This window comes from Nothoprocta perdicaria, unplaced genomic scaffold (assembly GCF_003342845.1).
Source record: "Nothoprocta perdicaria isolate Ctin4 unplaced genomic scaffold, notPer1 scaffold_46, whole genome shotgun sequence".
In the NCBI taxonomy this organism is placed as follows: Eukaryota; Metazoa; Chordata; class Aves; order Tinamiformes; family Tinamidae; genus Nothoprocta; species Nothoprocta perdicaria.
Window position 1 is genome coordinate 852,951 of NW_020455710.1, and position 71,692 is coordinate 924,642.

Consider the following 71,692-nt stretch of genomic DNA (forward strand, 5'->3'; position numbering starts at 1 on the left):
GAGCCATGCTCTAACATTAATTCAACCTACTTTTTCATGCTCTGCTTGGCCATACCACCATAAAAACTTCTTCAGGATAGGGCAAACCTACAGTCCCGAATACAGAACTATGCTACTTGAAGGGATGGTTTTCTAGTGGTTTATGCACTCAGGTGGTGGAAATCACAACTGCATTTGCAGCATCCTGCAAACGGGATCTCCAGCCTTCGAGTCTGTTAGTACTGTACCTGCTCAGAAGTCAGCAATAATGTTGGACCAGTCGGATGAGGGAATAAGGACCGTTTTGCAGGGGAAGCAGAAGATGGGGAGCTCTTTGTAGAAGACTGAGATGATCTTTGCTGAAAGAGAGGAGATCAGAGATTTGGTTTAATGGAAGAATTGAAACCAGCATCCAGATCAGAGCATCTTCATCAGACTAGACAACTGGGCATTAGTTTTTTCACAATCAACAGCTATTTTGTAATGCAATCAGACTTAGAATTCGGCTTTTAAATGAGTTTGTTTGCAAATGATTCCATCCTGAGATCAAGTGGGAATGGCTAAGACCACGCTGTCTCCTTGAGCTCTTAAGCTATCTAACAGAAAGAAGAGTCCCTCCTAAAGTACAGTTGTAACCTTAAAATAAAGGGTAATTTAGAATTGGATCATGTGTGTAAGCAGAGGCAGGGTCCGGATCTCTGTGGAAGAATACTAACAAGTTTTTTGGATCCAAAAGCTGGAAAACTTGGACTGCAAAAAGCTTCATTTGCATTCTGGGTTGAACAGCAGTACAAAAAAACTTGCCCAAGACTGTACATTTCTGATTTTTTGTTTTCTGACTCTGAGCCAAACATTGTATTCAGGTCTGCTGGTGCTGAAAACAACAGAATACCTCCCACTGACTTTGCTGAGCTAGATGTGGTAGGCAAAGTCATCTCTTCTGTACTTTAGCATAGAAAAATAAACGCCTAGTAAAAGTAATCTCTATAGAGCTTGTTCAAACATTCCCAAATGAGTTTTTGTCCACTTTACTATTCAGTCAACAACCAAACACAGGATAACTCCAAACCATTCCTCTGCGCACTGATTACAGATCTACTTCTGTAATTGCAAGGTTCCACCCAATGGTTTCACACCTCTCCAAGGTCTTGTGAAATCATTTCTAATAGAAAACAAATTCTGAAAAGATTTACTCTAGAGAGTATATTGCATTTTCAGCTGATATCCAATGCTCAAGCCATATTTATAACTTAATGTAACCTAGATACTATGCAATAATACCTATGACATACAGGTTTAAATAATGAAGGTAGAGATTACCTCATACAGGCTTTGCAAACATCTGGATAGATGTATAGATAATCTTTTGTTATAAGTTTCTACCTCTCTCAGTTTATAAGTAAACATACATATCACCTATGTTCTGAATGATAGGTGTTTTCATAAAGATCTTGCTCAGTTGAGACTTTCAAAACCTGCTAAGTTTGGAATACTCAACTCTCATTCATTTTGATGTAAAAAGCATGCCCAAACCCTTTAAATGCTCTGAAAATCTCAAGAGACAGATGCTTCCTTTTTGAGAATGCATTCACTCATCTGTGGTTTGAAATTAAATAAAGATACTATTATTTAGGCCAAGTTCTTTGTTGATCTTAGTAATTGAAACTGATTTCTGCTCACGTCCTTGAGGAAGTTGGTCATAGATTGCCCCGGAGCATTTCAAAACAAAACAAACACACCTTCTGTCTACAGAGCTCATACAATTAACACATCCTGTTTCTGACTTACAATGGGTAATGCAGGATCCTCATGCAGGATCCTTATGTATCCTCACCTTAGATACCCCTGTGCTGGAGTCAGAGGATGGAAACTCCACTCCTTTCTTCAGCAATTCTAGATAAACTTCTTTTACTTCACTCACATCCACCATTCCTTGGAACCCTCGGGCCCATGTCTAGTTTTGTAAAAGCAGAAACAGTTAACAGTCACAAAAAATGGAGAGTCAGTAGGTCCTAAAATTGCTTCTAAAACACATGTTAATAATGGGAGGGGGTTCCCTTTGCCGGAGCTACTTGTTTTCTCCCTTACCCTCCTCAAAACAACTGCATTCAAAGCAGCATGAATGAGCTGAAAGCTTCAAAGATTCCTCTCGTCCGGCGTGTTCAGAGCAACCACAGAGAAAGCTGCCCACACAAACTGGGAGGAGAATGCCAAAAGGCAGAGTTTGACGGTTTTCCAGAATTACTTCTGTTTTTTTTCCTCCTTGTATCTCACTCCATGTTGTTCCTGCATGAAGCAGGAGCAGCAAGAACAAGCAACAGGTCCTCTTTAATAAGAGGTTCCCATGAATACATTAAAGCACAGCAATGTGCTGCATCATTAAATATTTACCCTACAGCAGAGACACAAATACACACTATTTACTCAAGACTTACCATGATAAACGTCAAGATTTTCTCCTGCATGTCAATAGGCAAATTGTATCTCGGATTCAGCAGCTTCACTAGTTTGTCTTTACAGAACTCTTTCTTCACAACTAAAGACTGGAATCTTGGGCCGCAGTTCTCTATACACATGTCAAGCAACTGTATGCAGGAAAAAAAAAGCCTCCATTACACAAATGCTAGGAAAAATAATTCGCCTGCTTTTGTTTCCTCTCTAATTTATTTCAAGGTGTTATTGTGAAGAGCACAAATAGGCATCAACAGATAAATGTCTGCAATTTCACTAGAATATCTGAAAAGGTTGCTATGGATGGCAGTTCATTATGTGCATTGTTATTCCTAAGCAAATAAAAAATGGGTTAGCCAGTTACCCTATTTTAAAAAAGAACAGGAGGTATGATCACACCTATTCCGATGCCATGGCAGTTAGTGAACATACAGTATCTTAACTGCAGGAAATCTGTTTACAGCATGAAAAATGGCTTATATACATTAAGAGTAGTATTATTTCACTGCCTAGCACACAAGTATCTTGCCTGAAAGACGCTGAAGAGCTCTACAGGACAAGAAAATAAGATTAATAAACGCTTTATTCCTTCAAGTGGAGACTAACCAAGAAACAGGGATGAAACAACCAACCAACCAAAAAAAAAAAAAACCCCAAAAACCTAAATTCTGCTTTTAAAACTGTGCTTTCTCATCTAGTGAAAAGTGGGCAATCCTGTACTTTTTATTTCTCAACTGTATCTTTACCCTCCCTTCCAGTCTGAGGGGGAGACAGGAAGATGAAAGACGAGGGTAGGATTTGCAGGAGTTTGCAAGATGTCATGTTTTTATAAACATACAACTGCTGAATCACGCAATATACAGGAAATATTTCTCAAAAGGATACACAGATTTTAATGGACACTACCATGCTCATGACTGAGTAGATGAAATATGCTTTCCTAGAGCAGCAACTCACTTTCTAGCCTCAGGGCTTGGGGGTATCCTCCCAATGTGATCAGACCTTATGGAAGAAGAAGTGTAAGACCAGATGAGAATATATTGCTGAAATAAAGAAAAGGCAGAACAAAGAGACAGTGCCAGCTGTGCAAAAAAATCAACTTGAAAATAATTACCCAAAACTCTTGGCTCAAATCATTAGTTCTCATTTGAAAGACTACATGAAACATATGCTAATAGGCCAAGTCGTTTACCTATGCAGTACTTCAAAGATGGTTTTTGCAAAACATTTCCAACCTAGTATATGGGAAATTTGGCATGCTATTCCCTACTATTACCCCCCTACTTGAAGAACTGATTCTTTACTCTATAAATGAAAGTACTGGGCTAGATCCTCCACTTAGTCATGCCAGTGCAGTCCCCTTACAGTAAAACTAACCTGATTTCAGAAAAAGAACTTGGCTCCAGTATCTTTATCTGGATCATTAAGGAACAAGTCACTTTTAGGCTAATAACATCTTTTGTTCAGCTTCAATACGTTCATTTTATCATTTCATATAGGACCACATCTTCCCAAATAGTTCCAATGGATGCAATGGGTCCGACGCCAAGTCAAACGCACAGAATTACGGAAACTCTCTAGAAACATGTTTTAAGAACAGCAGTATCAAATATAGTCTTTTACTTTCTTTGAAATCTTTTGCAATAATACAACACAAAGATTCAAGTTCCTCCCACTGCTATTGTACACAAGTGTGTGTGTATTCTATGTGCACACGGGTGTGTGGACAACAGCATTAAGGGGGGCACATTTAATGCTCCATGTGCTATTTGTTCAGCTCTTAAGCACTTGCAGGCTTCACAACGGGGGGCACTGCAGTAAATGCCTGACGAAAACAAAACAAGGTCTAAGGAGAAAACTATCAGTAGTCTCAGTGTTCACTGCGCAAGCAGATTTTATGTGGTCTATTCAAAGTCTATTATTATTGAAGACTGAAGTAATAAATACTTTACTGGATTCCAGCCTGAAAGTCCTAATCCTCCTCATTCTGTGATTATGAAATCAGCACTACCAAGCCCGACCTCTTGGCTTTATCAAAGATAGTGAATGATGCAACGTTATGGCCTGACACACATACAGCTCAGTCCACGTGACTTAGGAAACGCCAGGTCCCTTCCCCAGATCAGAGCACACGAAGCTAAGGCAGAGCCAAGAGATCACACAGCTGGCACTCACCCTGCTTCCTGAGAGTAAATAAGCACACATGCAAAAGACACACAACGAGAATGACGTTGCTTAGATTTAACACATCTCAGTGACAGAATTAGGACTGACATATGCAACGCTGCCACTCCAGGCTGAGACTTTCACAACATTTCAGTCTGCAAACGTTCTCTGGGAAGGAGCTCCTTAAGAGAGCAGTTTCATTAGAAAGATTAAATTCCAGAATTTGAAGGTCAAGTAAATAAAACCGGATCAAAGTATGCGTCAAAGCAAAAGTCGCCTGCAAATCTGTAGTCTTCTTTGTTATATTTACTGTGCCAGTTTCTCAAAAGCTGGAAGACAGCATATGCTTCAGGAAAGGCACAGTTCACCAGAACACAAAGGTTCTTTTTTTTTTTTTTTTTTTTTTTTTTTTTTTTTTTTTTTTTTTTGGTAGGCATTTAGGAGAAAAGACGGGAATTCATAAAATATGGTAACTTGTATTTGATTTTTTTTTTAAGAAACTGAAAAATATTTCCCAGATTTTTATTTGCAATGTCTTCCTGTTTCTTTCTAGTATTTCAAAATGAGCAGTAGGAACAACTTTAGTATAACAATCAAGAACTCGCAAAACAAAATATCTGTAATCTGTAGCTCTTTATAGATCTTTACAATTACAGGTGATTTGCAAACAAAGGAGCTAAAAGTCAAACGCAGTCAGCATGGAGGTCAAAGGAAAGGTTTTATACCTGCAAGTGCTTATGTCACAACAGGGAGAAAAACTGAAATAGGAAAGGAGCCAGGACAGTTATGCAAAAACAAAAGGAGGAAATGGGAGAGTTGAAGGAAACGCTGGCATCTATATTAAAATAAATAAACAAATAAATGATTAAGGAACTAGAAAGTTGGGGAGAGAAAGCCTGCAGAAAAGAAGCTGGGCCAAAAGGATGAGATTGCTTGGCAGGCACAGTCACATGTGAGTGGGTGAGAAGAGAGAGGGAGAAGGGCCCTGAAAACTGGAAAAGATTGTGAGAAAAAGAATGAATTTGTTGTGTAGCTGCAAGCTGGTATCTAGTCCATCTCCAAGCATATACAATGAGCTTCCAGGTCAGGATGATAAAGTTATTCTTGAGTATAACACAAAAACATTCTTTTTCCATTTTAATGTTCCGTAAGAGCTGAACTAGAACGTCATTTTGTGTGTATCTACAGATAAAGACTCCTACATCTAAGGACAATTTTAATTCCAGCTGATTCTGTCTGACATACAGAGGACTAAGACACACACAATCTGTAGCATAAAGAAAGCAGATCTGATACAAGGATAGCAATTACAGAAACAGCGTGTTTCTGTTATGCAAACACAAAACACACAGAAAGGTGATTCATAAGACACTGCAAGAGGAAACTAGGAAAGACGTGAGGAAATGGAATGAGCTAAAGGTATATGTTGGTATATTTAACATATTTATCTCCATCTCTGACTCGTCAGGTGACACTTGGGCAATTACTAAGTGTCCTACAATTTGACACTATCAATTGCCTATCTTCGTAATCACTTCTCAGTATGTGTTGATACAGATAATGATTTTGCACAACAAATACCAAAACCATGAATAATGGTATTTAGAGTGTAATGCAGACAGACATCTACATCTTCCCAAAAAGAAAATGGTGAAGCTATTTCTAGACAAAGAATGAAATACAGAAATCCACAAGAGTTTAAAACATAAAGGTCTTCTCACAATTACTCTAGTTTATTGCGAATAACTCAGGAAACTCAACTGGGGAATCAGTAGATTTTTTGATAGTATTAGGAACTTCTTAATGTTTTCTACACTCTCTATATAGCAGACAATGGAGAACTATGTTTACATGCTCCTACATTGATCACAACTGTGGTCCAAACTTTGGTGAAGGTCAGAGACTGTGAAATTCTGAAGACTAGATATTTTCAAAGTGAGATATTCTCTTCAAATGAGGATATTCCCAGTCATTCAACTTTAATCATAATATTTGAATCCTATGGGGCTTATCCTGTACCTTGCTCCCTTGCTCAACTCACCATTGTTACCCATATTGAAATTTCTCACCAATATGCGACAACACTTGGTTCTAGAAAACAAATATCACACATTCCACAATGCTGCATAACATGCTTTAACTAAGATCAGTACAACAATGTGAGTAATAGAACAATCAAATACAGCTTTTATGTAATATCCCAGGCCCTGTATCTTTCACAAATAGGTGGGGCATTCAGGTACAGACACTCAGAGTCAGTAAGAACCATATTATTAGTACAGAGTTAGCTTAAAAAAATAGTTTAGGAAGAATGGGAATCGTCCAGTAGTTGTATGGAGCTATATATACACCACCTGATCAGTGCTGTGCCAGTGCTATAAACACAGAGAATGTCTCAGACAGCTGTGCCAACGATAACTTGCATGACATCTTAACCTTTCAAATATTTTTCTTTTTTTTGTGTCTGATTAATATAAATATAGTTGTACTTACAGAGAGGGTAAGTCTGATCTCCTTATGGTTACAATTTTTGGAAAGCTTTTTCTTTAATGCTTTAACTGCGTCTTTAGGCCTGTGACAAGATATGAAATAGAGAAAGGTACCAGAAATTTAGACTTATCAAGTTCATAACTTCATCCAAGATCGCAAAATAATGGCCTGAGATATGGGACCAAATTTATCCCTATACTTACACCTCCTATAAAACTAAAGTAATTGCCCCATTGATTTCAGCAAAATCACTTCAGCACCAAGCTAGAGTTACAGAGCAGTGAATCAAGTTTGTTACTGCCAACCATAGATTACTCCGGAAACTCATGCAAAGGAATGAATTTATTGCTCTCTATAGCTTCCTGCAAAATTATATTTTCCCTGTTGTACAAGAGATTTACTTACCTATCTTCTATTGCCACAAAAGAGAGCAAAATTTGCCAAATGTATCAGAGTAGACTAATACCCATTTTTCAAATATAATGCAATCAAAAAATATTCTTCTGGGAGTATACTGGCAAGAGTAGGGATGTCTCGGCTAGCTTCTGATCCTATAATGGCAGGGCAATTTTAATTAATCTGAGTAATTACCATGTTCAGATGGACAACTCATTCCATGCCAAAGATAGTGGCATTTCCATCCTAGTCATTTTGATTTCTATATATACAACCTGTATCTGTTTAGATATCTATGTAGGAGGAAAGAGGTGGAAAATTACATGTGGAAAACAGTTTTGCTTGTTTCATATGAGCTATGTATAGTGTAACCAGATATTACAACAATTAGGGTCACCTCAGCGCCCACGGTAAACCAAATCAAGATGTTCTGAAGTCTCTTTAGGCTCTCTCTAGAATCTAAGATGAAGCAATGCGTAAAGACAACTTTTGAACATGAAAAAATGTATTTTTTTAGAAAATATTTCATAGTCAATAAAATTAAATGTATTTTTGCCATTATTGCACTTTTCAATTTGAAAGACTTGATCATGAAAAGAAAAAAGGTCTCTCTACTTTTTTTTATGCTATGTCAGCAGAGCTGCCACACTTACTTGCACTAGCAGAGCATCAAGTCAAAACAGAAGTGACGGAAGGAGAGGGAAAGGGAAGAGGAAATTTTTGCCTGGCAGAAAGCTATTCCATTCTTCTTTCTTGCTCCTTCTCTGGAGCATCTGGAAGAATGCCAGTCAGAAGCTGCATATTGCATTAAAATAACCATTCATCTAATTAGATACAGCAGTTCTGCTGTTCCTAATATCCTGTTACTGACTATGACCACTGTGACCAGTTGCCTAGGAGGAAGTTATAAGAAGTTCCTCAGTGGGCACCAGCTACGCACAAGAGGAAGTTGTTTATTTAAAAGAGCTTTGCTGCAGAGCTGCTCCACATAAAAACTAACGCTGAGGCTTAAAGCATGAAGCTGCTGATGGCAGCAACTGGGAATATTACTGACCTTCCCAGCCCTATGTCAGGGCCGTGAGTGAGCGCATGGGATCAGGAAAAAAATGAAAGGAACGCAAAACCTGTATGAGACAAACTAACTGTGCTGACCCTACGGCTTACCTTGTTCTTCTGAAGAAAGCCCTCCAGTCAGGGCTAGGAACAGCTCCCGGTAGCAACTAGTTCTTGCAGCACAAAAAAGCAAAATCTTACGTGGAAATTAATTTCCACATTTCAGACACAGGAACGATAAAGTGTAAAGTATCAAAGCTCAACCATGCTGCTCTGCAGCCCTGGCCACACACACCAGGTATGACGGGTGACACTACAGCTCTTTCGTGAGCAGGAACTCAGTGTCACTCGACTCCTGTGCTGTCATGATGCAGGCAGGCTCAGAAAACACCTGAGGGGGAACCCTGATTGAGTCAAAAGCGCCAAGTTCACAGACCTTGCATGCTGTCTGCTCCCACAGGGGTTTTCTGCTCATGCAGAGGACACACTTGGGCACAAGCAGTTACTCGAGCACTGTAGGGTTCAGGGTGGCCACGGCTCTAGCCGACAGCAGCTCAGGCTGGACCGAACCTCAGCTGCCGACACCTGTGACACCTTTTGCTCGTCTAAGAAAGAGCCTCAAAGACCTGACCCCTGAACAAGGCCCCCACTGCTGCGGGCAAAGCTCTTCCCCAGCGGCCACAGCTACCGGCACCTGCACCTCGCTGGCTGCCGCTTCCCTTCAGCTCCGCGTGCGCATCGCACCCCGGCCGACTGCATGTCCTGATTCCCTGGACAGCCGTGTCCGGCTGCACATCCCCGCGCCCGCCGAGCCCGCGCTCACCCCTCCTCCGTGGCGTTGATCACGTCGCAGATGTGCAGGAACTGGCCCCACTCCTCGGTCTGCTGCGCTCCGAAAGTCGCCCGCTCTGAAACGACCAGGGCGGCCGCCTCGTATCGGGGGGGGGGGGGGGGGGGGTCGGCGCCAGGCGGGAAGCGGCGCCCCCGGCTCCCCCTCACGGCGCGGGCTGTGTCCTCCGCGCCGCCCGGCTACTCACCGATGAGGCGCCCTACGGCGGTGCCGAAAGGGTCCTTGGGGGCTTTCCCGAAAGCCATGGCCGCCGCCGCCGAGGGTCGCGCCGGCTCCGCGCCTCAGGAGCGGCGGCCCCGCGGCGGATCCGGCCGCCCCGCCGGCCGCTCCCTTCCTGCAGCGGGGAGGAGCCGCCTCCAGGTACCGCGGCGGCTCCCGCGCCCGATCACGTGCGGGCCGGGCCGCCCTGCCCCGTGCCCGCCGGGGCGGCGAGGAGCGAGGCCGAGGGAGAGCGCCCCGAGCCGCCGCTCGGAGCTGCCTCCAGCGGCCCCACCTGGGGCCCCCTCACCTGCGGCAGGAAGGGCCGGGAGCGGAATAGAGTAACAAAATAAAATGTCCCTCGCCACAGAGGGCTGCAGAAATACTGCAACTTTGTCTCTGTAGGCCTTCCTGAATACACGGTGTTAAGCAGATCCTTTTTAAAGGATCAGCTCCTCCAGTTAAGTGCGGAGAGCTTTGTTTTAGAGAAACGACCTGTGAGAATTAGGCTTTTCTAGGATTAACTTGCACTTTAAGGTTGGTATCTGCATGTGTGCTCAGTCTGTCTGCTTCTCGAGCATCCATAACACACTGGCGTTAGCAGGTTTGTCCTTCCGTGGATTAAAGTGTCCGCACATAACTGATTTATTTTTAAGGAATACAGTAGACACAGTGAGAATGACAACTTCTGCTACCCCGTACTGCACACAGCTGCCCCTGGGCAGCCCGTGGCTCCTGCGGCCTTCACCTGTCAGCCCCCTCAGGCCCATGCCTGTCCCAGGCGGGCGAGCGACGGGCGCAGACCTCCACGCACCGCAGAGGTGGTGCCACACACCAGGCGGGTGCCACACGCCAGGCGGGTGTCCCTCAGCCCCCGCATGCTCCCGCCTCGGGCCCTGTGTGCTGCAGGTACCGCTGGGGGCTTCCACCGCGCCGCTTCCTTGCAAGCGGCACATTTCTCAGCCGCAGGAATACTGCACTGCCCTGCGAGTGGAAACTGAAGCCTCGTAATTTTTGCTGATTGGAAGCCATAATTATTTCAATATCAAACATATAATCATATTAACCTTCACCTGAATACAGCTTAATCAGTTTTACAGTCAGAACACAATATCACCAATAAGTCATTTGACTGACATTAGCATTTCATGAGTTAACAGAACTCTGTTTGCACTGATTATGAGAGTTCTCCCTGGCCCCAACTCGTTCCACTCTTTTGCATTTTCTCTTAACTCTATGGCCCCATCTGCTGGATAGCTTCAACAAAAACCTGAAGCAGCACACACAGAATTTTCTATGTACTTGCAACTATCTCTACAAAAATAAGTTATTAAAAGAATTTTTTTTAAATGCCAAGTGATAATTTATAATGAATATAGAAGCTGAGTCTGCTTCTCTCCTACCACTTCCATAGGAAGCAGGTGGAGTTAATCCTACATCTAGTTGAGATTCCATTTGAAACTTTTATTAATTAATGAATCTCAGTTGTATATACTGACATTTTTCCTGTCATTTGGCCGCAAATCAGATAGTACCTTTCAAAATAAGAGTTGAATTATTCTCTGTTGATGAATTTTGCAAGACATCGACTAAACTTTGGTGGTTATTTCTGTATTCATATCATGAAAGCTCTTAATGCCTTAACTGAAAGGAGGACTTTTAAAAACAAGTCCTGGTTAAACCTGTGATGCCAGACCTAGTTTCAGAGATCATATATGATGAAGCTGCTTGGGAAAAATAAAATAATAGTAATAAAAACCCCTACAACCAACCCGCTGAAGCCTTTTTCCATGGACATTCACTGATTAAAGTTACTCACTGATATCTGCCAGTGGTCTAGCTCTGTAAACTTCCAATGGGATTCAGGAATGGTTCCAAGTGAAATGCAGTTAAGCCTCTGCTTAACTGGAGACCTTGCCATCTAGGAGTTGGTGATCGCAGAGTCCCACTGCACTCCTTGCAATTTTACTATCATTACAGATCTGGCATTACGCTTCATTAGTGTCATTAAGAGATATTTCAGTCCTTTGCAAGCACATATGGTGTATATAGTAGTGTAATAAAAAGAAACAAGGAAGAGCCTAAAGCAAGAACAGGAAAGAATCCCAAAGAGGCACTATTGAGTCTTATCAAGAATGTGCAGAAGAATAACTTTTTGCCTCTTTAAAGTCTCTATGAAGTTTAGGTTTCCTCAGGGTTTGGTGCTGCCTGAGGACATGTTTCAAACTTCTCAATATTAGAAATAGGAAATGAAGTGGGATTTCAGTGCTAAATTTCATGTCTTTTTAAAATCTCCTAAAAAATATGATAAGGCATTTAAGGTTGCCAAGGTCTGCCTCATGTTCGTTTAGAGCTATCGCGTATCTACATACTTTGGAAAACCCTACTAAAATGCTTGCAATAAAGTTACTTGAAATAATTAATCCTCACCCATGCGCTTCTACTTTTATTCAGCTTTCTTACTTTTTACTTAATGTTGCATTAACAGACTTGTTAATGTAATTTCACTTGCAGGACAGATTTGCTGATGTTGCTATATAGTTTACAAAAATATATAAATTGCTATATAAATTACAAAAATAAAATATTTGATTTTTATATAGGAATGCAGGCATTCTTAATCTAGATTCTTAATCCTAAAAGCTCAAAGTTACACATCATTAATTTAGTTTTAAAACATCTTATCTTTCCCTTATTTAATCTTCAGTTTTCAGGGATTCATGTACACACACAAAAATATTTTGCTTGAATAACTGTCTGTCATATTCATGAACTCATGCACGATATTGAGTTATACCTACTGTGATTTGGGGAATGAAAATTACAAGCCATGGTGATGATTAGCTGAGGAGTTACAAAATATTCCTTACCTCCATCTTCTAAGATGTGTATTTGCAGTCTTCACCTAAAATCTGGTTTGCTTCTTCCTCCTTATCCAGGAGGACAAAGATAATCAGCAGGATTCTTGTTGTAGCTCCTTAGACCAGATGCAGGTTATGGTCTATGCTGCTAGTTGAACTTGAACAAACAGCTAGAGGGCTAAATCAGATCCTTTCTGCATCATTTCCATTAGCTCATTGCCTAGTTAGCAAACCTAATCAGGAGCCATTTGGGCAAATTGAATTAATGCTTGTCTGTTTTGGGATGCAGTCTGATGGAGAATACAGAACTGTCCCCAAATATCTATTTAATTCATTATTGTTTTATAGTTAAAAGAAAAATTTGAGGCCGATTATAGTGCTAGCACGGCATTTGCCTGTCTAGAAAAGGGGAAAAAAAATATTACAGCAAAGTGGTGGGGCTGTTTACAGCCGGGAGAGGGCAACCTTGTATAACTAACGCCTAATTTTTCATGAGGTGACTACTCAAGCAAGGGTAGTTGGTTAAAAAGGGTAACAGCGCATAAGCTATATTGGGGTTTACCACAGATACAGTATAGTTCAGAGGCAGCTCATCAGAATTATAATGCTGTCTTGCCACTCCAAATAAAAAAAAAATCAGTATATGCAATGCAAACCTCTCTGAAAGGAAGGGACGGCTGGGGAATACAGTATTTTTTTAAGGCTGCAAAAATATAGATGGATGATGTAAAATAATTATGCCATAATTTTTCAAACTACATAATACACATATCCCAACCAACATCACAGCTCTACAGGTACAGGTACTATTCTAATATTAATAACAACCAGTCTTGTTGCCTGGAATAACAAATCAGGGGTTAGAAAGCAAAGCTGCGTGGCACATCCAAGATGCATTCCAGTGGACAGCAGCCAGGTTTTCTCACTGGGTGCTGTGCTCCGTGCCCTGGACTGCACAGCTTCAGCACGCAGGTGCCCCTTCACTTTGAGGTGAACTTGGACCAACCTAAAGCCTTCTCACATGGGGTTTGAGTATCACAGGTGAAACAAGTCCTTTTCTAGAACTCTTTACATGAGCTGCAGCTAATTTAAAACTAAAACCTTGCTTTGCATCAGGCTGAGTGAGTATAAATTCCTTCAGAAATATGTATTTTACATCTACTCATGTATTTTTTTCTAAAGCATTACACATTTTCTCCTGCTGGGATTCTACCCTCTCAATGTGGCATTAATCCCAAAGCTATCCTCCCCTCTCCTTTCCAAAAATGATCTTTCTAAAATTCCTCTTCCCCCAAATGAACGCTGAAGATAACTATTCTATTGCACACTTCGGGAGCTTACCAAAGCTTCTCTCAGGTTTGCCTTCTCCGAGATACAGACGCATCCAGTTCCCCCAGCTTTTCTCCAGAGGCATATTTTCGTTCCTGTTCATTGCAGTGGATTCTACATGTATATACAAAGAATGAAAACATTATAAAGCAGAATTTTGAGAGTCTCAAAAGTTAAGTCTTTTGAGAGGGCCTGACATCCCTGTATGGATTAATTATTAAATATACCTGATCCACTGGAGGGTAGAACTGTGTATTTAAATCTCACTTGAAAAGTTATAAACAAACAAAAACTCCCTGTGTCTTAAATTACAAGAGCTGTTGATAGTTTGTATAAGAACAAGCTCAAAATGAAAAATAAAGTATGTGCTTGCTACATCAGATTTACAGCAGAGCGGCAAGTGAGAAGCTAGGTATTCTAACATCTTGTCTACAAGGCAAAATGGGAAATAATTGGTTCACTCTTAAACTGTCAATAACAACATATGAATTGGCCAAGCATCTATTTACATGAGAGGCTATTAAAAAGGTGCATTGCATAGGAAATCTTTTGCGAGCAAAGTTGTCCTGCACAGCCTGAGTTCAGAAACTCACGTGGGTCCCAAGCTGCTTGGGCACGTTCCTGGGAGCTGTCACCTGAACCTGTCCTGCACAGCCACTTGCTTTCCAGAGATGGATATGCACGTGGAAAAGCACGTAACCACGTTTTGATGTGATATTAAAATGGTGTTTCTAGGTGCTTCGTGAAAACTGCAAAAGATGAAATGGAGAAAAACAATTTAGGGAAATGAGAGGTTGGAGGGGAGTGCAAAACAAGTCGGAACAGAAAAGAAGCTAGGTGGAAAATTTTCCTCCAAGCTGTAACTTGAATCTTATAATGAGCCTCTGGTCCTGAAATAGGGTAATCCAGGTCCGAGGAGAGATTCTCTAATAGGTGTTGGATTTAGCACTTGATCTGTGACTTGTAGAGTTGGAACCATTTCAGTGTCTTTAAGCGTTCAAATCCTCCTTTAGCTGAACAGAAAGTTGTTTGATTCCTTCTGACCAGTGTGACAGCTCAGCAGCCTGAGATGGAGTCGCAAGCTTGCCACAGAAAGCAGGTTCTTGTCTAAAGGTATCAAATTTATATATAACCTTGACAGTGTTATCAGCTCACAGGAGAAACCCAAATCTGAACTTGTGTGAGTGTTGGAGCTCCTTGCTGTGTTTTCTCTCAGGCAACCACATTAGGATGCATACTGGCAACTGTAATGATATAAATATTTAATTCTTGTAACTAGATTCTAAACAGTATAGAAATGTTGGCATAATTAATTTTCAGCCACTGTCTTTTTTCCTTCCTTTTCTAATTAGTAGAGTACAGCTGAGATGCTAGTACTTAATTGATAAAAATGATGTTTTTAATTGTGTATATATGATCGTTCCTACATAGTTACATCAAATGAATTAAGTATCATTGCCCTATCTAACATAGCTCAAGGGCTTCAGAGGAAACAGTAATTTTATGCTGATGATAGCCATATTAGTGCTCATTACTCCTCATTTGAAGGCAACAATGACCTTTGCAAGCTGCAGGGATTATTCTGCTCCCAAACACGGGGAAAGCGAGGCTCAGATGAGAACCCACATTTGCTACAATGGGATCATTTGGTCAGGACATCAGAATAAGGGAGACTTGTGCACACAGGTGGTGAGGAGGAGCCCTGACCAGAGTCTGTCTCTGCAAACGCTGGGAGAGGCCTCATCCTCAGCTAGTTATATATATAGGAGATATATATATATATAAAATATTACAGGCAGATGACACGACTTCAGGACAGACATTTTCAGACACCAGGTCTGGCATTGCTTCCTAGAGAGCTGGGAGAATGACAGACAATTGACCTGAATCAGGAGAGCAAGCCTGGCTACAGCAAGGTGGGTATTGATCCAAATTTGCTGAAAAAAAAGAAATTGGAGAATTAGACACCATCAAAATAAGCCTTTCCAAGTGAAGTGTTCCCAAATACACACCATCTTTTTTTAACGTGGCTACGAACATAAAAATAATGCTTTCTTAATTCCATCACATTAAAAAATCAATTATTGCATTCCTCAGCTCTAGTGAACTGTTTGTTCCTTAATGTAATGACAATCATCTTCCAAGCCAATTAAGTCCAGCACTACAGAAAATAAAATATTCATTAGAAATGTTATTAGAAAAATGTATCAAATTATATTGAGGCGGTTTATTTTCAGTGTTCTCACAAGGTGCTTTTAATACTGTGTTGCCTGATCTTAGGTAGCATCGGGAGAGCCTACTGCAGTTCCAGGTTTCCCTTCTGACTCCTGAAAATCCCATACTGATGGAAACAGTGTGGAGAGGCTCTGAGTGAACTGGAACAGGATCTGGCATCTGTGTCTCGGGAAGGAAGGGCTGTCGTATCCTGGCTTAAGCCTCCAGAAGATGCTATGGAGCCACATATCATTCAGAAGGAATAGCTTAATAGCAGGAGAAAACCTCAGCAAGTTCTTGATGTTCCTTTGGGATGAGGGAGAGGTTCCAGAGAACGTGGAGGGAAATTGCTCAGCTGAGACCACCCTGGTAGCGCTTTTACTGGGAGTTTGAAGGTTTCACTTCAGCTTCCAATGGAAACGAAACCCTTGGAAAAGGAGTGTGTTGATTCTCCCAGCCTGCCAGGGCAGATGGCACTTGGACCCACTGGGCTCCTAGTCCTTAGTTCACACCTGATGTGCAGAGGCAGTAGCAAGTCCGGCCCTGAGGCAAGCCTAGGTGCCTACACCCATTTGGTGACTCCTGAATATGCATCTTTTGCTAAAATTAGGAGATTTTGTTCCCCTTTGTTTTAGAAGGTGCAGTTATGTTTAAGGTCATGTTGAAGTCAAACTAGGCCCATTACCTGAAAGTCAGAACTCTAACGACAGAGAGAACCTGCCCTACTGAGAAGTCAGCTTTCTACTTAGGGCATAGCTGCCCCAACTCTCCTAAGCAATTTTCACTCATCTGAATAATCCTAAAGGTTGATATTAAATATATTAACAGATTAATATTTAATGCAAAGTTGCTTTGTGAAAGCAAACTGGATTAATTGGACAGAATTTTAAAAATAATCTATTCAAATAGTTATAATTGATTCTATGCAATCTCCCTTAGAGTTAAGAGAAGAAAGCAAGGACCTTATTTGTGTGCATGTTGTGATGTACTATGAGTTTTTCCTCCTTTTTTTTACATCTAGGACTCTCTAATGCAGCTGACAATGATTTAGGGGTTTTTTAGAAGTGTTTGAAATAATCTGTTTCCTGGGAATTTTAAGATCTACATTGCCCTTGTGTTCACTGACCTAGCTGGCTAATGATAAAGAAAAATACTTTACTCTTTTGAGTAATAATGGGCAGGATTTGAATAATTGTTAATTATCAAGACAGGCTTAGTTCATTTGATAAATGCAAACACTGCCTTTGAATGTAGAATTGCCCTTATTACAAAGTACAGAATAATATGAACCTGACTCAAGAATATATATTTTTAATTAGTAACATACTAGCAGATACTCAGAGCAATCAGCCATTTTTGTTTTTTAATAAGAAGGATTTTACACAGGTACCAATTCAGCAACAGATCTCAGGACGCTGGGCAGGACTACCTTTGAATAGATGGAAACGTTCCTCATTTGTGCTTTGTAAGTAGAAAAGGCAAAGGAAATTCTTAGAGATTAGAATGCCTGAGATGTTAATGAAGTGGGTAATACAGCCATAGGGTTTTGCAAGCTGTGACATGCCAAGAGCTCTTCACGTGGGTGGTTTTAGCAGGAGAGTTATTGGCTTCAGCCACCACTGGCAGCAGCCACTGTCTTTTCTCGCTCCTTGCAGTTGTGCTGTTGAGGCACCGATAGGGCTCATCCCTGTTGAGGTGACTTCTTAAATGCTTGCTGAAGTTTAAACATGTATTTAAAGGCTTTTCAGGGTAGTATAGCACACACTAGCTGCTTTCCTGCCTCGAGGCTTGAATTGTGGTACGTGACAGGCAGGATGGCACTGTGTATTCACTACAGATACAGGAGGGGGTGAGGATTGCATTCTCCAAAAATGTTACTGTCTGCCTGTTGCCCTCTTTCTTTAGACATAAAACAAGATATTGAAAAGTTATTAGCAGTGTTTGATCAAAACACTCTGAGTTTAAGACGGGCTTAAACATAAGCATCTGCACAATGCAGAATGCTGCTGCGGGCAGTGCCTTCCACTGCTAGACAAGGTGATGGTTGATTTGCAGGTGCAGAGGAGGGTGGTTTGGCCAAACAGCTCAGTCCTCAAAGGTGAAAGCAGGCCTGGTATTCCTGAAAGCAAAACTGGTGTTACCTACCTGATGAGGATGCAGATCCTTAATGCTGAAGGGATAAGGCAGAGGTTCAGCACTGTTTAACACCTGTGCGGAATATGTCCCCTTTTAGGCACTCATAGTCCGCGTGTCAAACGTTGTGTCCCTGGATGGTGGTGTACAGTATACAGGCATTTATCTGCTGTCAGGATACTGTAGAAATCTGAGAGATGCCAGCACCCTGGATATTTAAGGGCTAAGAGTCACTTACTTACAATCATGTATTTCCTGTGTCTCCTGATAATGTTTTGTACATATTTTGCCATAACTCTTGTTACCGCATTAGAAAGCAGGCAGCAATGGCACCTGTGACGTGATGCTCCCTTTGTCACCACAGTGCAGCATCTAAGAGGCCATTCCCCCAAATGGCCCCCAATGCAGCCTCCCTGCATTTCTGTTTGAATGCCTGACATCTCTTTTCACATAATTAATAGACGTGGACACAACCAAGGCTGGCTGAACTGCGGCAGTAAATGGTATCAGTAAAATCGTAATAGATACTGCAGCAGTTCCCAGACAGATACCAAGAATAAGCGCTGCTCAACACAGAGGTGAGAAGAGGTGGAACGTGGGCCTTATATCAAAGGAGCTTTGTCGTCTCCAGAATTTCAAAAGAAGCCATTTCGCTGCCCACATAGTATATGGGATGTTTTATCTCTTCCTTAAAAAACAAAAAATCAAAGTGTGAGAGAGCTCTCCAGAAGAAACGGTACAATATTTTCTTATCGACAACAAAAGCGGGTTTGTGCCTTAGTTCATCAGCAGCCTACAATGACGTGTCACGCTCCTTTCTTCCCTGCAGTCGATACCGGAGAAGTTCAATAACAGCAGCATTATAAAAGTCAGCAAAATACAAATGTTGACTTTTTTTTCTTCCAGGGTTTTGAATTGCTTCTCGTTATTGCGGAGTATTTAAACAGTGTTCCCATGGAGTGCTTATCAGCATCTTCACCATTAGCACCTACAGCTTCAGGAGCAAGGCAAGGAGAACCAGCAGAGGAACTTACCCGCTCTTCCTCTTGGCCCTTAGAAATGTGTTTCTGAAGACAAAGCTGAAGACCATAGGGAGCATGGGCTCCATGTGCTGCTTCCGTCGTTATTATAATTTAGTGGGGGATGATCTGGTGACACTTGAGAGATCTCAGGTTGTGTCACATCATGCAAGGCAGTGAAAGGCAGTCCCTGCCCCAAAGAGTTTACAAGACTAAATGTAGTCTTGTACAAACAGACTAAATGTGTTGTAAACATTGAAAGACTTAAGTAGATAAAATTTTTAGAAAGAGAAAGGAGATTTAGTAACAAAAATAGTAGGCTTGTGGTACAGCGTTGCTGGTTACTAAGTCCCTGTAGGGATGCAGGATGTAACTGCGGTGCATTCCCGACAAGCATCCTGACTGATAGCAGTGGGATGGGGCTTCCCTGGCCTGGGAGCTCTTCAGAGGAAGCTAATGAGAAAGGGTAATTAGGACTGAAGACTGCCGCTGCCCAGCCTGGTGCATCACATACTGCCCCCGATGCAACGGATGGGGAATTAGAGGCTCAAACCTGAACATCGCCACAGGTATTGGAGCAACGAGGGGGAAGGCATGAGATCACCTGCAGGGAAGGTGCAAACAGGCAAAGACTTTGCAACAGGCAAAGAGGCAAACAGGCAAACAGACAAACAGGCAAACAGTGCAAACAGGCAAAGACTGCGAGGCCCAGAAGCCCCATAAGTAAATAAACGAGTCGCTGTTTCTGAAGGGTGATTAGCAATCACAGGAAGACAATCTGAGTCGAGTTGTCACCCCTAAGCAAATGAACTTGCTTCTTGCTGGCAGCAGGCACTCTGTCAAAGACTGCAGTCTGAAGAAAAAAGGACAGAAATAGCAGGTATTTGACAATTGAAATGATGCTCGCTTGTATTGTCATTGTCCCTGAATTTTGAAAGGCCAACATCAAAATATTATGACTTCCAAAATGTCATAATTATAGTATCTCAGACTCACGCTTGTCTTCACTCTGTGCCTCAGACCTTATGTTTAATCTCTTTAATGTACAATAATTACATCTTCAGTGTGGATCAATTATCTCAGAATAGGGAAACAAATTACCATCATTATCTCCAATTATTCTTTACATTTTTTGTATCCTTTGTTTTCTAGTTTTCTTTACTAGTGACAAGAATGTAGTTTAGAGTTACGATTCTTTGCTGTTCTTTGCCTGAACACATACTTGTGTTCACGCGATAAAAGATCTGTCAAGCAATTCTTCTCTTTACTGCTATTTCTTAGTCCTCATTGCTGAGCAACTCATTATTCTGCATATTCGAATAACTTAATTAGAAATACCTCTCTCAAGTAAGACTGAAGATCCCTCATACTCTCTTCTTAATCTCTTAGCCTCTTCCCTGAAGTACTTCAAATTAACATATACAATATCTACAAGAATAATGTTGGTATCTGCAGGAGTTGAGTCCACTGTGATGATGATTCCCAGGTCAGAGCTCACTTCATCTGCACTGATGCAAAAGTTAATGCATCTTGCTAGTGACCCATGAATTAGAAACTAATTTGTTACCCATCTACTACAACTATACATAAATAAGGAAATTAGCACTTAAAAATGAGCCTTAAGTTAAAATGATAGCTAGACTGCAGTCTGCAAAAGGAAAGGACTTTAGCTTCTGACCTTCAGCTACGTCTTGGGATTTGATCACTGCAGAAAAGTATTGTGTGTTCTGGTCTTATCTGGGGCCTGAGAATGAAGGCAAAGTATCTCAGCCTTGCAAAAAAAAATCAAAATTAGTGTTTTTCTCTTTTTTAGTGAATGGTTTTGTTGTAGGAATCATGTCTCATTTTTTTTTCTGAATCAACCAAGCTTACTTTCCAAATATGTTAAATACTGCACTGCAAAATCAAGTTTCATACAGTGGGAATTTCCACTAGGAAAGCCTTAGAGTGGTTACTCTCATGTAAAACAAATCATAGCCTTCAGCTCTTCTGTTTCGGCTTTATGAGATACCTTCCTCTTCTGATTGCTTTCATTTCTGTTTCTCGCTTTCTCTGTTGCACTCCAAGGCAGAAGAGAATTGAGGTGCATAAGAAACAGGCAAGTACTTAGCTCAGAATTACATCCAAACCCAACTGCTGCTTGCAAATAGTAATTTCTATTAACTGTATTTCAAATTAAAATGCTGAAGTGCTGGAGAAATGGGGTGGGGAAATACTTAATTCGGTAGCAAGTGACATTTATGGGCTGAGAAAATCACGTCTTTTAGAAGCTGCTCCCAGGGTTCAGTGCATACCTGTTTCATTTACCCAGGGGTGAAAAATAAGAAATGGTGCTTTGCTGGGAACGAGGCAGCAGCTGAGCCCAGCTGGGTGCCCAGGAGGCTTTGCTTAACCCTCTGAGCGGGTTGGCTCTGAAGTAGCTGCTAGGACTGCAGGGATACACTGTGAGGCTGAGGCTGTGCCGCACTGGAGAGCATGTTGCGAGCAGCCGTCTCGGTAAAGAGGAGGAGTGTGAGATGTGAGGCAGTTTTGAACAGTGTTTGGATTCTCCCTGTTTCTCTTGGCCTCTCTGTACCTCTGGGATTTGATATGAAGAATAACAAGAGTTAGAGGAGCCCAGGCCTGGGGTTAGCTGGTGGCACCACCTCAGAAACTCTGCTGTGGTGGCAGCACCGGACTCCCGAGTTCCCTGTTGTCTGAACAGCAGCAGCACCCGGAAAGGTTCTCCAAGGGCTGGAGCTGAGCGGCGGCTGGAGTTAGATGGGACAGAGGCCACGGTGCAGGGGGTGCCTGATGAAGAAACCTGGCAGAGCAGTGGAGTTTGAAGCATCCTGCTGTGCCACCGCTGTTGTTTGGTGTGGCTGTGTCCATCTGGAGGCTGGATCCTTGGGTGCCACGGCCCAGCTCCTGCAGGCCGCTATCTGCAGAGGTCTCAGCTGAGCAAGAGCGGAGCAGAAGTGAATGGCTTTGGGCCAGGCGATCAGACAGGTGGCTGGGACTGAAATTGCTGCTGCAGTGGAAGTCTTAGTGCTGTGCTCGTAGTAACAACCCTGCTTGTAGAAGTGGACTTCTTAAAGGATCATTAATCAATAACTTCCTTGATAATTCACCAAGTAGGGAACAGCAGAGAGCTTCAGGCGCTGGGAAATGTAAATGGAGAAAAATTCAATAGGCAAGTTGAAGATTAGGAAGAAAACATCCATTCATCATTGAGGAAGCCTATCACTACTATTAGGGAGGCCTAGTGATAAAGTAGAGCCGCATGCAGATGTATTTGCCTGCATTTAAAGCACAGACAGCGGGAAGGATGCGAACCTGCTACTACTTGACTGTCACGGGCTGCCAGTTTGCTGTGGGGAACATTTTTTATTTGTGGATTACCTAGAACCTACCCAGTTCTTTCCCTTGGGCAGTAATTTATGCCAGTCTTGTAGACCGTCAAGTGCTAAAGCATGAGAAGGGCCCCGTGCCCGTGCGAACACGTGAGGCGGGCGCGAGTCGCAACAAGGAGGAGCTGAAGCTGGTGCTCGGGGTTAACGCTGGCACCACCAGCAGTGCTAGCAGGTTTAGTGCTTTGGTGCAGGGGGGAATACAGAATTGGCAGTCTTCCAGTACCATAAGGAACTCCCGAGGCATTTTACACCATGGGAAATAAAATTGTCTCGGGCAAAACAGGGCAGGCGGAAAAGGGGACTTGCAAAGCCAGCTCGCCGAGTCTGCAGTCGCTGCAGTGCCTGGTGTCAGCAAATTGGGGTGAAACAGCAGAACCACTGGCCAAGCACAGCTCATTTCTGTTGCCCTGCTAAATACAGATGTCTCCATTCACTTTCTAACAAAGAAACGCCCTGCCAAGCCAAACAAGTAAAATAAGATTCATCAACAAGATGGAATTCAACTTATTACATACTTGAGTGCCCGTTAGTAGAGGAGAAGATGATGCATGGTCGCTGCTTCCAGCGTGTGGTTAGTGAGGAGGAAACACTAGGACCTCAATAGTGGGCAGTAATGGAAAACATCTGCTTCATTTGCTGTTTCAGTGAGGCTGCTGCGCAGGATCCGTCCTCCAACATCGCCGTTCAGAAGCAGCTCATTCTTCTTGTCACGCTCCTTCAGCATCACTCGGGTTTGCTGAGAAATGATCTTTGGGAGGAAACAAAAAAGGAAGAAAAAGGAAAGGATTATTATTTAGTTCTCCCTGCTGGATAATACCCACATATATAGGAAAGGCCACAGAAATTGAGGTATTAAGATCTACTACAATGTGTTACCTACAGCCACACTTCTTGGTCCTCGTTTAAAATTTCACAGTTCTTTCTGGACTTCCTGAAATTGAAAGCTATTATATCCATGTGGAAAAGGAGGTTACCTTGGGAATTTCCACTAATGATAATATGCTAGAGTTAAAGTGAACTTAGATTGCATCTCTTTCTCCTTCCATTTTTTTCAGTGCATTATTGACCCCTAATCACAAAGATACCCATGTTGGGTGTTTTACAGATACCCTCTACTTCAGTAAGGAACTGCAGGTGCCACAATCTGTTCTGAAAAGGAACAAAAAATTCTTGCCTTGCTAGTCGCCTTGTTGGCCTTGTCAGAGGACTAGAGGCTTTCCTTAATTTGGGGAGCCACTTGCAAAAATGCCTTAAGTTTTTGTTTCATGATGACAGAACACCAAAATTTCAGTGGTTGCCCTTATGTTTAGATGTCTCAGAACCATGTACTCAACTCTCGGGCACTGAACCTGGCAAATTTCACATCTTTCATTGCTTGAAGAGTGAGTTTATGATATAAAACATAAATCACGGGTCTTTTCAGAACCCTTCTGTGGGTAGGAGTGTGCAAATCCAATCCTTTCTGCAGCTAAAATATACTCCTCCTACTTACCTTCACTATATTCTTTCCAAAGGTACTTCCAAGGTGATGCTGCAGCAAGACTGGAAACAGGTATCAGGTCCCATGTGCACTACTGTAGAGAACAAGTTGAGAAACAGAGGCTAAACTAGTGCCTACTTGTCTGCACAGTTTGCTGGACAGCTTCTTGCTTGGTTTATACCTTTAATGTTGAATATGAAAAGGAATATGTAGTACATCTGTTGCTTACTTTTTTCAAGAGAACTTGACTCTGTCCTTCTGTGCTGTAAGGAATTCTTTTTTTTTTTTAAAAAAAGCCCATTTGCCCTCCAGTTTTCACTTTGGTATGCTCCTTTTTCTACATTTATTACTGATTCTTCATCATTAATAAAACTGAGAACTGCAGGCCATGAATTTTAATGCAGTCTGTGTTTTCTCTGCAGTCATTGGGGGAAGCCACATTTCTGTGTGTGTCTCTCAGCGCTCCAGCTCTTCGCAGAGCCGCTCGTGAGGAATGGGCTCTCTGCTCACCCACTCACCCGCGTGCATCAGCTCACTGACAAAACCTTGCAATTAAAGAATGCTAAAAACCATGCCCTTAACTGCCAAACTGACAGAAAATGTCAAACTATAGCGGGTTTAAAAGCCAACAGTAAGCTTCTGAGCCAAAAAGACAGAAATTGGCACAGTATTGTGTTGCTTCAGATCTGTACTTCTATTTTGCATGAGGTTAGCGAGGTTGGAAGGAGGTGCAACAAGCAAGCTGCCAAGTGCTCTGCACTCCTCGTGTGGCAGAAGTGTTTCCTACATAAGGTCTGCTCTCCGTACGCCAGGCTATATGGTGCAGGGTAGGCACCATACGGTTCACAGCAGAAAACTGGGAGCTCTGCTGCTGCTGCGGGATGTAGAGGGTCCCATCAGTAAATCCCCGTCTAGTCCTTAGGGTCTATTCCACTGTGCTTAACTGAAATGCAAAATGGCAGGATAGGCTCTATAATGTGAGAGCAGTAGAGGAAAGTGGGAATGATAAGCCACAAGTTGCCAGGAAACTGCTAGTAGCTCTGGAACAAAGTTCTCAGGAATTATCCACACAGATACTACAGCGTGTTCCTTCTCCAGAGAGTGGCACAGAGCACCAAAGGGGCAGGCTCCGCACTGTTTTTCCAGCTCTGTCCCCACTTGGCCACTCATTACAACGTGCAACTTTCTGTCCAGATCCTTCCCATTCTGGATGGGAGGGCTAATACTGCTGGCAATCTAAACGCTGCTGTTTCACAGCAATACTGAGTCATTTCCTGGGGCTGCAGAAGGATCCAAGATGCTTTAGTGTGAAAAGAGCACAGCAGCTCTGATGTATTTTTGCACATTTTACGTCGTAAGCTTTCAGAGCAGTTAAATATATTAAGTGTTTTTTCTAGATGAGCTTCAGGACTGATAGGCCTGAAAGTTTAGGCCTAGGAGAACAGCTTTTACAGAGACTTCGCAAACTTATTTCAAACTAACATCCAGTGAGGATTTATGCAGCAGAGTCATATTCAGCAATCCAGAGAAGTGATTTCCAAGCAGCTTTCTGTCTGTATCCCTGCTGTTTCACAAGCAATGGTAGAGTTAATCACCCTCACGAAATTACACTTGCTTTTAGTTATCATTCACTGAAATGCAAAACCACTATCCGTTCTCTTTAGAAATACAACTCAGATATTAGGCAAACACTGAGAAACAGTTGTAAGTGAAATCAAAAGCAGCAGCTGTCCCCGCTTTGGAAGCTGATTCACGTTTTTCTGAGTCACAGCAGTTACATTTCCGCACCGTCAGACCCTTCAGCTGCAGATTGCAGTGATGGTCGCTCTGCTTGCTCGTAGGTTGAGGGGTTTCCACTCCGTGGCAGCAGATTTCCATCCATGCAGGATTTGGATATGGATCCTCTATGCAGAATCTATGCAGGATCTGGATAGCGCAGCCTCGCTCGGATGGCACTGGGTGCTCCCTGCTGGCTCCTCCTCAGCCCAATGTCCTCACCGCATGCACGGCCACAGTGCTGGAGCCATGGGGAGTTCCTTGTCCCCCTGCGCTTCCTGAGGCAAATCCTGCCTGCCCTCCAGCCTGCTGGGAAGCAACTGCCAGCTATCTCTTAGCTTCCACTGTCCTCTAGTGGTACTTAATTTCAGAACCATCACGTGGGTTGCGGAGTCCAGTCACGGCTGGACCGGTTTCTGCATGAGCAGGACCCCAGCCAGGCCCGGGGGAGGGAGACCCCGGGCAGGTTTGTGCTGGCCCTGGCTCGTGGCACTGTTCTGATGGGGAGATGTCTCTGTTCACATGGTTGGTTTGCCCGGTTGTCCCCAGTCCTCTCCACTGAGACCCAGGGCCCGCAGGCAGCAAAAAGAGAGCTGAGATATGTGTGTCTCCAGCTCTTCCTTATGTCACATAGTGGTTGCTAAGCCCCTGGTTTAAAACACAGCTGCAGAGCCAAAGAGATACAGGTGCCCTAATACAGATGCCACCGCATCCATTTGTCTTGGTTGCCCTTCATTTCCATGAGATTTTTTAAAATCAGACTGTCATTATTTAATTAGCAGCAAATAATGTGAGCAGTAGCATTGAGCCACGGACTAATTGTGCTGCTGCTGGTGAAGGGGGTGGCGCTGCCGCTGTAGATGTGTGCGTGGCAGCCGGTTCCTCGCCTGGCACCCGTGGGGTTTGCGGGAGAGGGACCTGCCCCAGCTGCACTTCCAACGCTGGCAGAACGTAGTAGGACATTAGAGGAAGATGATGCTTGCAAATATAAAATATTACCTTGCCTTGGATTTTAATAAGACTGATTACTGTAAAGGAATGAATGTTTGTTACGGTGTAACTAGATTTATCCTATTTCCTGATCTCATTTTATAAATACCTCTTATCCCTCAACTGCTTTAGAAGACTAGCTGAATATTTATAAAATCAGTATTTCTGTAATATTCAAATTACTTTGTCAGGACTCCTACAGGTGATGCAAAATATAACTGAATGAATAATTCTCAGAAAGCTATTTATTCAGCAAAGCTAAGCCCAAATTCCCCACAGACTTGGGTATACTCATAACAGCTCTCAGAGGAGGGATCCTATTGCACTCAGCGTCAATATTTGCATGACTGCATGTTAACACACTTGGAGCTTTCTCCTTTTCTGATATCACAGCCATTTACATCATGCTGCCACCTTGAATTAGGCTACCGATTGATTTTTTTTCCCTTCTTTATACTGACTCAGACTCCCATCTTTGCATTTTCTGAATTATATCCAAGTTAAATATCCAAAGTAGATGGTGTGAGGTCTGTTTGCTGAAGTTAATCTACCTGGGCTCCTTCTATACTTAATGAAAACGATATCCTACAGCTTGAAGGTGCAGTCAGAGCAAGAGGTTGATTTGGCTGATCAGATTTGTCATCAGGGAGGGCTTGTCTGGCTTCACTGGCTTCAAAAAGGGGCTTAGGGAGTTTAACCTCGCCAGGTTGACGTAGCCCCTGTGAATCCCCCATGCCTGCATTGCCTCATGCTCAGCAAGTTTTATTCTCATCAATATTTACAAACATATCAGGTATGGACTGGCTGTATTCATTCTGCTTTCTCTTCTCACTGGAGAGTCTTCAAAATGAAGATTTTTCACCGCTGCAAGCAGCTTTTGCGGCCCTTTTGCAGCCCACGGGAGAAAAAGAACATGTGAGATTTGATTAAATCTGTGCATGGGGACCTCCATAGCGGCAAAACACCATGCAGCTGCTAGAACAAATTAATCTTTGCTATAAATCCACATTTCTGGGAAAGTCCTCTAATATTGAGCAGAATCCTGCCATAGAACTCCTTAAATATTCTATAAAAGCTGTATCACTTCTGTAGACTTATAGCTCTTTAAAATATACAGTAGCATTGCACTTCTGAAGACACGACCTATGCACAACATGCTGGTGCTTAATGATGTGACCCTCATGCACCAAGTAGGAGTGTCTGTGTGAAGTGCCTTTGGGATTTGTACCATCGGCCTCCAAAAATCAAGTGATCTTGAACACATAAGGAAAAAAAGTCAGTGTTAAGACACAGCCTTCAATTTTCTCTTATTTGCACTTTAATTGCTGCATCTCAAGGAGAACTAAATATAAAATATATCTTCCTTTATTTAGCCAACGCTTAGGATGCCCCTGTTAATAGCAAAATGCTGCCCGGGAAGCGTGTTTGTGTCTGTGAACTTTCGTCTGACCTGTGCAGTTGCTGAGATAGCTTAGGAGAAATGAGGAAATAACAGTAATTTAGCTCCCGGTTTCATTTCAGTGGTTTATTTCTCCAAGTTATGCCATAAGCTTCTTCAGAGAGCTCTGAAGAGCTGGGTTTATAAAGGGAATGGATAATTTCCGTGCAAAAAAACAAAACTAGCATTATGCATGTTAAGTTAAGGGTAAACAAACATCATGCTTCAGGGCACAAAATGATTTCCTATTGGGCTCAGGAAAGATGTTTCTCACCATGTAAAGCATTGTACGGTTGGCTAGACATATTACTAAGGGGGTTATTTATTCTTTTGCTGCCCTCTGAAGCATCAGTTTAGGAAGCTTCATTTTAGGTTTGCTAGGAGGCAGGAAGCCAGACATTGTTATAATTTTACTTAGCGTTGAGAGGATGCTCTATAAACCTCCTGCTCCAACGGACCTGCAGTGGCTGCAGATGAATAATGGAGGAGTCCATCAAAAGCATGTAAGAATAGTGTGTTAGAATGAGGGATTTACCCCCCCCAAAAATTTGTGGATCACCTGGCCACCAGAAAATGGGCTTCTGAAGGACGCAAAGCATTTTGTCACAATATACAGCCATGACATTTTTCTGTGGAAACCAGATCTTTTTCCAGGCCAGACACTCTGCAATGGAATTGGAAAGAGAAATAACTTTAAAGGCCTTGGTAGCTTATGCTTCTAAGCGGGCAGCCTACATTAGCTGACAGAAACTGAAGGAATCAAAATCTATAAATACAGTGAAAGCAATAGGATTTTAGCTGTATGCAGCTGGGAAATTCATGGCTAGAAGAGAGTAGGTTTTCAGTTAGAACTTCGCATAAACCCTCTAAGCCCCAATTTGGGTCATGTGTTTGCCAGGCATTTTGTGTAAATCATGTCTTTTCTCCCTACCTGTTTTCTGCTTCTGGAAAACGAGGGTGTCGGCACTATCTTGCCCAATTTAGGTTGCAAGCTGTGGGGACCTTGAGCAGGTCTCAAGATTAACTAGTAGCCGGCAGAGATGCAAGCCACACTGCTTTCCAGACAGAAATGATCTTGCAGGGAACAGGCTGAAGCATTTATTCCTCATTTAAAATATTTGGGATTTGCTCTTGTCTGTCACTTCCTCTTTTCTTGGCCTGACTGTTGCATTTTTCAAGCCTTTGACAGCTCTGTGAGCAATCACAAACCTCCGACTGCGCACAACTATTATATGATGAGCTGTGCTCGTGTCCCGGGATGGGGAGTCCGCACGTGGATCACGAGAGCTTTTGTTTAGATGAGGTGTGACAAGTTTGACAGCTCTGTGTCTCGAGGTCTGTCACAACGAGGCTCAGTCATGTTGAGCAGCATCTGCAGCCTTTAAATAAAGCTGCCTTTCAGAGCTGGGCTGGGGACATCGGCCGTCACTGTAGTCTTGCCATGACAGCCAACACTACCTCATCCCAGTGGGACAAGTGGAGTGGGGACACAGCTCTTGGAGGTCTAGCTGAGCTATTTCAGGTAAAAATCATAGAGTTCATGGCAACTGGAACTTCAGCAATAGTTTCTGAGTTTGTTGGAGACCTGGGGTGGTGACTAAGAGGTTAGCCTGTGTTGAAATCCACAGTGGTGCTTCTTTATGCAGAGTTTAAATTAAAACAGGCTCATGTGCTTCTTAGTGGTCACCCCTTGTAGACTGAAACAGCCAGATCTAAGAGCATTTCTTATATATCTCTTCATTACAACTATAGGAGTATCTTGAGTATGCTTGAGGTAGAGCTGTTTGGCTTGTGCAAGGTTGGAGAGACAAGAGCCTCGTTTGTCCTGGACCTCTGACAGAAGAGGAGAGGATGTCTGTAGGAGTGAGGATGTCTATGGAGTCTTGAGAAGGGTCTGGAGAATTGAGCACTGTTTTTGTCCAAGTTTATGTCTTCCAGTTATCCCCATGGTCCCCTTTCCATACAGCAGAGCTGGGCTGAGTTGGAACTGGGAAGGGTTTGGCTTCAGAATGGGATGTGCAGCTACATATAATGGGATTTGTATGTCACAAAAGGAGGTGACCGTGAAATAAGATCAACATCTGCTTTATTGTGAGGCTGGTAGTTGCTGGAAGAGAAGCCTTGTTTGAAGGTTAAATGGGTTACTTTTTTTTTTTTTTTGAAATACATGTATACGCTTCTTGAGACACTTCTGTTATTATCAAGCAAGTTCTAGTGTCTTTCTGAATCATAAGATCCTGATCACCCCTTCTGCTTGTAGTACAGCTCTTCTGGACAGAAGAAGGGAACTTGCAGCCTCCAGAAAATGAGCTGCTTGTGTAGGGGATTAAAGACATCCATCTGTAGACGTCTACCTGTCTACTAGACAATCACCACAATCAGCTGTGAGACCTGGGGACTTTTAAGTTTATCTCACCTTATCTTACACTCTGCCTCTTATACTGGAGTTCACAGCAGAACCTTTGAAACAAAATTCCTTCCACAGCTGCTGCTTGCTGACTTAAAGGCCAGGCTTTCAAAGCACCATTCATTTCTGCCCAAGACACTTTCATTTCGAGACCATGCATTTTAATGGCTTTCTTACCAGCATGAAGGGATCCTCACAGTTCTTGGCATGGGCTAGGAGGCCTTCATGCCTCCCCTTAGTAGTTCCCGTTCAGAACTACCAGGTAATGTCTTCTCCACAGTAGTACAATGAGGCTATAAAGGTAGCAGATGTGCCCACCAGGAGATAACATCAATGCATGGAAATATCCGAAATGTGAATGTGGGATGGCACTTACGGTTGCAGCTCCACAACTCTCCAAACGACGCAGAAGCTCCTGCAGTTTTGTCACAGCACAGGGTAGGTTAAATCAGTTCCAACTTGGAGCTACTTAATGCCATGAACTGGGGGGAGCTCCTGGCAAGGTGCAGAACAGAATCCCCAAGAAGCTCCCCTGCTGTCAGCAGAGCCTGGGCAGAGGCAAAATGGACTGAATACATTTTAGCCGTTAATGCTGTGCTGGATTATAATTGCTTTGGTTGGTTGGTTGGTTTGTTTTGGCATAGAGATAGTTCAACGTATAAGAGGGAAAAAAATAAAAGGAAAAAAAAAAGCCGTGAGTTGCAAACATGTCCCAGCACAAGTGCCCACCTGATGTGGAGGGAAACCATTAGGTCAGAAAAAACCTCCTGCCATTTTTTCTCTGCCAAATTTTGACTATAAAGGATTCTTGCAGGAGATATCAAACCAAATTTGAATGTGACTTCATTTGCAAGCACATGGAGAAAGGTCGGTGTAAGATAGGAGCTGACAGGAAAAGGCTGTGCCAGGAGGAGCGGGTGCTCATGCCAGGTGGCACATTCACAGCCCAGCTGATACCTGCTGATGTGATTTGCTCGAGGAGGCCGTCCAGGGGAGGCAGGTGGTCTTGTCATCTGGCACAGGCTCTGCATCAGTACAGAAAGCTTTTGGTTTGGGTTGGCTTGTTTTTCTTTTTTTTTTTTTTCCCCCAGAACATTTTTTCCAACATTTCTTCCACTTTGTAAGTACTCATGGTAATAGTTGTTCCTTATTAGCCACAAGATCGCTTAAATTAGTGCGGTCTGGATCCTTCTGGGGTTTGTGCGACATCAAAAACATTTCTTTTCTGCTCTAACGGTTCCTTTCACGCAGAGAGGGTCTAACTGGGGCCATGTAACCGGTCCTATGGACAAGCAGAAGCAACATCTTCCGTTTAGTTCCTGGCAAGAAGACTCATGTTGAGATTTGACTTCAGAAAGGGAAAAGCTGTTGTTGGCTTGTCTGAAGATACATGAAACAAAATACCCCAAAGTAAAATAAGGCAGCTGCTGTGCTCCTTTCTTCTTGATTGCTCATCTGGTTGGGTTTGGCGGCTGCAGTTTCCCATAGAAGCCCCCTGCTAAGTCCATCAGCGTCGCTGGGGCGGCTGGTGGGAGCCTGGGGCTGCGTTGGGCAGCGGGGGCCATAGCCCAGCTTCCCCCTGCCTGAGCAGCCACCAGACAGACCAACTCAGAGGAGCTTCTGCAAAACCAGGAGAGATCCTTTGTCATCCGGAGGCGATGGATTCGATAAAAACAGCCCCAAAAAGAACCTTTTCTCCGAACTACCTTTTCCTCAGCTGGCGTGAGGAAAGCGCAGCGTGGGTGCTCGGGCCAGCGGCTCGGAGATTTATGACCTCTGCTCAGCGGCGTAGCTGTAATTTTCTGGGAGTCTGCTGGGTACTGGAAACAGCTCCATCTTGGTTTTGCTCCAAACGCACCGAGAGAAACCCACGGTGCTTCCTCCGTGTACTTACTTCTGCATGTCCCCATCTAGCAATAATTTAAGCTGAAAGCATATGAATTTTGTTTGTGTGTGGAGAAAGCATAATGGATTCAAGTACTTCGAGTTCTGAGAAACAAAGCTTACAAAGTCAAAATATAACCCAGGCAGTCTGATAGGCTCGAGAAAATGTTTAAGGCAAGGAAATTTAAAGCCATTTTTCTCACCAGTTACACCTGAAGAGTGAAGTCAAAGAGAAGGCAGGCATATATATGAATCAGTGCAGAATGGCACCAAAAAGCATAGCTCAAGAAAGCAGAAAAGACTGGAAATTTCTTCAAAGGGAAAATGTCTTTAGATTCAAATTCTGTAATAGAAGTTGGTGGGAGCCATAGTGGAAAGCCTAGAGTTTTGTTTTAAGCCTCTATTCTTCTTTCCTTTTCTCCACCACTCTAGCAGCTCTTTAAGAAGCAATATACACTGTAGATGAAGGTTGCTGAACTGGAGGGTGGAATATTTCCCTAGCGTCTCTGAAAACCTACGGAACAAATTGGACTGGGTATGACAAGCTGCACTGTGTTATTTTAGTTGCTGTAGATAACTGAATTTCTCCTTCTAGGCATTAAGTGTCAGTATTTCATATATTAAGAGTCAGATTCTGCTGCTGGTCATGAAAGTGCAAACAGGGAGTAACTGGGGTGGAAAGCCAAGGTGCCTGGCGTAACTCTGGATTTATCGCTGTGCAGTCCGGAGCTGGGTCTGTCTCGGAGGGCTCTTTACGTGCAATGCATGAGAGCAAACACGGGGCAGTTTGCAGCTGAGGATCCGCTTCATTTCCTCTCCACGGCTCTGTGTGTATTCTGGGCTGCTTAACATAGATGTCATTTGTTTGCACGGGTCCATCGAGGTGTTAGGCACACAGTGACAGAGTCAACGGGCCCGGGTATTTTGCTGTTATGTGCCAGGGAGACTGGCAGTGAAGGGCTGTCCTCATGATCCCCAACGTGTCTCCCCTTCTCCTATCCCACATTCATTTATAATTATATCATTGACCTGTTATAGCTGCAGCAATATTTAAAAGGCAGCACATGTTTACTTGTGCTTAATAGTAGCCTCTGGCAAATAAATCTGCTAATGCAAAAATGGATAAATTTGTCTTGCAAACACTGGCGACAGAACCTGGTGTCAACTTCTTTTTAGTACCTAAACACATACAAGATTTTATGAATCAAGAACAAGGTATGTGCTGTTTCCAAGCACACGCTGCAGTAAGATCTCAGCCAAGTTTTTTCTTTATAGCCCCTTCAAAGTACTCTTTCATTAGTGGAAGAAAGAATAAATTTGCTTTTTATCTCTTCCTTTACATGGAATTTTCAATACGTACTTTTAAAATATGGACTTGAAATTGCCAATAATTTGGGCTTGTGCACTTTCCCATAAAATGCGCTGATACTGAATTATGTAATTTGTACTATTTCAAGTGGATTAATATATCAAATCTCATTGCATTCATTTAGTATCACCTTAAAGGTGTAAACGTATTTTATCTGGGAGAAGATTTATGTATTTTATGTGTCATGGGATCTTTCCCATGGATCTTTCCCATAAACTGTACATCTAAGAACCATTAAGGTCAAACAGAAGTTACAACCATAGCTCTTGGGAAAGAGCATTAAGTGCAAGTTAAACACTTCCCACAAAACCCACTAGAGACATCAACTCCATGTGCCTTGTTGAGACAGTCCCGTTTGCGCCGCTCTTGACTTTGTTTTAAGGGTGTGTTGCTGCATCTTGATTATTTTTTCCTTTTTTTCCCTCCCCACTGGATTGTGAAATCTTCAGCTTGCAATTAACAAGAATACTTGTTCTCCATATAATTCTTTTTGTCATCCTATGCTATTAGGCTAAAATTAGGTTGCAACTAAGAATTCAGAATTGGCCCCAAATGTAAGTGTCAAGAATGAGGCCTGGAGGTCTTAAAATGTGTGCAAGCGTTGAACCCCAGAACCCATACGCTGCTTCACACTAGTAAATAGCCCGATGATTGATTGTAATGCCAGAAATCAGGGGAGTAGCACAACAGAAATGAGTTTTTGTGAGGATTTATACTTTGCTTGTCCTTATTAATTGCCACTGTTGAAACTTTTAACAGCTGCCTCTGGAAACGGGGCAGGCAACAGGGAAAAGCAGCAAGGATTATAATCTTATGAAGGACGCTATAAAGCTGAAACTAAAACTTCCACTGAATTACCTTTCTCATAGAAGCACACATTATAATAGAATTAGCAATTCTCGTGATTCACCAAAATGACAGGTTTTGCCTGGCATGATTTAATGGAGTGGATGCTCTCTGCCAAGGGCTGCCAAATGAAATACTGAATTTATGAGCTAGCTCACTAGGTAAAACTTTGTAAGCTCCCATTTTTTAAACCAAAACTCCTCAGAATAATCTGGGCTGGTTCTCTCTTTTGGCAGTAATGAAGTAAAACAAGTTGTCTAGAGTAGATCTGCAAAAGTCTTTCCGACATGGATATCTTTCTAATAACCAATATAGCCATTACTATGATATCTAGGCATCAGAAAAGTATATTATTTTTCATTTCTGTCTGTAAGAATTTAATCAAAAAGCCACTGGAACTTCTTTTGCTTTCTTCTTATGGACTTTCACCAAGTGCTGCTAGCACAGCTTTGGCTTCAGAGGCTCTGTCACAGTGTTACAGAAGACTGATGAGAGGAGAGAATTTTCCTACCGAAATGAGAATAACTCATCATTTTTCATTCTATAAGACTTGCTCATACAAATGGGATACTGCTGCAATACAAAGAAAAATTGCTTCATGATATTACTGCATTAGCCACTGAGCCCAAATTACCTTTGGAAGTTGCAAGTTTGGGGCTGTTCTCCAGGTGATTTCTCAGGCCAAGCTGACGAAGTTCAGCCTGCCTAATGAAGAACAAATTTCCCTGTCGCAGTTGCAGGACTGTAATGGCTGCTAATGGAATAAGCAGCAGCCGGGCTTGTAAAAGCCATGCCATAGCCTCAGCCGCAGCACAGGCGGAAGTTGTTAGTGCTTGTGCTCACTAAGTCAGTCCAGCTGAGCCTGCTCTTTCTTAGGAGCCTCTTGGAGCTCCCACAGGAGCCTGCACTCTGGGGATTTTGCTGTGCATTTTATAACTTTGCCATTGCTGATGAGCAGACTGAGCAGTAGATGAACAAGCCATATCTGAATGTCTTCTGAGGGTCAAGAGGAATTAATGTACGCTTGTCTTTTCAAATACTTGTTCTCATCTTATTCTTGAGAAGGGAGCAAGCGGCTGTGCAGAGTCCTCCATGTTCCCCAGCTGAACTCAATAGGCAGAGTAAAACCTGTCCTTTAGGGAGGATGAAGAATTAGGGAATCCCCCCTTCTCCTCTGAATCACTATAGGCTATTTTACATGCTTAGACCAAGAGACTGAATGATCCAGGGCCTGGCCCAAAACTCCTCTGCTGCATTGCTATTGCTGAGCTAGAGCTGGAAACCTAGGAAACTTTCCAAGATGGCTGGAGCTGCAGGAAACTTTGGGGAAGGTTATCTGGAATGACATGCTGAGCTTGTGTGAAGTCGAGTGACAAATGACACAGGCACTGATGCTTACTCATCATTTTGAGTAATTTAACTAGGAACGCTCCGTCCTCTGCCTTTTAGGTAATAATATAGGCTTTTATCGGGTTCTGTAGTAAACGTACTGGGAGACAAAGCGTTTGTCGTGCCCGGGGCTGCGTAATGGGCTCTGACGGGCACTCAACGCGCCGCTGAGGGAAGCTGCTCGGCCGGGCTGCATGCGCCATGGATGAACCTTCTCCTCAGCACGCAGACAGCGAACGTGCTGCTCGTGTGCTGAGGAGCAAGTGGCAGGAAGGCTGCTGTGTTCAGCTTAATGTTGTCTTGTACAAAGTCTTTTCTTCCTGAAACACCATGGAAGAAGGTCACTGCATTAAGGGCTGCCCAAAAGTCACTGTAACCAGTGAATAGCCCTGTCCAAGAGATTCCTCCTTACTCCTCTGTTTGCGGAAACAGCAAGTCCTCGCCATAGCAACCTCTGCATCAGGTATAGCTCTCAGGTGAAGAGCATTTCTCCCAAGAAACACTCTTTAAAACGTATTTTACTTATGTACCCGCACATCAGGCTCAATCCACCAATTCTTTCGTACAGATTTAAGAAAAATATGAGCATGAGACTGGGTGCATCTCATACCTGCTGTGGCCCCACACTGCAGCCTCAGTGACTCTTCAGCGCCGGGACCGTCGCCCACACGTGGAGGTTGGCACTGAGGTTGACAGCCGCAGGCAACATTAGCACAACTTGTGTCAAAAGCGATGTCTGGAATTCCAGAAGGGATTGGGGCTGAGCTCTGTGGTGGGTGACAGATTTCACACGTGGTGGGGAGGCTGCCCCTGCAGGGGGTTTCAGAGCAGGGATGGAAGTGCTAGCGTCGGGTTAGTCCCGCAACCAGGACATCACTGCAGACTTTCTGCTCACTCCTGAAGTACTGAATTATTTCCCAGCATAATGTATCTGGATAGGGTAATGATGAAATATATCCTCCTGACTTTTGCTCCCGTTCATGCTGGGTTTTAAGCATTCTGTTCGTGCTGCTTCAAGGACAGCATTAACATGCAGCCTCTGCAGACCCGACTGTGAGAGTTTTCAGATGTGCACGCTTATGAGGAGCTCCAGTTCCAAACTATGCCATTTTCAGCTCTCATTGTTTCATTTTTCTCTATCCTCCTGAGGTGAACTGAGAATATGTCACTCTGGAGTCCGTCTCACCGTTTTCCTTGAAGATGTAAAGTGAGGAAAGAGGAGGTGTGAATCCAAGCCTCGTTCCTTATGACACAAAAACGATTGCTCCTTGCAGAAGCCTTCCAGGCAGCATTTTCAAAGGTTAGAAGCACTTGCAGTGGGTAACCTGGCCCACCTGTAGTGCCAAGTTGCCCTCATCTGTGTGGTCAAGCTTTGGAGTGCCATGGAGAGGCTCCAGGAGCACCTTGTGACACACAGCTCTGGATCCCCTCTCTTCGCTGGAACCACTTATGTGATGGTGGCCATGGTGGCTAATGGCATTCCTGGGATTTTGGCCTCTTCTGAGCTTGGCTGGAGTAGCTGAGGCTGCAGAAGGCCAGAGGAGGCTGAATCGCAGCCTGGTGATAAGAAGGTTACCGCTTCCTTCAGGAATAAAGATGAAATTTGAAGGGGAAGGACTGACCTTTTTCAAGACAAAAGGAATTAAGGATTGCAGTGTGTTGGCTCTGTCGTGTCTTGCTTTGTAATGCTGGACAGAAATTGTTGTAAAATAGCACTTTTAATTCATTATTCTTCCCTGAAAAGCACGGCCTTCTTCCATACTTCTAGATATTGCAAATTGTTATTAATATTTATAAACTGCTCTGTTGTTTTCTGATAGAGAAAACAAATTCCAGTGCAACAGACGCCCTTAACTATCTTCCAGTTGTGCCTTCTGTAATTAGTGTTACCATGAGATTCCCTAGACATAGCTGATGCCATGGCAACATTATTTAATTGCAGAGTCAACTGGCCCACTCTTAAAGATAACTACTGTGCAGCACAGTGCTGCTTGACTCCTGTGCTGATTCTGGTCTCTGTGCTGACTCTGGTCTCAGTGCTATCAGCAGTAATTTCATGTTTTATTCCAAATCTATAATAATTGTAATTTCAAATTATCAAGCAAAAAGTATGGAGAAAGGAAGATAAGAATAATTAACTTCTCATCAGCGTCAAGGCGGAAAACTCGGCTTTTAAATAGTAAAGAGCATAAATGGATTGCAACTCACAGTGCCTTAAGAGATGTCGAAGAGGGGCATGGTTCTAGAGGAAGCTACAATAAGAGGCACTGGGGACCCCATTAATTAAATAGTAAAGTTCCCTTAATTTCGGCAAGAGAAAGAAAGCATATGTCAGAATATTTTTAAATGGCTTTAAAACATTACATATGAATGTTGCTGACATGGGTTGGAGGCGAGCAGTTTGGCATTAGTATCAGATTTTTTTTTGTCAATGGCAACTGCTCTGTACATAGTGAGTTCTTTTCTACTTCTGTTAGCAAAGATGACCCCATGATTATTTTGAGATTATTTATCTTTGCTGCAGGTTTTGGAGCAGTTATTTTACTGGTTGCTGCTTCTTCTGGATTAGGACTGGCTATCCCAGTTAGGAATAAATGCACATAGATGGAAACATTCCCCAAAAAATCATCCAAAGATAGACATTTGAAAAAAAAAATCAGCCCAAGTAGCTTTAGTCTGGCTAAGTTATTAATAAAATAAAGGAGAAGCTCATAATAGAAAATGTCAGGCAGTCTCACTCATAGACATTGGTACCTGACCTGCCTAAAGTGGGTATTTTATGTAACCAAGTATGAAGCCAGATATTATTTTCCTCTTACTCCTCTTTACTCTTGACAGAGTTTTCTCTCCCCACTTTTCTAAATCTGAAATGTAATTTACTGGCTCTGCAGAACAGGGAAAAGAGGAGCCTCTTCCTCCAGAATTGGGGGTATATGTAAAAGGTTGTTTTCCTTTCTCCAGCTCTGTCTCAGGACTGTCTTGTGTTCAGACAATGCCAGCTCTTCTGCCTCTCCTGATCTCATGCCTGGAACATGCTGTTATTGCAGACAAACTAGGAGCGCTCCTAATTAAAGTAGCTGTTTTATTGGAACTAACGTCCTATCAGATCCCAAGCAGAGTTTGGTCACAGAAACTGCTGTTGCAAGAAAACACCAGTTTTATCACTTCTCATTTTTGATTGTTCCTCCCTTCCTTTCAGTAATAATTTCATCTGACCCTGATTTGACCCAGTATAATTCAGCAAGAACATATGCAGCACCTTGTTCTGCAGTTGCCCATATGGCACAGTGAGGGAAGGAAAGGCTGTGCCAATTGCAGATCCAATTATAGCTGAAGAAGGTTGCTCCATTATTGCATTTGAAGCCATAATTAAATTTGCTAACCGTGAAGAGGTGCCAAACCTGCCATTTCTTCAGAATGTGGGACATCTGTTTAGTGCTAATACTAACACGGGATTTGAGAGGAAACATCCAAACTTCCATCAGATTTTGCGGTTTTCTTTAAAAAAAATCTGTCACTTAGCAGCATCTTGGTTTTAATTCTACATTTCTTGAGCTTTTTCTCCACTAACGTGGAAGATAGATCCTCTCTGCAGACAAACAGATGCAGATGCATTAACACAGTCCTGCACTAACGTACCTGGTCTCGGTGTGTGGGAGCAGATGAGCTGATGCAGCTACAGGCTTGCAAAGCTCTCTCCATGAGTATCCACACTCGCTATCTCTTCTAACCCTGCTTCCTTAACAGATTTTCCAATAAAGAAGCCGTCCTCTGAAAGCAAACTATTTCAGTGGGGCCAAGTTTTGCACTCTAAGCAGCCTTGCGCTGTTTGCTCCACAGTGTGATGTTGCCTGGAGCTTGTCTGGTTGCAGTCTGCCCTGCCTCTGCCCAGAACTGCCTCTTGCCCTTCCCTGAAGATAACACCATCCTTATAATAGGCACAGTAACAGCTGGGTGGGAACTGGGAGAATTTGGAAGCTGCTTGCTGTCTTTTACTAGTACTTACTCATTCAAGTTCAGTGTGGTATGGGGTTTCCAAGGGGAAGCTGTAGAAACCCTTAGGTTTGGTAGCCCTGTTAGACCTCTCATTGCAGGCACGAACTCCAACAAATTACTGCAACCAAGAATCTTCTTTTTAATGCACGAGGTAGTATGAGAAGAACTTACTGTGTACCTTAAAATAGGTGAACCGCTGTTTTTGCTGCCAGGTGAGCCATTGATTTTTGGTGAGCCATAAGCGAGCGCCCATTCCTTTGCAGCCTTCAGTCGAAGATGATCACGTGAAAGGTAGTCCTGGAAACCTCTGTGCAGCTCAGAGCAAAGTCTGCAGCAAAATCAACAAGCTGTGTGTGATACCAGCCTGATTGAGCCCTGGCATAAAGAACAAAAACAAGGATGAACAGTAGCAGATACGCAGTGATACGTATGAAATCGTTAAATGTAATTTAGTGAGTGGGAGAAACATGAGTAGCAGCCACAGGGAACGTGTTTAGTTATTCCCATAACCAGGCACGATAGCAGCTCACTTGCTGCAGGAGTTGCCCTGGGAGGGAAATGAAAGCCAAGGCAGCGCCAAGGTCTGTGCAGGGAGGCAGGAATGTGTGTGTAGGTGACAGGAGCATTGTGCCACAGGCAGGGACAGGGCTTTGCTGTACGTGCTAGCCCGGCGGCACCGTTGCTGCTCTGGCTTGCTGCTGTACAGGGGGTAAGAAAGCAGCAGGGTGAGCACTGCCCCCCACTTTTCAGCAGCCAAAGGGAAAGCTCTGTGCTCAGATACTCACTTCTCACAGCTCTTCAAGCAGTCAGGCCTGATACATGTCTCTGTTCTGAGCCTGTTCCACATTTTTTCTACTTCAAAATATATTCTACTTTCCTCACAGTTGTTCAGAGCCAGGATTACTCACTCTTAAAATGCAAGACAATTTACTAAATAGAGTGTCAAAATACATGAGGGAGTTGGATGCACTCTCCGTGTGTTATTTTTTCCCCATTGAGTGAATGTTTTTATGAGTTGATGTCCTTATTGTTAATATACAGCCTGGTAATAAAAGAGGAAAATATAGCCAGCCTGTGTAGAAGAAGAAAAAAGCAGCAAGGTTCAGGTAAAATGCCTCCGGAGATTCAACTGCAGACAGAATGATGGATTCAGCTGTTCATTCCCAAAATACATAATGGCTGTAAGAACAGGTAGTGAAAATACTAGAAATTAAAACATGGATTTCCATTATTTCCTTCAAATGGCAGGTGAAAAACGTGAAAGCTTTAGGGCTCAGGTTATGTATGTTATGATTTGGCCTCTGAGAATGTTATTTGCTGCTGACAGATCCTGATATGCAACCTAATTCCACTTCTAATCAGACATTCATGATTCATAATTTTAAAACACTTTCAAATGCATTTTTCCCTCATAGAGTTTTACATATAGAAAGATGCAACTTAAGACCCAGGAGAGAGCAGTACAAATATATTTATAAGTACTTTAAGCATGTGCTTGGCTGGCAGCCTCACAACTGCACAAGCAGCTTCTGGTAGTATGGAGGACCTGCCTGTGAAACTATAGTTCTGTGCTTCTCTATGTTATAAAGATCTATGTTATAGATATGTCATATCTATGGTAAATACAAACACACTTTCTTTGGCTCTTTGCATACCCTAAAAGCAGTTAGATTTTTTTTTGTACTGTCAGCTGCTTTTACATACTCCACACCAGTTCTTCCGTGAGCTCCCTGAAACACGTTATGGCACTTTCGATTTAGTGTATTAATAAGACTCTAACCAAACACAGTGAAGTGTCTATGGCCAATTCATTTACAGAATCTCAAAGGAATAAAAATAATGGTACAATGGTGCTATTTATATTACCAGCCTTTGCAACCCAATAGCTTTTCCTTATAGCTTGCCTCGCTGTGAGAAGAGACGTTGCCATCTGTTACTTCTGGGGAGCTCCTTTCATTCCCATGTGCTTCAAATGGTGTGCAGATAGCACCAAGAAATGTTGCTCATGGGGACATGAAGCATCATTTTCAAGCTCATAGTGCACTATCTAGCAGCAGGGGGGACACTGAGGTCACTGGAGCTTGGATGAAAAAGACTGCCAGGGAATTTTTTTTTTTTTTTAAATGAGCCTGCTGAGAAGACACACGCATGGACAGCAGTGCCTTGTGTGCAAGTTTGGGCTTTGAGTGCACCAGACACTCATGATCTGAATATTTGTTTAGTGAAACCTCACAAAGTTTGTGCCATCACTAGGATTTCACATACTGCTGGGGTTTGTGAGCATATTTTTACAACACAGATCAGTTTTTGAGGCCCTTCTTTAGCTCTGATGGTTTTAATTTTATTACCGTGGTCAGGTGTTTGAGGATTTGTAACTCCAAGGGTAGACAGCTGAATGAAGTTAAGCTTCTGTGGATCTTTGGTTTTGGTTAATCATGCTTTTTCCTTTTCTTTTTGATTTTACTGAAAGATGAATGTTAAGGATAGCAAAGAATTCATAATTAGGAGATGCTTTAAGCGGAATGTTTGAAAAGCAGTGAATATCTTGACTAATATTTCACTTAAACAGCTGTTTTGCCTAATCTACATTCACTTTGCTCACTGTCTTACCTTTGCCCTTTCTTTTGAAGGTATTCATAGAAGTGAGTGTCAGTATTTATCTACCTGCTGTGTTTCCATCTGCCTATGCAGTGCACAAATAACCACAAATTATATTTCCTTTGTGAAAATGTGAATGACAGAAGCATTTCTAAGGCTTCATATGCACAGAATGATCAAATTTCATCTCCTCAGTCTTGGAGGAAATATGCAACCTGTACCTGGGACAGCTGCCAAATGTGGAGTTGGATTTCCAGCATCTTCCCCGAGATTTCCCACCTGGAGTCTTTCCTAGATGCTTCCATCATCCTTGTTTTACTCATTTTTCTTGACAGGCAAAATGAAGTTGGAACATTCATACCCAGGGTTGCCAGAAGAAGTGCAGACACAGCATTAAGCCATTATGTAGTGGTCTCCTCTGAGAATGAATATCAAAACAATGATCTGAGAACACATTAAAATACGCACAACTTCAAAAGACCAGGGAAACACATCCTCCACTTATGATTTCAATGGAGCCAAACTAATTCTAGACCTGATCTTGGTATTCACATGTTTTAAGATGAAGCAGAAGTAGTTCCATTGCCAGGAACCAAAATATGCTTCTTGAGGACAACTACTTACTACAACAACAGAAAGGAAGAAGGGGTATTTTCTGAAAAAGCGTCATCCTATTTTTCTGCCAGATTGGCAAAAGAATCCATTGAAATGTGTGCTTGGCAAGCCAAACTCAAACCCAAAATGGAAACATCTACAAAAAGACTATCAGGCACACATTTCACACCTAAAAGAGAGTATGAGAACTTATTTTAACTACAGCAAAAAACATGACTGCATTAATTAGGAACATTGGTATGTGGAGACTTCCTAAAATCCGAGAGTCTGAAACAAATGCCTGCTGTCACAATTTTGGGAAAGGATGATTCCAGGTCTGATCTTCACAGGTCAGGTAACATGGAAGGAAAGGCACGTGTTCAAGCGTCTAAGTATACAAGTGAAAATGAAAAATAAAGTCCTAGATTAGTGGATTTCCATTGCACACTCATTTTACATATGTGTGGTCATTACACGATGTTTGTTCTAACACTTAAAGCTAAGACTTTCCTGTTTTAAATTATGCATCTCTTGAACTGACCAAGAACGTGTACGTAAAACTTCTACATTTTTGTCAAGAAAACCTTGAAAACCACAGTGAAATGTGATCAGTGAACAGTGAAAATTCTGTCATTCCAGGTCAAAGAAAACACAAAGACCTTACTGTGCACCTACCATTTAAAAATGTGTCTGCACTGCTGTTTACCAATATTCTCATTTGCTAGAGCAAAAATCATTGCCAAAATACTATTTCTGGAAATGGTGAGTTATAGATGGAAGCACTGCTTATTTCAAATATTCCTTTCCCTGTGCAGCTGTGATTCCAAGTTTTTTAATGTTCCCTTGATGTTACTGGGACCTAAACAAGCAAAGGCCTTCAGTATTTAGGGAAGGCCGCTCATTAGACAAATGCTTCCTGGATAGAGATGGATCTAGGCACATGCAGTTTTCCTATATTAAGAAAAAAACTAGGATAATAGATCCTCTTTCCTGGCCAAATTCCAGAAATGGCAATTAAATCTTCTTCAGCATCTCCACTGCAGTCTAGAGTGCTCTCCTGGATACACCAGGACCAGATTTTACGTTATCTATTTCTCTCTAATGACTATCCAAAGAGTCTGGACTATTCTGGCTCTCTGAAAGGCAGGCATCTCATTTTCACGTGCAAATGTCAGGATAAATGAATCTCCTCCCTAACTCCTGAGTACAGACAAAATGGGAATCATGCCCAATGGAATGAAAAGGCCTGGCTTTAACTGAGCCCAGGGACTGAAAGGAGGCAATCAAGCAAGAGGGGAAACAAAGAAAATGAATAAAAGGGCCCAAATTAAAAGACAAGAGCAGTGTGGAAACATCATCATAGTCACCTTGTATCAGCATGAGAAAACCTGGCATTAATTCAGTATTCATTCAAAAAAATAGAGAGTGTACAGTCAACTACAGAATCAGTGTTTTGACTAAAACACTTATTTGTTAAAGTCATCTTCTTTTCACCCACCAGTTTCCCTTTTCCAGTGATCAATACTATTAAAAAGGTCTGCAAAGTGAGGGGCAGGTTAGTACTACTTCTGCACCTGACAGAGACCAGACTTAGAGATATTAGGGTGGATTTGTTACCTTAATCCATTAATAACACTGGTTTTGAAGAGGCTCATTTGTTAGGCTCTGGCATATCACAGGGCAAAAGTATTCATGATGCAATTACCTGTGAAGAACTGCAGAAGGTCATTTTGGCTCTGAAGGATGCCAGAAAAGCAAAGGCCCATCAGTATGAGAAGAGAGACCTGTAGCAGACACCTGCCTGCCCGTGCTGCCTTTGAGAGTATCTACAAACTGCGATTACTGAAAGAACAAATTAGGATACATGGAGATACAGTGGTTACCTCTTTATAACAGCATGAATCCACAGCAAACACCAAGCCAAAGTGATGGCCGCTTGGCTTGTGCTCATGCAAGTCATTTCTTTGAAATATCTCTTTCTTCCACCTTCCTCTGCACTAAGTGAAAATACTTTGCAGCTCAACTGAAAATAAATGCACACAATTCATTTCTCGAAAAACTTTCAAAACTAATACTTAACATAACATACAAAATCTTTCATAATCCTTAAAAAAATTATCAAAATGTCCTTTTTAGACTATCAGGAACACTCATATAGACAATATTGCCAAAATCCACAGAGTCAAAAGTGCCTCCAACAAGTATCCTTCTTGCAACCTCTTGCTGGGTGAAGGGGCAAGTGGGAACACGCATCCACCTCAACGTTCTCTGTACTTGAAAATTCTGGGATCTATCAGAGAACTTGAAACATCCTCTTTTACAGGACAGTACTTGGATGCGTCCTAAAAGATGCAGGGTTTTCCCTACAACCCTTCAGGAAGGAGTTGTCCTTTATGACTTAAGTCTAACCTTCTGTTCGCTCCATCTCTCTTAACAAAAGAAGAGATCCTTCAATGCATTTAAGTCTTGGTGCCTAAAGGGTTCACACCACCTGCAATCCAGCCCTTGCATTCCAAGAACAACTTTTTTTTTTTCATTTGAAAAAAAGTAAATAAAATGCACCCATAAAGCTCACAATCAAACCAAGAAGCACGTATCTTTGCACTCTAAAACTATCAAAGAGTGAATGACTTTTAAAGACTGAAATCTATGTTGCTTTGAGAGCATTGACCGAGATTTCGGGGAAGGGTATCAAAGGGAATACATTAAATTTTTCTACAGATTAAATCATTATAATGGAAGCTACATGAAAGACAGTATTCCTAATGAAGGAAGAGTTGAAAACTATGTCAGAAATTAGTTGTGATTTTTTAAAATTAGACTTTCATTCCACTTGCTATCAAATAATTGGTGCTAAGCTGTCCTCATAACTGGACTGAACCCTGAAAACTAAGCAGTGACGGTGGTCCGAGCCCTCGATGCAAGTACTTTAACAATGGTAATTTCTGTCAGGGTTTTAGCAAATGAGCTGCATGACTTCTGTGAATTTGGGGCCTGCTTTGGCTTTTGAAGTTAGTAGCGCTGTTGACTTCAATGAGAATGAAACCAAAGTGCCTTTCCTGGCCGTTGCATTAATCAGCTCAAAAAGAAATCAAAGTCCCTGCCCAAAAGATAGGTCAAATTTCCAAAGGAAAACTAATTAAAAGAAAATCCTGCTATATGTATGCACCCTTGGCATTTCCCACTTCCAGTCAGGTCCAGAAAACACCATCAACTCAATGCCTAGGGCTGTTCTTCCAGCACTTTTCATCCTTATCTAGCAAAGATATCCCCTGACTAGGCTTTTATCTCAGATTTATCTAGATGGCCTGAGACCATTTAAACAGTATGAGCCAAATCCCATTCTCCGTGTGCTCCTTCTCTTTCTCAGGAAAGGGGCAGAAGGTTTTTTTTCTATTGAGACTGAATAAAATTAAAAAGAGGAATTGTTATTCACGTCATTATCTGGCACAACAGGATACTGAGGTTACATAAGGCCCTTCTAGGTACCTCTGGCACAAAAATAAAAACTTTCAGGCAGAGAGGAGTCATTAGAAATAAGATTCGTGTAACTCTAGTTTGATTAAATGGAATAAAAAGCTTCCTGAGGTCTCCTTAAATCAAAGGAGGAAAGAATCGGCCAAGGTTTTAGAGCCACCTAAGAGCCAGAGAGAGAAAACACATGCAGTTCTTTAAAGCTCGCTCCTGTTCTGGCATCTCAGTCCCACATTAACTCCTGCCCACGAGTCCCGCTTTGCTCCTCAGCCCTCTCCTCTTGGCTACACTCTCCCTGGCAAATCCTCAGGCCGAGCAGATACCCGTGGTGCGTCTCACTTACGGACAGCAGAAAAATAAGCCTCCCACCAGAAAACAGACAAAACTGACATTACCCCCTGGCAAACAGACGGGAACCACTGAGTTGATGCCTTCCAGGCCCCCAGAAGATGCATCAGCCACAGCAGTGTGAGCTGGAGAGGTGCGGGCATGTTTGCTCATGTCGCATCCATCTCGGTGTCTCCTGAGTCCACGTAGCTACAGGCAAGGCAGGAGCTATTTCAGCTCCACAGAAACAATACTTCTGATGTAATTACAGCAGCAGCTAATAAGCTTTGGAAGGGACACATCACAAAGCTAAAATGGGTCAGACCTGCCACGTGCAGTTCTCCTCCCTGAGGTTATGAACCCCCAAAGTTTTACTACACTGGGGAACTCAGCCAGGATGGTCGATCTGGAGAAACTGGATTCACCCTGAGGGAACAGCAGCTGGGGTTATCCTGGAAGAAGACTCGACTCCTCACCATACTTAGGGAAGGTAGGATTAGAGGGAGGTGGCACTCGGAAGGCCTACAAACTGCTGTCTGCTGCCAGCCCGAAAGATGCTCTCTGCATGAGCTGTCGTTGCTGTCTATGTCTGACACTAAATTATGAGTTACACCATTTTAACATCGCTCTTGCTGGAATGGCCATGCAGTTCAGCAGGGTTCTGACATCAAACAGTGAAGAATTAAGTCCTGTCCAGCTGTAACTTGGCCCTCTTCTACCCATGAACTTACAACACCACCTAAAGCTACCTGAGCAGCGTAGCAAAAAAGGCATGACCTACATCTGCTGTAGGCTGAAAGAACCAGCTCGGTTCTAAGTTTCTTACTCAGAATAGCTTGTCTAATGTTACCCATTCCCTCCTTGACCATCAGAGCCCTACCTCTGAAAACACCGGAGATGGTGCCATCAGGCCACCTCACAGCATCACCACAGCTTGGCCGAGCGGGCCTGGTGAACAACTCTGCCTTTAAAGCAGGAGCAGAGCAGTCAGGGCCAGCGCGCAGAGCCGGCCAAGGCGGAGCCCACATCAGCCTAAGTGTCTAAGTTCTAGTCTAAGTTTTAGAAGTACCAATTTTGCCAAGTTCTGCATTCTGAAGGGCACCACGTAGCCCTGAGGGAACATAGCCCCGTGCCAGTAACGAAAAAGCCATCAGTGAAAAAATGGGAACAACAGACTCGTTATAAATACAAGCTGGAATTCCTGTTAATGCAGGTTCCCCAAGGAGAGAAGCAGAATGAGGCTAAGCACAGCAAAGCAGAAGTAGTATCCCAGGTAAATGATCTCATCAGGCTCAATCCTCACTTCAAATTCAAACCAGGCTGACAGAGAGGGAGCTCAGCACTACAGCACCGCTTGTCTTCATCAAGCTTCATAGTTTAACTCCCACATGAGACCTACCTTGGGAGAGTCTTCACTGGATTCTGCAGTGATAAAATCTCTAGAACTATCACAGAAAGCTCAGTTCAGCAGTCTATTTAAGCACATATACTGGGACAGAATTTCACCTGTACTTAACATGAATGCAACTTCAGTGAACACAAGGAGAAAATGATTTCTAGCCCTGGGAACCAGTGGTTAGGCTTGCAACACTCAACGTGTTTTCCCTTGCTGGCATCTATTACGATCAGACAAGCAAACTCTTCACCTGATTTTCTAAAAGAAAATGTGAGGTGTGTGCCATGGGATAAAAAAAGTGATAATAAAAGAACTTAATTTTTATAGACTCCAGAAGAGATTCATGTTCCATCAATTCTGAGTCTAAACAACATGAAAACAGGCCCAATCCAGAAGTAAATCCCCTCGGAGCACATCCTTTTGAGGCAATTTTTCATCTTAGCCTTTCTAGCTGGAGACATTATACATAAACACACACACGCGAGTTACTGCCAGCATGCTCTGCTTTATTAATTTTGTGTAGAGCAAGCTGGCTTTCAGGGAGGTTAATTTCCTGAACTGAGAAGAAAATGGCACTTCACCAATTTGAAAATAAATAATCGTGTGGATACTTCAGTTCATTATTTTTAACTCAGCAAAGTCCTTGCAGACTCTGGAGACCTGCTGACAGCTTAGAGACACGCAGCTATTTTCACTAACCAGTTTCTAAGTGGTGAGTGCAGCACCATATTACCTAGAAATTAAGGGCTGTTCAAGTCACTTTGCCTAGTGCCTTTTAAGCCAAGCCTAATTAACGTTAGGGACGGCAGCAACAAAAATAGAGGTAGTGTTAAAGACACAAAACACATGGTGATAGAGAAAACATGCCTAAATACTTCTCATATGCCCCCAACACGGAGAGCTTCTGAAGTTCAGAGGCGATCATGTCCTCTTTGGTGGCTCTTAAAGTCCCACGTGGCGCTGGGAATCCTCGCGCTACCGTTTGACTTAAGGCACAGCACTGCTTCACTGTGGCTATTTCAGAGTCGAGGCTAAAACAGCTGGTGGCATTCCTGAGCTTTTCAAACACAGGCTGTGAAACAGCCTTTTAACATTTATTAACAATGGGGTTCATCTTATGGGAAGTCCTCACAAAACTGTATTGGTGCCTTATTTTTTAATTTTTTTTCTTTCTTTTTCTTTTTTTAAAAGGAAACAAGTAGCATGAAAGCTTGGAGCTGGGTAAATCTGTGCTGCCAGCACATTTCTTTTCAACCAATCTAAAAATCTGATAGAAAGTCTAAGTAAGACTCCGAACAACCTGCATTTTTGCAACTCCAAAGAGACAAGATTAGAGAAATAATGGAAGCTTGAAATCATTTAAAATTCACTTGTCATTTTAAGTTTGCATGAATCTTTTCAACATTATAACTAATGCCAGGTGATAGGCAAAAGTACATTAATTTCTCCATCTTATCAAAATGTTTAACATAGATCGGGCAGGAAAGAGAAAATATTATCTGGCTGACATGCAAAAATGTCATTCTGTTCTTCTGTGTGCAGATGGTTTTTCACTTCCCACAGTGTTTCGCTGTGGAAAATCTGTTGTGTTCTTGGTATTTAATTTGCCTTTTTGATGCAGTTTTCTCAATTAAATCTCATGCAGATGATGCAGTCATTTACATGCAGAGGATCAGACTTTCTGCTCTTATTGGATAAGCTTTAATCTAATCCACAGGGTTCAGATTTAGCTGCGTGATATTAATTAATTTTAAATTTAGCTAAAATGTTTCTTTGGTGAAGATCAAAAGGCAGATGTGGCCCCAGATCTGAAGCTTCCAAGGGGAACGTGCACGGGATGACCTGCCTGGACCTGCTGAACTGCGGGGAAGGCAGGGGAGGACGTGCAAAAGGTACCACAGGAGGGCAAGTGCCACGAGGGACCACAAGGACATTTGCACCGAACATTTAGGGTGCAGCACAGCAATTTTTACCTACTGAAGCTCTACAGTTGTTGGGTAGGTAAATCATCCTAGGAAGACATGGCTGTTTGTGTGAAAACCTTCATTTTGCCGCTTCCCTGCATAATCCTTCAATAATTCCTGCAACCTCTCTGAATACTTTTTCTTTAGTTCTTTGGTTAAGTTTTGAAAAAAAAATCTTTGAATATTGCTGTAGGACTCCCTCTGGAATAGTCTGCATTAAGTTCAGTGCCTGGTCTGTAGGATCAAGCATTCCCCTCTGTTTTTGCTCTGAAAAACTACAGAAATAAATAAATCAAACGGTGCCTGCAAACCTGCTCTGTGTTTCCGTAGATGAGTTCAGGGGTTGTTTCATGCTTGCTAGGACCATGGATGGGGACAACGTGGCAGGTTAAGTATTATCCTTCTGACTTCCAAGTTGTAACAAGTCTCATTCAATTTTATATGAAAAAAAATCAACATGGCAATGGAAGAGGGAAAGTCTCTCCCCTTCATTTCCAGAACAGCTGCAAACTACTGAACCTGCCCTTTGCCCTCAAGTACAGCACATTCAAAGAAGTTCATCTGAGAAGACATCTTGTAATTTTCCTATTTATAGAAGGATTTATTTTTCTGACTTTGAGTTATTCATAAGATGTTAATTTAAGTGGCTATCTGCACATAAACATTACCACTGGAGAGTAGTACAGTGGAGAGCGAATACAGATTTCTGAGTGTTATCGCTGTACTTTTTTGTATCAGGTGCTCATTTAGACAGAATCCATTGTATACGATTCTCCTGTGACAACATTAACTGGTCTCCAACTTCCCAGTGCCTGTTATCGTTTTCAGAGTGTAAAAATCTCAAGGACTTAAAAGGACAGACAAGCAAGTTTGCGGAACATTTCATTAATTTGTGGGAAATTCTACTTACTGTAAGTGTCATGTCTTTGCTGTGAAGACTGAGAACATCTGCCAAATATAATACCGCTTTCTTCCCTCACAGTCTGGCTCCTCTTCTGTTTGACATTGAGGGACTAACCATTAACTCACACTGCCTCAGCCTGAAGAGGCAACTATGTACATATATCTAAAGCTTAAATTTCAATTTGTATTGGAATGTCAGTCATCAGATAAATCCAGACACAGAGGAAAGTGAATAATAAATAGCTATGTGGGCCAAGAGAGAATAGAAAGCGCCAGCAATAGCTCCTTTCTAATCTATCCCAGGTCCTATAACATTGCGGCTGCTATTTCTAGTGGACTTTCCTATTGCTCCTAGGCAGAACGACAGCAAATCAGCCTCTGTGCTAGGAATGGCTGCAGCTCATTCATCTGCCCCAGGGAGTCGTCTCAGAAAAGCATTTGGATACTTAGATGACGTTTGTCCAAATGGTATAATAAGCTCTGGGGTCTGTCAAACTTATCTGGTAGTACGTGGGACATTTCATGGGCTGTCGCATCATCTCTCATTCGCATTTCAAGGTGCTTTTTGGGTCCCAAAAGCAAATGAAAATTGAAAGACTAAGGTAGCTGAAAGTTCTAACCATCATCTTACATAAATATATACAAAAATGTATATATTTTCTCTTTTTAATTTAAATAATGTCATCAACTAACTTAAAGAGCATGCTGTTACAAAAGCACGTGTGAAAATGGAGCCATAGGTCACACTGCATTTTAGAAATTCAAAGAAAGACCGGTATTTTGGAAGAGAAAGCAGGACACAAGACTTGGCCAGATCTGGCCACCTTTGCTCTACTGAACTGGACTCTCCACAGGTTGTCCCAGGGAATTCTATCTCTATTGGGATATAAGATGTGAGCAGTGTAGGGTCAACAGAGTAGCTGCCAGCCCTACAGGAAGCTGTTAGGAAAAGTCTCATGCAGCCAATTTATCCCCGTTTCAGGGCACATTATGAGCATGGCCATTTTGCTCATTTACTGTTCAGTAATTCAAGTAATTGAATTCTCTATTCTCTCTCAGCCTTTCTGCTCCTGCCTCAGCACTGCCCTAATCCTCTGTACTCGGCAAGGTTTGAGCCCTAAGTGACCTATTATTTTAAGAACCATTTAATCAAAACCCCAAAACGATTATAGCCTTTTATCTAATTTCATGGCATTTACAGCCTTTTATCTATGCTTTGTTGATTAAATGTTATCAGACATGCTGGACCATAATGTCTCCTTGGAAGTCATTCCAATAAGAGAACAATGTAAATATGTACTCAAGGAGCTCCAGCCACTAAATTATTGGCATGACAGAAAGTAATGTCTTCTTCAGAACTAGTACAGTTAGTGAGAAAATTAGCAGGAGAATCAACTTACAGGAGCATGTTGTGCCACGGGCATAGCAGAGTTCACTGAACAAGAATGGGCACCTGTGTTTCCTTCTCCTCCTTACGTACTTCTATTTTACAGTGCTAAATTCACCAACTCTTTTGGAGCTGCTGCCTTTCTCTGCTGATGGGACAGAGAACCTCAGCAGCAGTCTCAAACTATGCCTCATTTTCCAATGGTTGACACTGAAGTGGGCCCCATCTTCAGTAAGACCTCAGATATCACATCCAAAATTGGTGGGCACGCTCAAGACAAACCTCAGGCTCCTTTTCGGTTCAAAAATACCAAGTCGCACTTTGAAGCAGCAACTTCAGGGAAGCTGGAACTGTCACAGGAAATATAAAAAAAACAGTCCAACATGCAGCAGCCAGATGCTGCAGAGGAAGACGTTAATAAGCTAATCAGAGGAGAATTATAAAACAATGTCCCCATATAACCTCTTCCTAATTGCTTGTATTAGGGAGACAGATGGGGCATCACGGATAGTTTCAGTTCTTCTTACCTAGCACTACTGGTGAGTTCTCCAAGATGCATTTAGCAGTCATAACTACATCCTTGTTTACAAAATACACTAAATTCTGAATGCAGATGATCTAATACTGCCCTTTTCATCCAATAACATGTTGATTCTACAGGAACTCTTGTTCAACACTTGGGTAAGAGGGATCTGAAAACAAGGCAGAAGTGCTGCAAATGGGATAAATACATCACAAATGCAGGACTCTCACCTCCCCTGGAACATTTCCGCCTCCTAAGGAGCAGACCAACTTTTAGGCAGCTCCAAGGAGGTGTTTGCAGGGGGACAGACGCTGTGACGCAGAGCGGAGCCGTCCTGCGCGCTGTGACCGAGGCATCGGAACAGCGTTTCACCGGGATGCCCAGGGTCGCTTTGATTAAAGCCCTTCACACGTAATGGTGAAAAGCAGCGATTAACTGACTTACTCGGAATAAACGCAATATAATTAATGAACGAACAAGCTCTAATTATGGTAAAACCTTCACAAATGAATTTCAGACAACGCAGCGTGCTTTTGGCATGTTTTCAAATGACCGATTTGTTTTTACTTCAACTATTTCATCCTGCAACTTAACTAGTTTAAATTCACAGCCTTCACTTTCAGCTGTGTTCAAATGTTTGGCCCCAAGACTACAAGTTCAGGCTTTGAGGCTGGATGCAAACAGCCATCAGCAGCGCTGTGCTCACACAGAGCGCCGCAGCGCAACATATCACGTATGACAAGCCTGTGAGCAGACATGTTACATATGACATGTTCCAGGAACAGGAGGCGCTCGGATTCACCACATACCACCTGAATATGCGCTCAGAAAAAACAACCATCTGATAAGAAGTTGAAGTTTCTGGGGAGGCTGAAGTCCTGTCCGTCCCCAACTACATCCAGTTGGGCGAGCAGTTTGTCGCTTCCCTCACGTCCTCGTCTACAATCCTGAAACCCTGGAGAACAGGCTCACCTTGTGATCCAAACCATGATCAGGTAAACGTAAGAGCCCAAGGATTAGCTCATCCAGTGATGTGGGTTCTCATGGCCAGCACCACGTTTGTGTACACACAGAGCATGCTTTATGCGTTCATCAGGAGGGAAGCATCTTAGAAAAAATAAAATAGAGAGGAGAAATAGGACAACATATAAACCCAGTCCAAACTCTATGGGTGAATATCCAGCAAGACTTAAGTCTGTAAAGATTCTTCTCCGCTTCACTTTGTGGTCATCGTGTCTCATTCCCACAACTCTCCTCTTCAAAACGCGTTACTTCAATGTAAGGCTTGACGTTTCTTATGCTATCACAGAGCACCAACGACGAACTCGACTGCTTCCATACAAAAAATTTAAGACAAATCCTTCCTTTCGGCTTGTAAAGAGGCCCATGAGGCAGGCAGGCTGTAAGACTAAGTTGCTGAGTGATATAATCCCATTTATGCACCCGGGCAACTTTTACGCCTTTCCTGTGGCTCTCCCAGCTACATAACCCAAGAGCTGCTCAGGAGGACTGGAGCCTGACAAGAAAAACACACAAAAATCCCCCCCAACCCTCCTTAGGGTGTGGGGCCATGTAAGGAGTTAATAGCTCAGGAAACTCCTCTCAGCCCATAGCTTCTCCAGGGGCTTGCAGGGCCTTACGCTGCTTGCAATCATTCAGCTAACTAATGAGCCCCTTCCATAAGGTGTAAATGAGTTTTCCCACTCCAGCCTGCCCTTGGTCGAGGCTGTAATGCCAGCAGCTAATGAGAGCTATAGCTCCAGGTTTCCTCATGCGAGCAGAGGGGCCGTCCAAGCAGCGACAGAACGACAAGCAGCAGCTCGTGCTGTTCTGCTCAGCCGAGGTACCAAGAGGGGAGAGTTTAGAATGGATCTCCCAAGCAGAAGACGACTAAGGACACACCAGACAGAACCATCCTGACAACCCAATCCCCTCCCTGCTACATGAGCCGCAGTCCAGCCATGCATCATCAAGACTCAGTGAGGATAACGGAAAAGAGGCTGGTTTGCTTTGCAACATCCTAGCTAAACCCATCAGCAAGGCTGCCAGCTTGCAAGGAACCCATGGATTTTTTCTTGGCAGCAAGAGACAGTGTGAGAATGTTCAGATTTATCACCCCAGATACCAGTATTATTTAGCGTGCCGAAAGCCTTCTTGTCTCAACAAACCAAAGTTACATATTAATAGTCATATATTTCCCCCACCGTGCCCTGGCTGCATCATCTCATCTCCCCATGTTGTAATTTGATTTTGGTACTAAACATATGGGGCATGGAAAAATGGCAGATTTTGAAATTATGCAGGTTTTATCCCTGTTCATAAACTTTCATCTTTTGTTAAGTTACTGAGAGAGCATATTCCTTTTTCCAAGAAACAGCAGAGGAGAAAAAGAGAGAAGACATTTTGGCTGTACCTTTATTACTGTTGCTTCCTTCCATGCATCCTTCCTGATACGCATTCCGGGCAGAGCAGTGACTCCTGCTCACAAGTCTGTAAAAGGTGACAAATCCAACCGAACTCCCGCCAGGGAGGGGCAAAGTGCCCCAAAACTCCAGCAATCAGAGATATTTGGGGATATGCCTCAAAACTCCAGCATTCGGAAACACGTTCCCTTTCAGGAATACAGCGTGAAAACACATCCCAGGAAAACTACTGCTGGGGATCCCAACTAAGACTGCAAAGGACACAGAGCATTTTCCTGCCAAACACAAGCGGGGCACTGCCTGCTCAGACACCAAAATGAAGCCTAAAATCTCAAAAAAATCTCAAGTTCTCTCCAGATTCAAGTTTTCTCCTTCCATCCATCTCCACTGAAAATGCTGGGCTGAGCCATCTGAAGAATCCCTTCCAAAGATTCAACAAAAATAGGCTGCATGGAGATAAGAAGTCTGATTGTAATCTCTCATATGAACACAAAGCAAAAGTTACCCCACCAAAGTCAATCAAATGACGCATTAGAGAACAGATAAAAGTCAAACCAGAACACAGTTCAAAAGGTGATTTTCCTTTAGAAATACTCAGATGATTAAAGGCATGCAAGTCCCTTAAAGTCCATACGATGTGCTAGTGAATCTAATAAGCAGCCTTTGGTAATTAATTTGAGGTGATTGCTTACTGCTCTTTAATGCTTTCAAAAAAAAATATGTATTTTCTCTTCACTAACTCATGTTATTCCTGTCTGGCAGTCATATCAAGCTATGAGCAACAGTTGCTCAAAACTGAGTCAGATTCCTACAGCAGACAGGGTGTTGGGATGGCATTTCTGAGGGGAAATTCAAAGAGAGGAACTTGGCTTTCCAGGCAAAGCTTTCCAGACTTCTGTAAAGTCTGATGCTTGAGATCACCACAAGGATGTGACCGCCTCTCTCATTATTAAAGTCAAAGGAGAACTCCTAGCTATCTGAAAATACTTTTTTTGATTTGTCAAAGGTGAAAACAATTTGGGTCCTGTCAGAAAAACAAAGGTGGAATGGCCAAAGGGAATTTCCAAAGACCATTCTGTGCTCGGTACAGGCAATGAGCACCCTGCCGTCAGGTTCCTTAAGCATCAACTGGTCTCTTCTACTTGCACCAGAAGACAAAATATAAGAACCAGCCTCCTCTCCCCACCGGCAGCCACCACACAGTGGAGCTGCAGAAGGCTCATTGCACCAGCCACGGTTCTTTAACCTTGCTCCAACTCGGACAAACGTGGTATTTCCAGAGCTAAGATACACTGCTCAGCACCAACCTCCAGGGACAGGCGCATTAATCATTAGCCAGTAGCAAATGCCTGGGGAAGAGCCTAAGGACAAGGAAGCACCAAGTGCAGCAATGTGCATCCCAAGGAACTTCTCAGACAGAGCTGGGACCCTTGTGCTTCCCAGTCCTGGATGGATTCTTCCTCCAGCCTGTGCAAGACCCAGGTTGAATCAGTCAGGATAAACACATGCAACTCAAAAGGCAGATTAACCTCTTGCTGCAAACCTGGCCTCCAAGACGACCCTCACACCAGACCTTATGTGGCTCCCGCTGCAGGGCACTCCTGCCAGCTCGAGGCCTCTGCTGTCAATAGATGTCACACTTGTGCTTTTGCTGAGGGCTTCTGCTCGAGATTATGCCAAAGGGGTGCAGCACACCAGCACAATACAAACTATTCGAGTGCACTGCCTTTATATATAAAGCAAATCTGGGAAAGTTTGGTTTCCTGTAGGTTTTACAACATACAGCCCCTGAAGGCATTGAGCCCAGAAAAGGAAAGAAGAAGGAATGACAGTGGGTATTTCATCTCACAGGGTTAAAATTCATTTTGCCCTATAGATTATTGGTTCATAACTGTAGGGGTTCATGTTTTAGAGAGCAAATTAATTTTAAATAGATTTTTGTGGTTTCTGACTAAAATTTTTTTATAGTAAATACAAGGGGGAAGACAAGCTGAGTTCAATGCACAAACAGCAGCAGATGAAGATACTTGTACATTTTTTTTTTCCCAGAGAGGGAAACAGAGTTAACAAGAACATTTTGTACCTTATAATAGCAAATACCTGAAGTCAGGCTATATATATATCCTAATTCTTAAATAAGCATGCAACTCTGACAGTGGGACTGAAGAAAACTAGGAAAGGTTTTTTTTTTGGTGCTGCAACTTTCTGGGCTTAAAAAAAAAAAGCACTTTACTCTTATTTTCCATCTGAAATAAAAACTTCCCTTTTTACATATCCCTCTGTGCCAACACACATAAATCAACTGTGCACGCAGGACAAAGTCGGCATTAGCAAGAGTTAGCAAGGCAGAAAAACACTGTTTTAAATCACCTAGTCAGTATTTGGGGAATTTTGAGCAACAGATGGAAGTGTTATTGCTGAATTTTGAAATGTGCTGGAGAATGTATTAGCTGTCATCATTATAAAGAGATGAGGTAGAAAGCTCCGGTCATATCGCAACAGGAATCTTGGCTTGCTGTTCCAGCCAAATTTAATTCTGATTACTAAAAATCCTGTTGCTGCAGCTTGCCTTACTTTTCCTGGAAATCCCCCAAGCTGAGGGGCATTCAATGGACTGTGTCAATGTGCAGGGACACTGATCCCAGCACAACTGCACAGGCAAACGGCATCGGACTGCAGCCGAATGCAGCCCTCACGGCAAACACTGCTCATGAGTTACTGCTGTTCAGCACTACTGCAAAGGTGAAGGAGAATTTCCTGATATTTTACCCCTAAAAAACAAAAAAGAAAGCTCTGTCTTGGACTTTAGGTATTTTCAGAAAAACAGGCAAAAATATCTCAATACTTTCCTCAAAACCAAATCTCAAATACAAAAAGTAGGAAATCCCCTTGACACAACATTTTTTGGCCAGTTCTGCTACATCTCAAAAAACTCCTTGGGGTACTAATGCTCCTGGCTGGCTCACTAACCTCTTCTCCGATTTGTGCTGATCAACAGGCTGGTTCGTTAAGCTCCTGTTGAATAATTCATTATCACTGGCAGCAACAGTATGCAAACCGGGGAGACTTCAGCTAGAGTTCCACATCCCAGAACGAATTTCCAGTCAGGAAAAAGAAATATTAGAAATGTACTTTCTTAGCAACCTGCCAGGACTCTTGGTTCCCTCTCTTACTCTCCCCCTTACACCTGAAGACATTAAAACCCCACCATTAGGCTGCAGCAGTTGGTTTGATCATAAAGGTGTTTTCTCTTGCCAACAATTCATAACGTCAAATCATTGCTTGGGCCAGGACATTTCTGTGCTGCCCCAAAGGCCAATTTGTATCAAACACCCAAAAGAACCATTTGGGCATCACTGGAGAAGAAAAAACAACATCCCCCTTTATACAACAGCTCATAACTCAAGCTCAATCTGATTGATGCCACCTGAAAAATAATAGAAGGTTCCTTCAGGCAAGTAAGTGACATATTTGCAGGGAGACAGCTTTGCTTAACTATTCCCTGCTACTGTGACAGGCATTTTCTGGATGTCTTTGAGAAAAAAGAGCACCTTTTTCTGGTTTTCTCTATCACCTCCAATCCTTCCAGCAAGGAGGCAGAAACCTCCCCACGTTCCTCCTGGGTTACCCACACTGACTATAAGCCTGATGGCCACAAAAGGCACCAAACCCACCATGAGAGTGTAGCAAGGAGGTCCATCAGGCCCAGAGCCACCATGCGTCTCCCAGCACCTGACTCAGCTCTTCCCAGTACTTTGGTGCTACATGTCAGAGGCCAACAAGGACACGGGGACCGGCCGTTCCCTCGCAGGGGACGGATCCAGCCTGCAGATCCATCAGCCTGCACCTACGCCATGGTTCCCTCACCAGCATTCAGCAGTTACAGGAGACACGATGCATAGCCTGGCAAGCCTAAGACACAGAGCAAAACATCTTACAAACAGCACCCCAGGTGCTGACACGCAGCAAGGGGGGAAAAGGCAGAACTTCACATCAGAAGAAAAACACTGTGGAGCATGAGGGACTTAATGAGCATTTTGCTGCCTACAGCTCTGGACTCACAGCCCTGTTTACACACTGACCACAGAATCACTGCCAAAGTATGGAAAAGAACCAGATTTTGTAGGGAGAAAGCTCTAGTTCACTGTGTGCTTGATGGGCAGCTTTTCTTCTCCCTCTCCCCTTATTTACCCATTTAGGTTACTTCATTAGATAACACTTCTTACAGCTGTCAGCCAGAGGCAAAATGGCAAGCAGGGGAGCTGCCTTCCCTGCAGGGGCGGTCTCGGTGCCGCCGCGCTCTTGCAGAGCTCATTTAACGCTACTCGCGCTCCAGAAGTCAATCGAAGCAAACACTTCGTGTTTGATGCAGGCTGTGGGCATGAGGGCTCATTTTGGCCTCTCTTTCACAGAAACTGTTGGAAACGCGAGCGCAGGCGGCCTGGCCTCTTCGAGCTGCAGCTGCTGCTCTTAACCCAGGAGGGGATGTGGCTGCTGGGGGGCACAGGAAGGAACTGGGGACACTGCAAATGCAGCATCGACCAGGTGACCCTGCCTCTCCTTCCCACTAGGTGAAAAACATGTTGGGTACAGAAGTTCATGGAATTTGGCAAGCAGTGGTGGTCTTTTTTATTATTTTCTGTAAAAAGTAAAGCAAAAGAACCACATTATGCTTGAGAGGAGGAGGAAAATGGCAGCAAAAGTTAAGAGATGAAGCTCTCGAAACCCCACAAGATCTCCATCCTCTGCCCACCACACTGCCCAACTTGGACCATGACCACAAGGGGCTGCTGCCAAGACTGGTTTCTAGCATATGCCACTCCGTAACAGATCATGCCTGTTGGACTGATAAGGTCCATGGCTATTGATGACTGCTAAAAAATTAAATTCACAGTTCTGCTGGTGGCCCAGGAAAATGGGAGCCACGCACACGAGTATTGCCATGATAAATCAGCATGCTGCAGCCTGAGAGCCCCAATAGCACGAGTCACCCTTCCTGTGCAGAACATCCTCCAAAGGGAGCAGCACAGCAGCCTAATTTCACAGCAAGTGGGAACAGCAATTTATCCCAGGAGGGAGATGGAGTGAAGAAACAGCAGGTGCTCTGAAATTCAGAGTGGGTTCGGTATTTTCGAGCTTAATAGATTTTACAAGGAAGAAACAAGAGGCTACTTGATGAAACTTTGGAATATGAATATAATCCTCAAACACCTCCAAATGATAGATCTTTCTCCTTGAAATAGCAGCTTTTAGGGTTTAGTTTATTTTCTTTAGCCCCAGGAAGGCCGTCCTATTTATGTACTTCAACCCTGAAGCCTAATAAATTACTTCCTTTGGCCTCAAGAAGGTCTTCTCCATTTGTTTTCAGCCTCCATGGGAACAAACTTTGTAAGAAGGGTATCTAATGGGGATAAATAGATGAGAAGGAGCTTCACATTTGTTCACTGCCATGATCTCTCGACACCTTTTAAGATGTGTGCCTCCTCCACAAAGCCCGGTATTGGATCTAACGACTGCTTTTCAGCAAGAAGCCTGAAAAGACCCTCTCCTCTGGGCGAGTTTTGTGCAGTTCAGCAGGGGTGAGCACCAGCAAGGCCGAGACCGATGTCGCTCCAGGCGAATGCCCGGAGCGCAGCCAAAGCTCCTGTGGGTCACCTCGTACCAGGGAAGCGCACAGATGGGATCGACCGCTGTGCTCCAGCATCGTCTGACTCCCGGGAATATCCTGAGCACAGAAAGAACTTGTCCTGGCAAGAAGGGCGAAGGGAGAAGGTTGGCAGACACTGCCGAGCCAGGCCCTGGTGCAGGTCTTTGGCATGATTCCTCTCTTGGCTTTCTTGGCCACTGCCAAGGGAGGGTTATCACAACCCCTACCCAGGGCCCAGGGAGGGAGACCAGCCTCTTTCCAAGGATATCGCTGCTGTATAACCTATTGCTCCTTTATTTAAATACAAACTGCCTTTACACACAAAACGGCAGGCTTCTCAACCATAAAATGGACCTAATTTCTGCCAAGTCTTTTAACAGTCAAATGGAAGGGGAAGAAGTAGGAAAACGAAAGAACTATGCGTTCACCCTTCAGCACGGCCTCTCCTGGGGCCCAGGCTCCTGACAAAACAGCTCGTCTCTTTGACTGGTCCTTTCCTATTTCTTTCTTCTTCAGATATGAGCAACCTGTGCATGTCTGAACACCAAGTCTCTTAACAAACTTAAAGTGTAATTTGCCTTTACTGCCAGACTTTGGGCTTGGCTCTTTCATGTGCAGAATCAAGGTGTGAAAGGCTGGAAAAGTAAACACAAGGACATGGATTGCAAGTAGTCACACTGCACGTATAAACAAAGGTAGGCTCTCCATTTGTAAAGGCACGTACTTATGGAATCACAGTTCCCTACAAAAATTGAGAGAGAAGGCCATTAAATGGGAATAAGAGGATCCCTGTTCTTCCAGAAATACCATTAATATACATTACTCTAAGCATGAGGCACAAGGGCAGAATATTTTATGATCTAACGGAGTAAATCTTGACATCTCTTTCACATGGATGCTCCCCCAAAACTTGATGGGAATTCTGCCTTTTCCAGAACCTGAGTGAGGATCTACTATAATGTCACCGCAAGCTGTAACTATCCCACACAGGCCCGTGTAATGGAAGGTGCAGTGGAGATGCAAACTCTTCCTTCTCCCTCCGCCCATCAGCAAGATCAGAAGACCATTCCAAGCCACAGAACAAAATACACAAGGATCTATAAATGCCAGGGACTAGTTTATACCGCACCACCTGCTGAAACTACACATTGCACATCTCTCTCTCTCTCTCTCTCTCTCTCTCTCTCTCAAAAGACAGCCTCTCCCTTGTGTCCCATGTAGCTCCAAACTCCTCTGACCCAAAAGCCACCAGAAACCAAACAAACGGCCCCAGCTCCAGCGTCCCGCGCCAGGAGCCAGCCCAAGCGCAAGCAAGGCAGACATCTCAAAACAGACCAATAAAAACGTTACTGCTGTCACTCCAGCTCTGCTCACAGATTAGGAAATGGTTATTTTAACATCTTTTCTTCATACGCTATACTTTGTTGCAATTATAAATTATTTTAACAGCGATTTTCTTTCTTATTTCCCCCCCTCAAAGCACAATTCAAGAATAATTGTTTTCAAATAATAACCACTACTTTTCCATTTAATTCTTTTTTAACTCTAGTGGCGTCTCCCAGCTGACTCACTCTGCATTAGATGAGGTTTAGAAGCACCACAGAATAGAGAAACAGCTGTTTCTTTGAGCATTATGAGTTTTATTAATCCCTTCTTGCCTGTAAAATGTAATCATCCCCTTTATTTCTAGAGGTACTACATATAGCTCCCAAATAACTGACAATCACAAACAAAAGGCGGCAGCTAACAAACCTTTTTATACCATAATATATATATGACCCTGCAGGGGTCCGTTTTCTGTTTAGCTGGTTAACAACGCGGAATACCCAACACCGGTAAATGCTGGAGAGCTCAGTTATACCCAAATCTCTTGATTAACATTGTGGAACAGGTACTAACCCCAGCTAACAGGGAGTTCTTGACAGACTACATTGAAACCCAACTTGCACCAAGGTTGCTTTTAACCACAGAGGTTCAAATTCTGTTATGGAACCGCTCGTGGAGCTTCCCTCTGCACTGATAGCAACTGTAGCCTGTGCCAGGTCTCACCCGCTGCCCCTTCCCATCTCTCAGGCCCCTTTCCCAATCATCAAGAACAACCATTCCCTGGCAGCTCTGCCCAAACCAGAGGGAGCTCTTGTTTTCCCAGGAGATCCTGGCCCTAATTCCTGCAGGAGCACTCAAGTCACCTCCTGAGCTGGTGTCACCCTTTGACCCACGCAGGCAGCACCAGTGCAGAGAGCACCAAGCTCAGCACAACACATCATTACAGAAAAAATCCAAACTTCAAGAGCAAGACCTGTTAAAAAAAAATATATATTGTTTTTTAAGTGAATTGGAATTAGCTCATTTCTAAGAATAGATGTTCCTATATTTCTCAGGTTTCTATTTGCTCATTTTAAACGTGCTGTTTACTGTTTTATTAGAAAATACTGAAAAGGGGCATATTGCTTTTTAGGGAAAAACCACGAGAATGCAAATGATTTTACAGAAAGTCAATTAAATATAAATTGAAAAGTTGTTGCAAGAAACTCTCTATTCCAGAATGCCACAGTCTTCAACAAAGCACAAAAAAAAAAAGCTCTACTGGAACTGAATTTAATATCTTTATACATATTCATGCTATATGGTATTAGCTTTAGTTTTAGCTTCCTGCTGCCAACATTGTTAAAGCTCCTGTTGCAGCTAGTGGGAAAGGCCGGGTGCTCATGAATATGCACATCGCCCCGGAACGTGTTGTGACAAAAAGCAGATTGGAGGGATTTGGTGACCCAAAGAAATGAATATCAGGTATGGCTTTGGTCCTGTCAGTGTAAACATATGGCAAATGTATATTTGCTTGCATTTAAATGCAAATAATTTTAAGAACCTTTTCTTGGTCCTGGACATGAGATATAAATATTGCTGGGAGCAGTGACACAGAGCTCCGGGTCCTTTGGGCCTGTCCAACTCTCCGGTTCTCCCTGCTGCCCTGAAGCTGTGACAGAAGGAAGGGACATGGGATGAAGGTGTCCAAGCAAGGGCAGAGTTGCCCAGACCTCAACATGGGGGCTCCATCGCAGCACGAGCGGCAGTTCTGGCTCCTGCCGCTGCCTGGCACCGGCACCTTGGGCAGGTCCAGGCTGATCCGGATTCAGTCCACTTCACCTTCCTGTTATTTTACACATTTAGCTTTAAGCCCAAGAGTACCTTGCTTAAAAGCAGAAGCCTGTGAGAAGCAGATGAATAATAAATTTAGCTCAGATAAAATTCTCTTCTCATTTATCCAAAAATCCGATACAGAGAAGGAAGATAAAGCCCTGAATGGAATTGCTAATTTGTGGCTCCCTGACAGGCTTTAACTTCCACATTCAGCTATTTACAGGGGAAGTGGTAACCCCGAGTCCCCCGAGGGGACATTCTTGTCCGGTCCCCAGCCTGGTACACGTAGGGTGGTCACAGTCGGGGGCCGCAGCCACTTCCCTGCTCTTGGCCAAAGCCCACAGGGGATCACAGCTTCCAAAAGGCACCTCCTGACCATGCTGGCAAAGCCCCCACGTGTCTTAATGCCTCCATGGAACAACCTAGTTCAGGGTCACCTATGGCAGCTTATTAGGCATCGGAAGGTAATTTTTAAACACATGACTTTGCTACACAAAAATAATTCATGCAGTGAAACCCACATAATGCATCTGCAGAGATGCATGTGCCGTTCTGGGCAGTAATCCCTTCCTTGGCGGGTGCCTCCATATGCCGAGCAGGCAACAGTTATCCTTAAAAATTACTCGGAAACCAGAACATTTGTGCCTTGCATGAATTGTTTATCTGGCTGTTGTTCTGGAATTTAATTACAGCACAAGTTTAAGGTGCATGTTTATAATATTCCTTTAATTTGTCCCACAGTGGATTTCAAAGAACACTGAATCAAGTCAGCAAATAACGAGCCGTGGCTGTGGAATAAAATTATCCCAATAGCCACATCAGCCAGTGGATTAACAGGTTGTTTAAGGGATCGGCCCTCAGTCTTGACTAACTGCACGTTAAAGCGGCGTAACGTCATTAGCTGCCTTGCTGCGACAGCACGGCAACTACTGGTGGCTTTGGTGAAGCCTTCTAAGATGCCATCTCCGAACAAGCACTGATTTCATCTCTGTCATTCCAGTTTTTAACAAGGAAGGCAAGAGAGTGTAGGAGAACTCATCAGAGCTGAGGGAAACGGGAAGTGGCCTCACTCATCAATGGAGATGAGGGTCCAAGAGCATCGCAAACACCTCGCAAGCAGCAAATGCCAACTTGAATATAGCCCAACTGCCTTTAACAGAGAGTTGTTAAGAAATTTAGTCAGCTAATTAAAGGTGCATGTGTCAAAGCTATATGACAAACTACGGTTTGGGTGCCTCGGCCTCTCTCAAACAGCCTTTGTGGGGACAGGCTGGGCTGTCCTACCTGACTGGTTCCTAGGCACTTTCCCCGGGACAGTTCTGCGTGTGGCTGTAAAACCCTCCTCAAAGCCAGAGCTTGGAATTAAGTTGCCCAGAGTTGAATACTCCGCAAAAGTCCCATCAAACAAAACACTAGCCAAACAGAAAGTGTTTTCTGTTTGTATCAGCATTTTGGCAACGTGATTCATACTGGCCCCACCGCAAGCAGCTCCCTGCAGACACCCCGGACCTGCACCGCATTCATTAGCGGAGACGAGCAGCCAAGCAAGGAGCGATCTGCATAAACCTGCCATGGAGAATAAGGGAATTAACTGCCTAGCTGGACGTGACCCCAAGCAGCGATGCTGATTACAAATGCACTGGTATAAATGGGAAATAGCTCTGCCAGCACCAGCGAACGACACTGCAGCAAAACCAACCCAAGCAGCATCGGAATTCATCTCAGCCTGATTTCTGTTTCATTATTTAATTTTTACATAGAGGGAAGGTGGAAATGAAAAATATTTAACAATTCCACAATAGCCTCAGATATATGTGTGTGTGTGTAAGTGTATATATATATAAATTGCTTTCACAAAAATGAAGATGAGAAAAACAAAAGTTATTGCAGAAGCAGCATAAAGTAAGTCGGCAAGCAAGTAGACCCCACTGCAAGGCACCCATAAACCTTAAAACTTTGCAAATTGAGACAATAACAATTCCAGTCAAGACCTGGCAAGACCTCTGGAACCTTTAAAATCAAACCCTATGTTTGTATTTGATTGTGCTATTTGCCTTCTGGGTCTTGATTCATCCAACAACTAGTGAGAATTCAACACAAATCTGAAAAGCTTCTTTTTTTTTTCAAGCTTATGATTTAATGGATATGGATGCTGCAATCTGGTGAGTTTTGGTGGTTTCTGTATTAGTCATTCTTCCCATTGTCCCTTCTGTTGCATTACCCTCTGTCAAAATGACTATTCTGACGCTTCACTCCCCCCTTCCTATTCCCTTTTCTGAGCCATTCTCAGAATCCATATTAAATGAATTCTCTCCATCCGCACCAACATCGCTGCAGCACAGGACAGACAGCCTGGCAGCTTCTCCCTGCGTACTCCAACAGACAGTTCATCTTTATTTCCTTGGCATCTGCAGAACTATTCCATGAGCTGGCAATAAAGGAGCGCCGATACGAGGAACACATCTGTTCGCCAGGCTAGGCCTTGCCAGCCCAAGCACCCAACTATTGCTCTAGAAAATTCGCAATTCTACAAGATTCTTCGAGAAGAAGTTTTTCCAGCAGCTGCGAGGCCATGCTAGACAGGTCAGAGGGTCTGCTCAGGCCTTCACTGTTGTGATTTTAGCAAGGCATTAAGCTTGGAATACAAGGCCTTGATAGACCTGGTGCCTTGGTAGGCAGCACGCCTGGCCTGTACGAGTTACCATCCCTGCACGCTTCATGGCTGAAAAGTTTACACCAGAATTTGTTATCTTAAAACTAAAGCCAAGCACACAGCAATAGAGACTTTCAAGGCTGAAACCGCAATGAGCTCCTGAGGAGATACAAGGACAAAACTCCTAAACAAGAAAGGAGTTTGTTTGCTCAGCTCACACCAAATCCACTGTTTTGTAGGATTCAAAGTGACGTGACTGCTCCTGACCACGCAGGGGCTGTGACGCAGCATTTGACTATACAGTTTTTAAATTGCTGCAGGAATGAAACCACATACCACACAGAAGGCTTTAGACCATCTTCTCTTAGCTATAAAGAGAGATTTCTATACGGAGCCTCATTCCCTCAAGCCAGAACTGAAAACACTTTCAGCAGCACAGACTTACAGAGCTCAAGCCCACAGTTGGCCAAGCTCCAGAAAGCCAGAGAATGGAAGAGGCCTCTTAGGGCAGAGGCACACAGACGCAGCAGAGGTATATTTATATTATTCCCTCTTTGTGAAGCTTTCCCTCTCCTTCAGGGAAGTGGGACACTGGTTACCCAAGGGTAACTAAGATTCATCATGTTCACCCGGTCTTCACACCTCACTGCAGAAATTCATGCTTGAAATAACACAGCTGGATAATGACCCCAAACGGCTTCCAAGAGCCTCCTTGGTGCTGCAGTAACTTATTTTAAGGTACTTACTTTTTTGCTTGCTGGGTTAAAAACATCCCACAGTGCATATAACATGGTGCAGCATCCAGCATTTGTCCATTTCCAGGACAGCTTTAAAAAGCATCGGACCTATTCAACATCATTACAACCTTAGATAACTGGGCTAGGAATAGTGGGGAACAACACAGGATCAGGGAGCTACCTGACCTGTTGCAGGTGCCCCCGGCACTACAGGCAGAACAGTGACATTGGGTTTGCTTGGCAGGTACTGAGCAACTATCACTTAAAGTGTAGCAAAGATTTTCTGCTCCTTTAAACTATATCTCACTACCACTTTGCTGCTGGTCTGAGCATAACAAGTCTTTGGGAATCTGACTGCTCTAAACAACATAAATCCACAAAGGTACAAGAAGACACTAAGAGATTGTTGTAAGGGGCTTTTGTTGCACTGCCATCAAGTCTAAAAGCTTTTCTTATCTGTACAGCGCAGGACAAGGAGAGCCCAATTTTATCACACACCTGAGGGTGGCCTGACACTGGCTTGGGCTGCTTCCTCCGAGAGCCCTGAAGGGCTCTGGCTCAAGCACCGACCCTTCCAGCCTGCCCAGGAGGGTGCTTCTTGGCGCTCTGCACCAAGTGACGCAGTGGTTTCCAAACAGGAGGCAATAGCAAAAATATTGGCAATAAGAGGGGGGGGGGGGGAAGGGGGACTTCAGGTTAAGCTGTGGTGATGGCTCTCCTAGCAAGGATGTGCCTTTTGCTGGCAAAAATACAGAGCAAAACCCTTGCTCCCACTTGGCTGACCCACGACCGCGTTAGCACCACTCAGTGCAGAGCTATTAGTCTGACAAAGCCACTTCCTGAGCTTGGTGGGATGAGCAGCAATTGCTCTTTCCAGTTCAAGAAGAGAAGAAAGAAAATGCCCAAGATGGAGAAACAGGCACAGGGGATGTTGAGCTGGGCAGTGGGCGAAGACGGACACGCTCAGCCCGAGAGGGAGACTGAAAACCAACACTGGTGTCGGGAAGGGATTTGTTTCAATTTCAAGTTTTTAACTGTATTTTGAATAGAAGAGGGGGGATATTTCAAAGCGGGAAAGTATGAACAACAACATGCAAACACTTTGTGCTGAAGTGAGATAAATTTTGCTGCTGTTATATTTTCCAATAAACAGATTTCATCAAAAACAATCTAATTTTGAGACACTAATTTCCCCAGATCCATTAAAGTGTTTTGGCTAAAAGTTGCTGCCACGCACTAACTACGTGCTCATTACCTCAAGTGCTACACACAGAGCCCTAAAGAATTAGGATGTTTTCTTCTTCTTTTGTCTTGACTCTTCCCATTCCGCTGTCAAAAGATTTCACCGTCTAATATATAATGAACCTCCTGTTTCACATCAACAAGGATTCATTACAGCGCAGCTCCTATGCTGCACGCTTTTATCTGGACCTACAGTAATTACTATAGCAAGTCTCCTGGCCTTCACTTATCTTGTTTGCTAACTTATCTATTGATAATGAAACAAACAGTCAACCTCCCTAATGAACACAATCAATCACAGCTCACACATGCCACAGCCAAGGCCAAAGTGTTAAGACATCCTGCAGTCCTGCGGAGAAGAAGCCTCCAGCAGCGACGGAGCAGAAATATTGGAGGAAAACACCAAAGCTAACCAGATATCAAAGTAAAACCAGCAGTGGGGGCTGGTGTGGAAAACAAAAGGGGCTGGAGCTCTGTGACAGCTTTCAGAGCCGCGCATCAGGCAGAAAGGCAGATGAAAAAGGGGAGCAGGGAAATTGGGCTCTCAAATGCCACCTGAGAGCAAGGAGGACCTTCCGCTTCCTCATGTCATCCTGGCAGCAGGTAAAGGTATTTTAATGAAATACCTGGATTCATGTGAACAAAAGGCCGTGTTGCAGAGGAGGCTGGAAGGGGACACACGGTGCAGGCAGCTCGCCCTGCTCACCCAAACCCTCTGCTCCTGCCCAGAGAGGCTGCTGCTGGTTACCATAAAGGCAGCACACAGAGCAATGGGAACCCTTGCTTTGACCCACGTGAGGCTCTTGTGCTCCTACATCTCATGCAGCAGATGAACAGGGATGGACGTTAAATATGTCCACTGAAGATCATCCCTGAGAGGAGCAGCAGTGATGGTTCATGCCCTGCTCCATCTCCCAGAACAGGTCCTGGCTGGGGCAGTGTCCATCCTCTGCTCCAAGACCTGCCCTTCCTTGTCAGGTCACCCAGGCATCTCCATCAATAATTATTCCCCAATACATTACTCCATAGCATGTAACTTAAATACCAACAAGATAGGTCTGGCCTTATCCAGTGCTTCTCCAGGCCACCTGTTGCTTCAAGCTCAAGGCCAGGGAACACCCGCAGTTTGAGGAGCCATCGCAGGACAGCACAGAGCAGGATCCCCTTCCCAAACAGCAACGCTGGCCAAACATGGAGAGCAGGAGGATTGAGGGACACGTAAGTGAGAGCTGCCATTGAAATGTGTCAGCAAATCATGCATGTGCCTAACTAGGTCTGGCAGAGACACAGAGATTTAAGCTGTATTTTATCATCCACGTTCACAACTTAAAAGTACAGGCATGGCAACCCACTCAACGTGATCATGATTGAGAACTGTGAGGAAATCGGCTTACATTTATCAGGGGAATCAATGTGGAGATTTTTATGCCTTGATCAAGAAAGAAAACTTATGAATTTTGCTGAGAAACCATTAAAAGAAAATCCCTGCCTACCCACGCACACCAAGGAGAGCCAGTCTTATTATAAAGATGTCTGTCAAATTCTAAGTACTTTCTATGTGCAGGTGCACTAAAACATATGATCAATCAAAACATTACAATAATATTAAGACCAGTTCAGCCTGCTTTGGGTTCAGGCACAATAAACCCGAAATATATTCCCTATATATACCCCCTTGCCACTCTAATGTGCTCTTTCCAGGCATCATTCTTTTTAAAATCACCATTAAGTATAAATTCCTCCTATGCATTCAAGTAGATCAGGCTATTTTGGCCCAACTGAAGCCTTAATACACAACTCTCTGCAGGCAGATTTTCCAGGGAGGATCTCACCTGGAAAAAGGGCTCCTGCCCTGAGCTCGATGCTGCCCATAAATCCAGCACTGGAGAAATCCCTCAAACAGGTCCCAGACCCCCGAGAGCTTTATGGGCCAATAACCAACATCTTAGACTCTTTCACAAATTTAACAGACAGCCCATGGACAGGCTACGATGTGACAGTGTAATGTGTTCAGGATTGGAACTCTGACTATTAAAATAAAGAAATAAATTATTATTAGAAAAAAAGGGTTAAGTGCAAATGCAAAGATGGTGGTATCATCACAGGAGGATTAACAAGAACACCAAGCAAAGCCTCTACACGTATCGCAGAAGAAAAAGCAAAGCCTTCCCAAGAGAGACTGCCAAGCCCCATCGAGTCCACTAATCAATTATATTGAATAGAGCTTCTATTAATACACAGATGAAAGCCTCCACATCATATGTTACATCTAATTATATTGAATGTATGAATATTATCTTAAAACGAAACGTACATGTCTATTACTTAGAATAAAGATGATTTGCTATTGCTCTCTTCATACCTAGTTAATCAACTTAAATCACAACATTCCCTGACTTGTTGTTCCCCTATTATCATCCAAATGACAGCTCCCTGTATTTAAAGCCAAAAAAAGACAAGCTCCCCACCAAAGGCAACATCAAAAACTGCTGAAGCAGCAGGGAATTTGACCTGAGCATCAGTTGCAGTCCCTGGGAAAAGCATCCTCATTCCCAGCCTCCCATGGGATCCTGTGCT

The 71,692-nt window shown here is 43.3% G+C and overlaps 1 protein-coding gene and 1 long non-coding RNA gene across 3 annotated transcripts in view; both read right to left on the reverse strand.

Moving 5' to 3' along the window:
- The window catches only part of TOM1L1 (target of myb1 like 1 membrane trafficking protein), a 22,157-nt gene extending 12,510 nt beyond the window's left edge, over positions 1 to 9,647 (reverse strand). The window contains exons 1-6 of one of the 2 annotated variants that reach the window (XM_026046902.1): positions 9,573 to 9,647; positions 9,359 to 9,443; positions 7,090 to 7,168; positions 2,415 to 2,564; positions 1,814 to 1,933; positions 228 to 338 (exon numbers count right to left, since the gene is read on the reverse strand). In XM_026046902.1, the coding sequence (XP_025902687.1) occupies positions 228 to 338; positions 1,814 to 1,933; positions 2,415 to 2,564; positions 7,090 to 7,168; positions 9,359 to 9,443; positions 9,573 to 9,630 (603 nt within the window). In that variant the 5' untranslated portion in view covers positions 9,631 to 9,647. Of the gene's footprint in view, positions 1 to 227; positions 339 to 1,813; positions 1,934 to 2,414; positions 2,565 to 3,387; positions 3,439 to 7,089; positions 7,169 to 9,358; positions 9,444 to 9,572 lie in introns of those variants that run through there. The other variant, XM_026046903.1, reaches the window with a different exon arrangement.
- A 12,431-nt stretch (positions 9,648 to 22,078) lies between these two features.
- On the reverse strand, positions 22,079 to 43,106 carry LOC112953629. Its single transcript, XR_003250588.1, has 4 exons — positions 42,926 to 43,106; positions 40,285 to 40,481; positions 23,047 to 23,279; positions 22,079 to 22,279 (listed from the first exon to the last, which is right to left on the reverse strand). It is a non-coding gene; the product is annotated as an uncharacterized LOC112953629 (long non-coding RNA).
- Between the last annotated feature and the right edge of the window lie 28,586 nt (positions 43,107 to 71,692).